Raw genomic sequence first — 70,298 nt, 5'->3', positions numbered from 1 at the left:
TGTCCTCTAACCACACGAGTCTTTCTCTCTCACACTCATGTAGTGAAATCTTCTTTGGACCACCAACTCCCAAATAAAGACATGGAGACTTCTTTAATTATATAAGCTTGACCTTAGCTTAGGTTTGTTCCCAACTAGCTCTTATAATTTAATTTAACCCATTTATATTAATCTGCGTTCTGCCATGTGGCTGGCTACATCCTTTTCCATACTGTTCACTGGACCCCCTCCATGTCTTGCTGGTGAGTCCCTCATGCCAGATTCTTCCCCCAGCTCCTTCCTCTCTCTCCCCATAAGTCCTGCCTATCCTCTCCTGCCCAGCTATTGACCATTCAGCTCTTTATTGAACCAATCAGAAGGTGCTTTGGCAGAGACACATCTTCACAGTGTACAAGAAGATTATCCCCCCCCACACACATGTAAAAATTATGCACATCAGGGTGGGAGAAAGGTGATACTTTCATTATTGATGAAGACAATGGGCAAGAATCAAGTGGCTGACAGTAGATCCTGTCTGGCTTTAATGAAGGAAGTTTGGGAGGCATGGGGAGAGGTGGTTTACAGGGGTTTCAAGGAGGCTAACACTGCTGTTCTTTAAAGGAGTTGGCTGCCCATTGGGTGTCGTGCACGGACACTGCTAAACTCTTAGAGTTTAGATTTGTGTTTGAATTTATGAGCAACTATTTTGTATAATCACATTGTTTAGTTTCAATTGTAAAATTGCCTATGTGCATTGGTGTTTGGACACTTATTATATTTGTGTTGATTTTAGTAAGAATTAGGTTTTATTTATTTATTTATGTGGTTTTTCAAGACAGTGTTTCTCTGTGTAGTCCTAGCTGTCCCGGAACTTGCTCTGTAGACTAGGCTGGCCTCGAACTCACAGAGATCTGCCTGCCTCTGCCTTCTGAGTGCTGGGACTAAAGGTGTATGCCACCAACGTAGGTGATTGACTTTTTCTTAGTTCAGTCTCTTGGTATCTGCTGTCTACCTTGAAACAAAATATGTTGGGAAAATATATCACCCTTCCCCATCTGAATTCACTATTTAAAGTTCAATTCTTGCTATCTCAGTTTGAATATAAATAGATTTGGATATCCAGAGATAATTGTAAAAGTCTTTTTTTCTCTTACCCGAGTTACATTTAACACACATTGAATAACAAACTTTATTTTTTGCATGCACATATCTATGACATGATTCCTTATTCATAATTACCTTTTTCCTCTCTTTTCAATGGCTGCATATTATTTCATTGTGCAAGATGCATGTCTCTTATCCAAAATGCTTGTAACCAAAAGAATTTCAAATTTCAGATTTTCCCAGGTTTTGGAATATTTGTACGCACCTATGAATACATACAAGACAAACTGGCTGACCTATATACAGAAAAAATTACATAGAATAAAAATAAATACAAAAAAATCAAAATAAAATCCAACCGCTAGTTACCACTAGAGGTAAAAACTGAGATGAGGGGGAACAATAGACAACTTTTTGTGTATTACAGTTTTCAATTTTTTAAAAAATTCTTTGAGAATATTATTTTGGGTATAGAACAACTAAATATGAAAAGCATACAGAAAGGTATTAGTAAGGAACAAAATTTCAAAAAACAGATGTTAAGATAGGGTTTGCGGGGCTGGAGAGATGGCTCAGAGGTTAAGAGCGCTGACTGCTCTTCCAGAGGTCCTGAGTTCAATTCCCAGCAACCACATGGTGGCTCACAACCATCTGTAATAATGCCCTCTTCTGGCCTGCAGGCATGGATACAGACAGAACACTGTATACATAACAAATAAATAAATCTTAAAAAAAAAGTATGCATCTGTACCATGCCCAGCACTTTAAAAAAAAAAAAAAAGATAGGGTTTGCGAGAGGGTAGCATCCTATTGTGACAGGAAAAAGCTTGATGAGGTGGACTTCAGAGTCAGAGAAAGGCTGAAGACACAAGCAGTCAATAAAAGGTGGGCTGGTCTCTGTAAGTTGCTCTCCCCACAAGAGTTTTCACACTGTTAAGCGTTAATGGCTAGTACTCAAATGTTCCTCGAAACTGTGAAAAATTAGATGCCATGAATAAGGAACTAGTGGCCAGGCACTGGTGGCACATGACTTTAATTCCAGCACTGGAGAGGCAGAGGCAGGAGGATCTCTTTGAGTTTGAGGACAGCCTGGTCTACAGAGCGAGTTCCAGGACAGGTTCCAAAGCAACCCTGTCTAGAAAAACAAAAACAAACAAACAAACAAAAACCTACTAAATATTAGTGTATCAATTCATATATTGATACTCCTTTCCCAATACAATATACTAAAACACTCAAATAATAGTCTGTAGCACAGAGAGATGGCTCAGCGGTTAAGAGCCACTGCTGGCTAAGCAGTGGTGGCCCATACCTTTAATCCCAGCACTCGGGAGGCAGAGGTAGGTGGATCTCTGTGAGCTCGAGGCCAGCCTGGTCTACAGAGCAAGTTCCAGGACAGCCTCCAGAACAATACAGAGAAACCCTGTCTCTGGGGGGAAAAGTTTGTAATGATAGTTTTCCTTTTGTCTATGTGTTTATATATTGTTAGTATGCTGCTATATTGTGTGTAATGTGTGTGTGGGAGAGAGTATGGATGCCCATGTGCCATGGTGACCTGTGGAGGTCAGAGGACAACTTCTGGCAGTTGCTTCTCTCCTTCCTCTTTCGCTGAGGCAGAGTCTCTCTTGTTTGTGCATACTTCACACTCCAGGCTTGCACGCCACTGCGGAAGCAGGTCCACGCTTACCGCAGACTGAGTCCTGCACCAGGCTTCATTCTGTCTACTATCTGCCTATATGCTTGCTTGGTTTTTTTGAGACAGGTTTTCTCTGTGTGCCCTGGTTGTATTGGAACTCACTCTGTAGACCAGGCTGACCTTGAACTCAGAGATCTGCCTGCCTCTGCCTCCTGAGTGCTGGGGACTAAAGGCGCGAGTCACCAACGCCTGCTGCACCTGGCTTTTAAAATGTGGGTTCTGGGCATTGAACTCAGGTTGTCGGTCTCCATGGGAAGTGCTTTTATCCCCTGAGCCTTTTGCCAGCCCAACAATATGTTTTTATATAGATCAAACGTATCTTTAGGAGTATTTGAATCTTCTCAGTTTCCTCTGTAACAATATCATTTATTTTATTCTTGGTTTTTCTAGACAGGGTTTCTCTGTGTAGCCCTGGCTGTCCTGAAATTCACTCTGTAGACCAGGCTGACCTTAAACTCAGAGATCTGCCTGCCTCTGAGTGCTGGGATGCACTACCAGAAAATTTGGCTCATTTTTGTTTTAGATAGGCTCTATCTATGCAGCCTATGTTGGCCTCAAAAGTCATGGCAATCCTCCTGCCTCAGCTTGCTAAGTCTTACAATCATAGGCATGTGCTACTGTTGCACCAAATTTTCTTTTGTTTTTGTTTTTCATCTCCTAAAGTTTTAATTAATTAATACAGATTGCAACTGGGGACTTCATTATTATTATTTTTTAGCCCATGGAAAGTAACCTCATCTTGTTATACCAGGTAACATTACTGTTTCAACTACACTTTAGACTTTTCTACACACTTCTAGGAAAGTGTTACATTTGATATCTTGGGGTTTTTTTTTATTTGTTTGTTTTGTTATATTTTTGGTATCAAGAGGCTGTTTATTTAGACAACTTCCCCCCCCCCAAACTACTGATGTGTAATAGAAATTTATCACAAACACATACATAGTGGTATAAGTGTTTGTGTAGGCCAGAAGAGATCATTGGACTCCCTGGAGCTGGAGTCACGGGAGGTTTTGAGTTGCCCAGCATGGGTGCTGGCAACTGAAAACTGGTTCTCTGGAAGAGCAGCAAGTGCTCATTCAAGGCCAGCTCATTCAACACCGCAAGTTCCAAGCCAACCAGTGTTACTTAAGTTAAAATTAATTTTTTTTATAAAGTAGTCAAGTGTGGTGGTTCTTGACTGTAATCCTAGCATTTCGAAGACTGAGGCAGGAAGACTGTCATGAGTTTGAGGCCAGCCTGGGCTACAGAGTGGATTCCATGCCAGCCTTGGCTAAAAAGTGAGCTCCTGGGTCAAAAACAAATTTTATATATGTATGCGTGTGTGTGTGTGTGTGTGTGTGTGTGTGTGTGTGTGTGTGTGTGATGTATTCCCCAATCATGTGCCAAGTGTTTGGCTGGCCACAGGAGGCTGGTGGCCACACCGACAGTGTAGGTATAGAACGTCGCCTCTGGACACTGCTGGCCTAGATCCTAACTTGTGGGTGGAGAACTGGCGAAAAGTCAGATTTTCACACGTTGCTATGGGTTGCTTAGCTCCCACTGTCAGAGCAAGTCATTATTGTACTGGAGGACTTCAGAGTCTGGGACTGCAATTAGCAAAGGATTTGTGGAGAGAATATTCTTTTCTTCTCCATCGACCTAATATGAAAAAGTACTTGCGTCCTGAATTTTTGCCACTCAAGGGGCCAAAGGCTTTCTTCAGAAGAGTCAAGAGGAGGTAAATCTGGACCTTTCAGAGTGACAGTGGTTGTCTGTAAGTAGCAGGAGGGGGCAGCAGAGAGCCGCCAGGGTGGTAAGTACTGGGGTGCCCAAAGGCTGGGTAAAGAGGGTTGGGGTTAACCCAAATCAGGAGTTCACAGGTCAGAAGGAAAGCCAGGCTGGAAAGTTAGTGCCAGAGCGAAGCCAAGAAAGGATGGGACCAAAGCATGATGGGAGGTTCTGGGAATGCTTGGCTTCTAGCATTCCTTAAGCAGGCTTGACCTTTTTCTTTTTTTACACAACAAAAATGAAGAAAGTTAACATTATTGTCCATCATAGGGGAGTTTTGACAGTCGCCAAGATCACTTAGTGTGTTTCTTTCAGATACATGCTCATCATTTTGCATATGTCATTTGCTCCATAAGCTGCTTGAAAATGTTCTGTGTACTTTTTATGTCTTTAAAATTTCAAGTACTTTAAATGTTTTATGTATGTCTGTATGTGGGTATCTGCATATAAGTGACCTGAGTTACAGAGGGTGGTGAGCAGTCTGATGTGGGTGCTGGGAACTGACTGGGTTCCTCTGCAAGAGCATCTGAACTCTTTCTATACAACAGCACTGGCTGGCCTGGGATTTGAGTGTAGACCAGGTTGGCCTCGAACTTGCAGATTTTCTTAGAACAAATTCCTAAAGTAGCATGGTAGTACAGATACAAAGGTTTCTAGGTCTGAGCCGCCAAAGTTCACTCCAGCAAATGTAGCAGGGTACTCTCTTCCCCTAGTATTTGTTTCCCTTGCCTCCCACCAACTCTGAGTAATTGTTTCTGGTTTTTGGATTTTTTTCCTCCAAGAAGCCAAGCCATGATAGCAAATAAAAACCTAACCTAATCAATTAACTACTCAACAAATCCCGCAAAACCTAACAACTTCAACAATCTGGTTGGGGAAAAAAAGGCATCTCATTTTTTAAAATAGCATTAAAAAGATGGCTTGGTGGTGTATGCTTGTAGTCTCAGCACTCAGGAGGTAGCTGTAAGTCATCCTCAGGATCAGGAGTTTGGGCTAGCCTGGACTATGTGAGATTTCGTCTCAAAAAACTAAAGAAAAGGAAAAAACCCCAAGGAATTCTTTGATTATCACAGATAACTTTAATTTTTTAAAAAAAAAATTGTGTTCCCTTCATGGTGGTGGCTCACACCTTTATTCCCAGCACTCAGGAGGCAGAGGCAGGCGGATCTCTCTGAGTTCGATGCCAGCCTTGTCTACAAAGTGAGTTCCAGGACAGTCAGAGCTGTTACACAGAGAAACCCTGTCTCCAAAAACCAAACCAAACAAACAAATAAACAAAATGCATGCATAAAAATTTGTGCTCATGTGTATATGTAACCTGTGTGCATGAGTATGTTTGTCCATACATGCATGTCAGGTATAAATAGGGAGGTCAGAGAACAGTTTGGGAGAGGTGGCTCTCTTCTGTGTGGGTCAGGATATCAAACTCAGGTGGCAGAATTTTTATTAACCGACTCATCTTGCCCCTTACAATTTGAAAGTTGTACATTTGTTTAATTAATTAATTTAATGTTGTGGTGCTGGAGATTTTCTCTAGGGATTCGTGCGTGCCAGGCAAATGCTTCCCTCGGAGCCCCTCAGTCATTTTTTAAGTGTGTGTGTGTGTACATTTTGTATATCTTCACCATTGTCCATATTGGTTGTTGGTTCCCCTCCAGTAGACCAGGCTGGCCTTGAACAGCTAATCCTCCCTGCTTTAGCTTTTTTAAGTTGTAGGATTACAGACATATGCAGCTATGTCCAGCAGGGCTTCACTTTCAAAATAAATTTTCTATTTTAGAATCATTTTCAGAATACCTTTACATTTACAGAAGAGTTGCCAAGATAGTAGAGAGGTCTCTGGTACCCCTGTCCCGGCTTCTGCTAACACTCTCATCTTGTCAAAACACAGACATTCCGTAAAGGTTTCAAGGTGTCTTGTTTTAAAGGTGCTGCAAATAATCAAGCAACTCTGATGGAAATTTTTTGTTTAAAGTCTGGCTGATTGAAACCATAAATCCTGTGCATTTTGCAGTCAAAGCGCCATGTTCTGAAATAGTGTTGGGAGTTCATTAACTCCACTGCAAAACTCACTTTGCTACAAATAAACATGCTTCCACAGACAAAGACGTCCATGTCGGGAGTTTTGATGTGGAAGGCCTTTGGCGTCTGGAAACTGTTCTGAGGGATTTAATTTGTGGTTGGGTCTCCTCTGGTTCCATATAGCGTCCCCCTTAGCCTGTGGTGAGGCTGTTTTACCTTGTGGGGTTAAAGGGCAAAGGCCCCAGAAGCATGCCTAGCATCACTCTGGTAGGAACAACATACCATCAGAACCGTTTTCTTAAGGGACCTATCATCTTTCTCCTTCAGAATTACAGCTTCCCTAGGGGTTTGTCGATAAAGGAACATTTGGTCAAAAATGGTCTTTTCCTAGAGCTGAGTAGAATTACTTGGTGCAATTGGGTCCTGTGGAGCATCAAAGCTGGGAACCAGAGCCCGGGGACATTGCTCTGAGTCTGCTCTGCCTCAGACCAGCTGTGGGAGCTTGTGGAAGCCCTTTCCTCTGGGTTTGAAGAGTTGTCGTCTTTTCATTCATAAAGCATGGGCGGGGGGCGGGTGCCTAGTGACCTCTTTCTGGCTGGAGGTTTCCTCAGTGCTTCTCAAAGACAGATTTGATCAGGGATGAGGGGTACGCAGTGTCACATTGGTTGTGGTGATGTTGGGTATATGGTTATGCCAGACCTGCCTGCAGTTTAGTATATGTTATCAAACAGGCAGTTTAGTATACGTTATCCTGTTTCTAGAGGATGGAAACCACAATGCCCTGTCATGATATGAATCCTTTACGTGATGAGAGACAAAGGTCTCTTACAATCTCCTGCTAAGGCAGCCTTACCTCCTTTCCAGCTTCTTCTATTATTACTTTAATTGCCCCCTCTCATCCTCCATTCCCCTCCCCTCCCTGCCTCCCTCCCTCCCTTCCTTTCTTTCTCTTACAGGGTTTTGCTGAGCAGCTCATGCTGGCTCAGCCTCCTAAGTGTTGGATTATAGGTGTGTGCCACCAGGATCAACTGTTTATTGTTATTTAGTATTTACTTACTATTTATTTATTTTTTGAGACAGAGTTTCTCCGTATGGCCCTGGCTGTCCTGGAACGCGCTCTATAAACCAGGTTGGCTTCGAAAGTCACAGAGATCCTCCTGCCTCTGCTCCTGAGTGGTGAGATTAACGGCGTGCGCCACCACAACTCCTTGACTCAGCTGTGTGCCTGTCTTTCCCTAATATCCCCCCATCTTGTGTTGCCCACCAGTAGCAATTTAGACCCTCTCCCCTTTCTGAGGCTTGGCTTGGGGGCCAGCTTTTCGAGGTAGCGTTGACATATGCTCCAAAAACATTCCTTTTTACTTACCAGTAATTAAAGGCTGGATATGTTACAGTCTTTGCTTCTTCCTGACCTTTTTTTAAAATTGTATTTATTTCATGGGTACATTTTCCCCTGGAATGTATACCTGTGTACTGTGTCAGTGCCCGGTGACATGCAGACCAGAAGAAGGTGTCTGCTGTCTTGAGACTGGATTTGCAAATGGTGGTTAGCAACTCTGTGGGTATTGGGAATCAAACTCAGGTCCTCTGGTAGAGCTGCCAGTGCTCTTAACTGCTAAGTCATCTCTCCAGCCCCTTCTTTCTGACTCTGAAGGGGCAGAAAAGCCAACGGTTAGAGAGGCGGCTCAGTTGGTGGAATGCTTACCCAGCATGCACAAAGCCCTGTGCTGACCCCCATCACTGGGCATGGGCGGCACAGTCTGTGATCCTTGCACTCAGGAGGTGGAGGCAGGAGGCTCAAAAGTCCAAGGTTATCCTCAGTTGCATAGGTAGTTTGAGGCCAGTCTGGGCTTGAAAACAAATAGAACACACACCCGCTCAAAAAAAAAAAACCCTACAAAATAAAAAATCATACCACACCAATCCAACCAACCAACCAACCAACAACAACAACACACACAAAATCTAGAACAAAACAAAAACATAAGACAAAAGAGAATAAAAATCAAACTAATTCAGTAATTTCTTCAACTAGAAACATGATATATGTACCCTTTTCTCCTTCAAGTAGTTACTTGAGATATTAAATCCAGGGATTTAAAAGTGTATTCAGATGAAAAATTTGATACACAAAGGGAAGTTGAAAAATTCTCTGCAGTTGTTTGTGGTTGATTCTTGCCAGGTTGAGTATAATGTGTGGTTGACTACAACATAAAAAATAGGATTCCTAAAAGAAAATAGGTATGCCCATTTTCCTTGTAAGCAGTAAATAAAGTTAGATTATTGAAGATCTATGTGTACAGACAAAAAGAAAATCTGTCTAAAAACAATCTTTGTTGGTATAATCTTTGCTTCAGAAAGAACCAAACCACGTATGAAAGCACATGCCTGTAATCCCAGCACTTGGGAGTTAGACACAGGGGAATCAGGAGTTCAAGGCCAAAGCCAGTTTGAGGACAATCTGACAATCTGAGGAAGGGGGGGGGGACACAGGGGACAACACACAGGAATGGACGGGGGCGGGATACGACAAGGACATGGGGGGGCTGGGGGGACTGTAAATTGTCCAAAGAAATTCAGAGAAACAGATACCAATGTTTTTCTTGGGTGGAGGAATTACTAGTGACTAAATGAAACACTTCCTTTAAACTCAAAACTTTCTCAACAAGCGTCTTCACTGCTAAACTCGGAAAAGCATTCTCATTTTGGGAAAAGCAGAGCAATAGAGGTATTAATTTGGTACAAATGCAGATGGATCACTTTAGAGACAGTGTGGAATTAAAAATTACAAGGCATTCTGTTTTGTTTATTTAATGTAGAGCGGGGGCTGGACCAGGCCACATCTACTGGGACCTTCAGCAGATGTGGACTGGGTAACTACAGTGTTTCAGGGTAAACACTATGAAAATAAACGAATGAGCAAACTAATAGGATCTGATAGACAGGATGCCAAGTAATTACTATAAATGCTTTGCCCTTTCTTTTCTTCCTTTTTGTCAGAGACCCAGAAAGGACTTTAACCTCTGGGTCTATTAATCTGGTTTCCATCACCAAGCAGGGTTAGTGGCACTTTATGTTCTAAATCATAAATGTCTGATTTGTCCTTGGTATGCTTTAGCAATTTTGTTTTCTTTCTATTGATATTTATTATCTCACTCTAAAAAGGGAAAATATACAGACTGGCAAGACCATACCCTGGTATCTGTGACCTTGAGAATGTCACCTGCAGGTGAGAATTTTACCATATGGGAATCCCTTGAATTCTCAGAGGGCCAAGAGATAACCCTCAACTCCCTATAAAGTTCAGGAGGGCTCTGAACTCTGGACTCTGGGAAAGCCTTGAGCATGAGGTTGATCCTGTTATTGGGTGCCCTGTTTGGGCATGTCTACTGTCAAGAAACATTTGTGGGGTAAGTGACACTTTCTAGTGTTTATTTGAATTTTACTTACCTGGTTCATGATGCTTGTAACTTGGTCCTGCATTCAGTGTTATCAGAGTTCTCTTAGACTGTGAGTGTGTGTTTGTGTGTGTGTTGTGTGTGTACTTGTGTAAGTGTGTGTGCATGTGTGTATATATATGTGTGTGCATGTGTGTGTGTTTGTGTGTGGTGTGTGTATATGTGCTTGTGTGTGGTGTGTGTATATGTGTGTGTGTGTGTGTGTGAAAAGTGGGAAAAACAGGAGTTGGCAAAAGAAGATGTGATTGACCATGGAAGGAGGAAATGAGTGGAAACTGTCTAAAGCCAAAACAGAGAACTTTTATTTGGGAATAAAGAATAAAGCTGTAATTTGGGACAGCTACAGTCTGTGGTGGCCTCTTCTGTGTACAGAGGACAGAGGAAAAGCTGGGGATTTTGTTATGACAGAGAAATGTGTCTTGAATGGTAGTGCCTTGGCACTGCTGATGCCTGTGGGAGCTGGCAGGCTCTGTCTGACTGGAGAGAGAGGGCAGTTACTGTGTGGAGTTAGGCTTAAGGTTATAGCTGGGAGTTCCTTCATTTGCTAAGTGACAATGGCCTTAACGGTAGGACAGTCTATTTTGTTTTGGTTTGGGGGAAAGGATTCTGTGAGATACATCCGGGAGTGGGAATTCGAGACCTGTTCCTCTTTCTTTCCCATGGCCTTCGAGGACATTTTAGTGGGATGTGACAGGAATGACTCCATTTTGTAAAATGAATTCACAAGACTGACTTTACCCATGTCCCTCCGTGGTCAGAATGCAGGGCTGGTAGGCAGCAGGGGAGAGCTGTACTTGCCTCAGGCGTCACAGTAGGTGCCCCGGGCCCACCCACTTCTGACTCTCTGGGCTCTACCCTTGCTGTCAGTCCTTGTCCTCCAGACTTCCGTGGGGACTAGGAAACCCAGGGCTAGAGCTGCCAGCTAATGTCTCGCCTGGCTTTAGGACTCATCTTGGCTCAGAAATGCTTTGATTCTGCTGTTTGTTTTTGAGACAGGCTGTCGGTCTAACCCTGGCAGCCCCGGAGCTCATATATAGCTGAGGCTGACCCTCTGCCCCCCCCACGCCCTGCCCCCTTCCCTCAGCTTGTAACTTTCCTTCTGCATTTCCCTCCTAAGTGCCAGGCTTGAGTCCCCCACATCAGCCCTGGTTCCACAGTTCTGTATGGGGCTTGGGGAACATTTTTGGAGAGTATTCTAAGGGAATTAATGGGCCAGTCTAATAAATTTGCTTCATGAAAATAGCTAGTCAATTCAATTTGGAAATTACAGAGTTAAATGTACTTTAGGGTTTTTAGACCGCTGTGTATGCATTAGAAATCTGAGAGGGTTTTTTTCCTTTTTTTTTTTTGTCACACCCCTCCCCTTTTGACTAAACAACACACCAGGAAATACCAGTCTAATGTGTTACTTTTCCCAGCACCTTATTTTAAAGGAGGGCTCCCGGGAGTCCATGCATTAACTAAAAGTGATGAGACCCAAATGGAGGAATTTTCAGGCCACTTCTGGCAGACGGGTGCTTGTAGGCAGAAGGGTCTGAATGACCTTGCACTAGAGTGCACCGGAAACTGTGTGGTTCCGGCATGTGAGGGTCTGGCTTCGGTCCTCAGCCCTTCTACCGGGCCTCGCTGCCTCGTTTCTTTCCATCAGCACCGATGAACCGGAAGTCCGGCCTGCTAGGAAAACAGAGAAAGAAAAGGCTCCGTTACTAAGCAAAAGGCTCTTCTATCCAAACGCTTTTCTAACAATATGCTTGCCAGTTTGGGGATTTCTCTTTTCTGCCATGATGTGATTTTCACGAGAGAGAGAGAGAGAGAGAGAGAGAGAGAGAGAGAGAGAGAGAGAGAGAGAGAGAGAGAGAGAGAGAGAGAGAGAGAGAGAGAGAGAGAGAGAGAGAGAGAGAGAGAGAGAGAGAGAGAGAGAGAGAGAGAGAGAGAGAGAGAGAGAGAGAGAGAGAGAGAGAGAGAGAGAGAGAGAGAGAGAGAGAGAGAGAGAGAGAGAGAGAGAGAGAGAGAGAGAGAGAGAGAGAGAGAGAGAGAGAGAGAGAGAGAGAGAGAGAGAGAGAGAGAGAGAGAGAGAGAGAGAGAGAGAGAGAGAGAGAGAGAGAGAGAGAGAGAGAGAGAGAGAGAGAGAGAGAGAGAGAGAGAGAGAGAGAGAGAGAGAGAGAGAGAGAGAGAGAGAGAGAGAGAGAGAGAGAGAGAGAGAGAGAGAGAGAGAGAGAGAGAGAGAGAGAGAGAGAGAGAGAGAGAGAGAGAGAGAGAGAGAGAGAGAGAGAGAGAGAGAGAGAGAGAGAGAGAGAGAGAGAGAGAGAGAGAGAGAGAGAGAGAGAGAGAGAGAGAGAGAGAGAGAGAGAGAGAGAGAGAGAGAGAGAGAGAGAGAGAGAGAGAGAGAGAGAGAGAGAGAGAGAGAGAGAGAGAGAGAGAGAGAGAGAGAGAGAGAGAGAGAGAGAGAGAGAGAGAGAGAGAGAGAGAGAGAGAGAGAGAGAGAGAGAGAGAGAGAGAGAGAGAGAGAGAGAGAGAGAGAGAGAGAGAGAGAGAGAGAGAGAGAGAGAGAGAGAGAGAGAGAGAGAGAGAGAGAGAGAGAGAGGGAGAGAGAGAGAGAGAGAGAGAGAGGGAGAGAGGGAGAGAGAGAGAGAGAGAGAGAGAGGGAGAGAGAGAGAGAGAGAGAGAGAGAGAGAGAGAGAGAGGGGAGAGAGAGAGAGAGAGAGAGGGAGAGGGAGAGAGAGAGAGAGAGAGAGAGGGAGAGAGAGAGAGAGAGAGGAGAGAGAGAGAGAGAGAGAGAGAGAGAGAGAGAGAGAGAGAGAGAGAGAGAGAGAGAGAGAGAGAGAGAGAGAGAGAGAGAGAGAGAGAGAGAGAGAGAGAGAGAGAGAGAGAGAGAGAGAGAGAGGAGAGAGAGGAGAGCAGTGATTTGTTTGGATCTCAGTTTTTGCTAACTGTGACCCGAGTTTGTTTACATCTTGAGACCTGGAGATGGTACCATGTTATAGTTTCAGTCACAAACTAAAACAAAGAGCAATTTAAAAAAAGAAAGAAAGAAAGAAAAAGAAAAGAAGAAGAAAAAAAAACCCTAGAAAATTTCACTTATCCCCAGATGTGGATCTCATTCCACTCCAAGAACCAAGTTAATTATCCTCCTTTCCCTCTTTCTTCCTTTCTTTTCCTCCTTGCAAAGCAGGAACAGACAAGTTTTAAAAGCCAGTGCTTTATGAGTAGCAGGTGCTGTTTGACAAATACTCATTAGCTCAAGGAAAGGAAACTTTAATGGCAAGCTTCCTGCAAGCAGCAGGTAGACTTCTTAATTATTATTTAGATAACATTTCCTTGGAGGAAATAAAGCCGTTTGATCACCTCCTCGTTCTGGGGATGTGGGTCAGTGTACAATTTATTAGCTCCTGGCTTGTGAAAGAGATTATTGACTGTCGCATTCATCTCCATGCAGAGGCTGAGGGGAGCATAGAGCCGCAGGAAACGGTGAACGAGCTTTGCATTTAAGGTCGTGTCTGTGATTAATATTTCTTAGAGACCAAGTTCTTGAGATCATCCCAAGTAATGAAGAGCAAATTAAAACTCTGGTGCAGTTGGAGGCTGAAGAGCATCTTCAGGTATTTGTCCTAGCATCAACGTTTGCTCCTTTCAGGAAGTAAAGTCAGCATGACTGACATCTATTTTGGACTATATTTTGACTCCTTTGAGGTAATATGGGATGTTGATTCTTGGAGCTTGGGTTCCCAAAACCTGGACTTTAGTTCCAACTACATGGCACTGAGCAGATAGTCTTCTCTCCCTGTGGCTCATTCTCACAGTCAGAAAATATTGAAAGAATGAAAACAGGATGGAAGTTGTGAAAGCTACTTTGAAACTCTGCTGAACACCTTTAATTCATTATTTCCCTTCTTAAATAATTTATGGCATTAATATCCCATGATGAAATGAATTGGACTACTTGAGTGCCAGATTGAGTCTTATTTTTTAAGACCTTCCGTAATTTAAGATCATCTGTTCCTCTGCCAGTTTTAATATCTAGCCATGAGATGTGTGTGCTAAAAACAAAACGTATTTGCTGATGCCTGGATACAGAGAAATTCTTGTTGCTCTATAATAGCGATTCCAGAGTGATTCTGATTTTGTAAACTCAAAATAAACTAGGTAACGTTGCATTATTGAAATCCATCAGGGTACAACTCTCTATTTCTCCCAGAATGACTCAGCCCTTTAATCCTTTCAGCTTGATTTTTGGAAATCACCCACCATCCCCAGGCAGGCAGTCCATGTCCGAGTTCCTTTTGTCAACATCCAGGCGGTCAAAGTTTTCCTAGAGTCCCAGGGGATTGTTTATTCCATCATGCTTGAAGACGTTCAAGTAAGTATGCCCGAGAGCAGCCTTCCAGAGGCCTCCTGGTCCTCTCCCACGCTGCCAGGGAAGGGACCTGTAAGCATCACATGGGTCTCCCTGCAGTGTGAACTCCTCCTCCTCCTATCCCTTTTCGCATTTCATGCAAATGGAAGAAAAGCAATCTGTGATTCAATTAGTTTTTAATTAGAGGTTAACTCAGAAAGGCAGGTTGAGCCAGCCACAAGGCGGCCTAAAGGTCCTCTAAGTACTATCACCCTCTGTGTGCAGCTGCTGTCTGGCCCCCAGCCCGTGCACACCCGATCCCTTTTCAGAGCACTGCCGTAGTAAGAGAAGTGTCTGACCCAGAGCCCGTGGACAAGATACACACACAATGAGGAAAGCTTGGTGCGGGGGACCGAAGTCAGCACACACCATTATATTGCCGGCAACTAACGGCAGAATTGGTTTCTCTCAGGTTCTGTTGGATCAAGAGCGTGAAGAAATGCTTTTCAACCAGAGAAGAGAGCGCAGTGGTAGCTTCAACTTTGGGGCCTACCATACCCTGGACGAGGTAGGCATTTCAGGAGGAGGACCAGAGAAGCAAGTCCCTCTTTTCCCTGAGGACAAGGCTGCTTCCACGTGCTGATCTGACAACCTCGATATTATGTTCCTTTTATTTCCTAGCGTCTTAAAGTTTCCCTCAGATTTCATGGGCAGTGCCTGCTTAATGCAGGAACTGAAGTCCCCAGCAGCTACACAGTTATTTTGGAGGTGCCAGAAAGTTTAAGTGAGTCCACAAATAGCTCTTTCCCATTCTTCCCACAGCGCTCTTTGCTGATTTTGAAGCTGCACAGGCTTCACAGAGTCACTCAAGAGTGACAATGAACTATTATGGTCTTGGATGTGTCAGGGGCCGCTTGGAGTCTGCTGTCTCCCACCTTCCCAAGGGTATGAGTGTACATCCGGAGGCTCCCAAACTGCACACTGATCCAAGGTCACGCCAGTCTCTGCCTTTCTGGGACTTTCTCCGTCTGGGCCATGGGCTGCTTGCTGTGTAGGTACAGGGACAGCACTGCACTTACTAATGTGACACAGAGCCTTTCCGGAAGCTGGGACAGGTCTATTTATCCGCTCTGTCTGACTGAATAGGAGGGTAAGGGGGACACTAAGTCTCCAAAGGAAGAGGTTTAAAATTGATTGCCATAATTTATTTAGTGGTAAGACCTATTTAAAGCGATTTGGGGGCAAAATATGACTCGAATGGGTTTGTTCCTTTGCTTCACTGCCAGAAATATCAGTGCAATTGAACATGGAACAATGTCACCTGTGTAATAAATACATGCAATATATGTGCCTTATTACCTTCCTAAAATCATCCCCCTCAATAAAAAAAAATAGTCCTAGTTTGGCTAGAAGAAAGAATACAAAAGCGTGCTCTCCCTAACTTGCCAACAGCAAATGCTGGCGACAGCTGGATACTGTTTTCAGGTCCCCGACTCTGTAATGGCCGCAGCCTGGATGTGTGGAGAACGTACGGAATCTCAATGAGCCTTCAAAATTGGGGTCGGGGTAGCCAGTGGCTGGAGGATGTCTCCATTGTCCCCGGGGCCTGCACTAGCGCAGCTGTATTTTGTAGAACAAGCCACCCACATAATCCTTTGGTGCCTCCGCGGTTTGCCGGTGAGGGCCAAAGGTTTCCCTGCTGGACAGGGTCTAGAGGTAAGGAAAAAAAAAGCTACAGGCAAACCAGACAAGTGCCATTTTACTTTGCACAGAACTGGAAAGAACCGGCTGTGCTGCGGCAAGATGGCTTCTCTCTTCACAGTGACTCATCATCCAGCAGCCGCAGGAACGCGGAGAGGCCGGCAGCGGAGGGGCGGGAAGACCCTATTAGCTGCATTCGCTAAATTACATATGCCTGTTTATCATTTGAACCTTTCAGATTTACCAAGAAATGGATAACCTCGTGGCTGAGCACCCTGGTCTAGTGAGCAAAGTGAATATAGGTTCATCTTTTGAAAATCGGCCCCTGAATGTGCTCAAGGTATAAAGGGGGCAGAGACTTTTGTTTCCCGTCTCTGGACGCTTCTAGAATCCCGCTCCTCCCGGCTCGGCTTGCAAAGCAGGTTTTCTTTTCTCCCTTTCTCTCTTTTTTTTTCTTCCTAACCGGTCTTTGCTGGTTTTGAGCATCCCCACCACCGCCTGCCCCCCTTTCTTTTCTTTCTGTCTCTCTCTCTTTTTTTTTCTCTTTTCCTGCACGCTGACGCAGGTCTGCAGGAGAGAATTAATGCTCGTGTCCTGATAGATGCGCTCGCGGGGAGCCGGGCCGAATGCGCCAATTGGAGCCGAGCAGGAGAGGCGGCGGGCGCGGGGGAGGGGAAGGCGAGCACTGGGAAATTAATCGAAGTGGGAGTTCTTTGCGGGTTTTTCTTTTCCTATCTCTTTTCTTTTAAAGCCAGCTCTTAAAAAAAAAAAAAAAACCTAGCAACTGCCTGCACATTAAAAAAAATAGTTTCTCAGTATGCTGAGGATGACAGACAACTAAATGCAAAGGTATTGCCCTGGAATGAAGGCTTTTTTTTTTTTAAGGTGACAGTTGAAAAACGGCTAAGGTTCGCTGCTACTGTCACCGCTAACAGTCTTCAGGCTGATAGTTTCAAGCATTTGCACTTTGTTCAGAAAAACAGTGAAAATTGTTTCCCCAGACTTCCTAGAAAGAGTGTGTTAAGGGGGGGTGTGAGGGAGAGGTAATGTCACAACGCCCTACTAAATTTGGAAACGTCGTGGCTAGGAACCAGCTGACTAAGTGGGACAGATGGACTTCCAGAGCGGTTTCCCCGAGCTGGCCTGGGAGGGATTGCTAGCCTCCTGCAGGACGGCTGGCCTGGGCTTTCTTCAGCTCCTTACCGGCTGGCCTACCGCTGAGTCAGGGAACTCCAAATTCTTCCCTGCCTTGGATTTTCCTGGCCTTCGATTTTCCAAACAATTTGGTGGTTGAGACACTTTTTGTTTGTTTGTTTTAAGTTTCATGCATATTACATCTTAGCACTTTGAAGGAAAAGGCTCAACACATTTTTCACTAAAACTTTCTCAAACCCGTGAAATGTAAAATTTTTAGCAAAAATTTGCATTTCTCATTTACCTTAATCTGTTGTGCTTAGGATGCTGCACAGAGATAGAACCTGATGGTGCAAAAATAATCTTTTCCTCCCTATTTACTGATCCAATTGGCAAGGCTACTGTTCCAAATAACCCAGTCACTTAGATCATAAAACTGAAACTCTGTGGTGCACCGTGGGGACTTGCTGTCCTGTTCTCATTAAGGGCTGGGAAAGCTCTGATGAGATTCTTAGAACTAAAATAATATAATCCATGCATAAACATTGGAAAACAGAGGAACCAACCAACCAGCAAGGAGGCAAGCTCTGGCAGCTCCAATTTCACAATTTCATTTTTGTCCGTTTTGTTTATTTGGTTCCTGTGTTCGCTCCCTTGTGAACTGGTCTTTTAAATAAGAATGACATGCTATCCAAAACCTGCTTCTTCCCTGGCTAACAACACGTGAGCGTATTTCCATTACATTACCTGTGATGTGTTTTTTTTTCCACAAACATCAAGGGAGGAAAAATTTGCTTTGCTTGTTAATCTCCCTTTAAGCGTTCGTTAAAAGAAAGACACCAAACAAACTGACAGAAGAAACAAGCCAGTGTCACCTGTCCGTCTCCTCCTGTTCTCTCAATCTGGGCAAGAGCAGGAAGGGGACAGAGAGGCCCCGGGGAGAGGCGCCCGCCCGCAGACTGGGGAGAAGCTGTTTCCATTGCTATGCTTGTTTTGCAGTTCAGCACCGGAGGAGACAAGCCAGCCATCTGGCTAGATGCGGGCATCCACGCTCGAGAGTGGGTTACACAAGCTACCGCACTGTGGACAGCAAATAAGGTCATTTTGCTTAAAATTCTTCTCGTATTTTGTCCTTCGGGAGTTAGGCTCACTGAGTAAACACACACTGTGCCGGTGGGCCTGATCACAAGCACTCTCAAGCAAATCCTTCCCTTACAACCCTGGCAGGAAACAGAATCTGCTAAGTTTTCTTTTCTTTGGTTTACCCATCTAGGATTGCCGTGTGCTATTGTCCCTGCCCCCCCCCCCGTTAAAAACACAGCAAGCTGGAAGAATTGAAAAGGGTGGCCGGCAAGGCCTCTGGGTGTCGACTTTCAGCATAGGACCAGGAGAGAAGCTTATTATTTTGAGGGAGGTGACTCTCCTATTAAATCTTGAAAGGGCTTCAGAGAGCGAATGGAAATAGGTGCGAGAAGAGCTTGCTTTGACCTACACATCTAAAGTGAAACGAGCTGAGGGTGTCTGGGTCACTCTGAATGTTGTCCAGATCTGATTTTGAGGTGGGGAGGTAGCAGTCTCTTTTTCCCACATGGTCCTTGGCGCAAGAGTCAGGACACGATACTGGGTGTGACCTAGGCTGCTATTTCTTAAGTAATTCCAAAATGACACACTATAAATCAGAATGTTAATTCATGAGCAAAGGAAATCAATCCACATCAGATCACTGAAGCGTGTGCAACCACGTGCATGCCAACTGATACATTTTTCCCTTCAATTAAAATGCGGTTACCTTTAGGGTATTATGAAATGGATATTTAACAGTTGAATAGTAATGCCTTAGGATGACTGAGCACAGGAAATGAATAAATTTTAATCCAGCAGAAACTTCAACTCTCTTGCAATTGATGGCAGTCAAAATGTAATTCCCCAAATGGAGTTTAACCACTTCTCCATACCTTCAGCAACACCCTGGCCTATTTAAGGAATCTGATGTTGGTCCTGAGTTCTTTTGGAAAGTCATCCCATGGGAGGATTAAGGAATATTAAGTTTTTATAATTTGGCTCATAGATCCAAATAAACCACACATACCATTGCAAAAAGCGTCACTGCAAATAACAGGGAGAGAGTGTTGCTACTTCTAATAGATAAATGATAGCTGACTTTTTTTAATATAAGAAAATTATTGTCACTGGAAAGAGAAATTATGGACACTAGTGTATTAAGCTGCAGGAGACTGTTCTGCAAGGGATTTGGAAGTTTCCCATTGATTAACAATGGTTCCTAATTCATGTTTGGAAAAAACAGAGCAAAACAAAAACCAAACCACAAAAACACTGAGCCATAGTATTTTGCATCGCGTTTTCTGGCAAAAGGGGATTTGCAAGACTCAAAACTCTGTCTCTACCCAGCTTGCTTCTGATTATGGAACTGATCCATCCATCACTTCCCTTCTGAAAAACCTGGATATCTTCCTGCTGCCTGTCACAAACCCTGATGGTTATGTGTTCTCCCATACCTCTGTAAGCCACTTAATTTTATTTTGTTTGTTGTTGTTTTGTGTTTTTTTTTGTTTTGTTTTGTTGTTCATTCATAGGACTTAAGAAGGCATGTAGGAACCTGGAAAAACCAAACAAAAGTAATCTTTCTGGTCTTGCTTTACTCTAAGCAAGGTGCTGACTCTCTCAGTAGTGGCCTTGAATGAGGCACAGGGAGGTGTTTGTAGTCACTTATTCCGACACTCGATGTCTTTACGTGTCTACTCAGCCAGAGCTTATTTCAGCTGTGATGCTGGACTATTAGAGAGCTGTGTGTCACAGTGAGTCACCTAGGAGACTTGCCCCAATTATCTCCGAGATGTGTGCGTGCGTGTGCGCGCGCGTGTCTGTGTGTGCGGGGTACGTGTGACTGACAGAAAAGTGGAGGCAGATATTACCTGCTGACAATTGGATTGCAACAGGATTTAAGTAGGTGGTACAATGCAGTCAAGCATTTTTTACTCACAATTTGTCAAAGAAATCCTCTGTAACATCACTAAAAGGAGTTAGGTAGGCTCCCTCCCCATAATGTACCATGACAAAAATACCACTGTGGCATTGTGACCTCACGTATATTCAGAACGAATCAGAGTTTCAATTTATTCTTCCAGAGAGCAGATAACGATGACAATGACGGCAGCATTTTCAAAGAGACATGCATTCTCTGCTCAAAGCCCGGCATACAGCATGAATATAGGATCCACAGGCAAGCCAGAGAAATGCTGCCTCTGATCTTTCAGAGGTTCTTAAAAAACATTAAAACATTAAACACCCTTGGCAGTCCTATAGTAAGGTTACCGATTTATCCCCATATTTTCCCAAACCATTCTCTCAGAAATTCCATCTCTTTCCCTTTGTGTTGCGGTAGTGGCTAGCATTTAACAGTCACGTTTTATGGAACATGGTTTGGCAGGCATTATTTGAGAGAGGAAATACATAAAGTGAACCCGGTGTGGGGGCCGTTTGACAGCTGTGGGCAAAAGAGATACTGTGTAGTTCTGAATGTGGGGAGCAAGAGAAAAGAACGCCGCTGATCAGAGGGGATGACCGTCTTTTCTTTCCTCCCCCGTATTCGTATTCGGCTGGATTTTTAAAGAACCGCATGTGGCGAAAGACCCGGTCTAAACTGTCTGGAAGCATCTGTGTTGGTGTGGATCCTAATCGGAACTGGGATGCAAATTTCGGAGGTGAGCACGCGGTGTGGTCCTCAGGGACTGTCAGACTGCAGTCTGGGCGACTGACTGGTTTGCAGGGGCTCTGCAGTGCCGTCAGCCTGTTTAGTCCACTTATGATTCAAGTCATTTAAAACCCTTTGAAACACTTCACTGAATTCTCTCCCTTCACGGGAGAGAGTGCAGCCCTGTCACAGATCCAGGCGGCATTTCATATGGTTTGCCTCGCGTCTGGGTTTCCCAGCAGGCACAGTTCTGCCTCGGAGCTGAAGAAGCCAGGCTTTGCACAATGGCGGGAGCACAGGAAGCGCCGAACCAACCGCTAGAGGGGGTTAGGATCTATTAGGAAGACAAGCATTACATCATCTGGTAGATGCTTCGAGAAGGAAAACTTGCAAAAAAAAAAAAAAGTACAAACGGAGTTAAGAAATGGATTTTTGAAATAGAGTCAAAGATAAAACATCAGCTTGCTCATCTGGTTGTGTTGACTGCAGCTTTTCTGTTTGCAAGCTAGCTGGGTGTTCTTCATGCTCTCAGGCATCAGTTAACCCTCTGTTTGACAAATCACAGAGTTGAAATTTGTTGTTGCTTTTCCTGCTAGCTTCCAACAACAGCACATTAGTTATTTTTCTTATTGATGTGACTGAATACTTGACAAACTGCCTCTCAAGGGAAGAAGGGCTTGTTTAGGCTATGCGATTGGAGGACCATTCTGTCATGGCGGTGGTTGTAGGGGCATGAAGAATGTGGGTGCATTGTGTCCCTGGTCAATAAGCAGAGAGAGATGAGTGCTGGCGACCAGCTGGCTCCCCCTCCTTTTCCTTTTGTATTCATCCAAGTACCCCAGCCTGTGGGAAGGTGCCACTCACATTCAGGATTTAGAGTGGGTTTTCTCTCCTCAGTTGAATGTCTCTGGAAAGACCTCAGGATCTCCCAGAGGTCTGTTTCCTAGGTGTTCCAAATCCAGTTAAGTTGACAATGCAGATTAAGCGCTGCAAACACTGGATGGATGCTGTGTCTTTTTCCTAATGCCTGGCACAGAGTCTGCAACACAGAGAGCAATCATTAAATATTTGTAAACCAAATGAATTATCGAGAGTCACAGAACTGGCACAGGACCCACTAGGGAAATGCGATGGGATATGCATGAGTGAAACTTCGTTCATTGCTTTAGCAATTTATTATTCTTATTATTTTGTGCATGGGAAAAATGCAATCAAAGCACCAGAGCCCGAATGCTGAGCTGTATCCAGTAATTCGATGCCACTTCCCCTCGAAACGTTACTCTTAAATCGTTTTAACATAAGGTAGCAGAAGTTATATTTTCATGGGTTTTGCCCAGTTCAGTCGGAGAACTTGGAAATCTCAGCCCCCACCTGCTCCCCAAGGGAGTCTCAAGCATTCTCGGCCCTGCCAGGCCTGCAGTGACCCCCATTTCAGTTCTCTTGAGCAACTCTAGTTGCTGAGAGAACCAAGGCCAAAGGTGGCCCTGGCAAATGCTGTGATTTCTTTAGGGCAGATAGAACGCCGGAGGTTCCTCACATTTGCGGCTTTGTGACGTGGAAGTGTAGGCGCACAGAAACCTCTGCTCCTGGGCTCTACAGTTTTGGAAGAGGTCCCAGAAAATGAACTTACAGAACTCCCACGCAGTGCAGGGGCTCTTCAGGGGAGACAGCCTCATCTGGTAGCTCTTTCTGCTGTAAAGGAACCATATTTTGAAAGAAGAGATGTGTCCAGGATACATTTGGTTAGGCTTCCTGCCGTATCCTCAGAGGAGGAGACTTGCCCTAACACAAGGGTGGGCTTTCTTTGGTTTCCACAGGAGAAACTTATTCATGTACCTGGTAACCTCCACCCCGCAGTGTCTTCTTAGCTACTGCTCTAACCAGGCGTCTTCTTCATCCCCCCCAGGACCTGGCGCCAGTAGTAACCCTTGCTCCGACTCATACCGTGGACCCAAGGCCAACTCTGAAGTTGAAGTGCAAGCCATAGTGGACTTCATCAAGAGTCACGGCAAAATCAAAGCTTTCATTACCCTGCACAGCTACTCCCAGCTTCTCATGTTCCCCTACGGCTATAAATGCACCAAGTCAGACAGCTTTGCTGAGCTGGTGAGTTCCTTCACTGTGATTTTGATTTCAACAACTACATCTGTTGGGCTGGACAGGTTAAGCTCCATTCATAAAGTTAGGTACCCAGGCAGAGGCATGCTAGTGACCGGTTATGAAGGCAATGAGACATATGCCCATCGTAAACTGAGTTTCTTTGGTGAAAAGAATCCATAAAATTTCTGTTGCCTTAACATAGATGATCCAAGAATCTGATTTTCTTTTTTCTTTTTGAGGCAGGTTCTTACTTCAGGTAGCCTAGCCCAGGCTGGCTCTAAAATTACCAAGTTCGGATTCCCCTGCCTGCCTCAGCCTCTTGAGTGCTTAGGTTACAGGTATGCACCACTGTGACTGGCTTGAGGAGCCTGCCACCGTTAATTTCCAGGGTGTGCTTCCTGATCAGCTCGCTGGATGTGGACTTGGTGTTCTTGGACTGCGAGATAGGTGCTGTGTGCTAGGCAAAACAGCTCCCTGTCACTCACCTGGGGCCTTTGGCTCTGTGCCCCAACGCGACAGTGTACTGGTGTGCTTAAAACGCTCTCTTCCCTAACTCGGTTCCTTCTGTCATCTTTCTCACTTGAGAAATAGACAGATCGGCTGCAGCCTTGGGTCAGATGGTAGCTTCTCAGGAAGCTGTTCACAATTGAGCAACAGTTATTCCCAGATGTAGAGAATGTGCAAATATTTCCAATTTGGCTTCTAGGCTTGATTTTGAAACCCATCTGTTAGGGATAAGCCTGGAATTGAAACCTTTTGGACAGTTTACCTTCAAATAGATTTTTGTCAGCAGCCACAGGCTGCCATAGAATAGATAACACCAGTTCAAATGTGTCTTCCTTGGATCAGTTGGACTTTAGACTTGCTAGGACAGTTTTCAGGGTTGAAGGGGACCTTCTTACCAAAGTGACATCTTGGGGAAAATGTCAGAGTTGGAAGGAACCTAAATGTACTGTCTGCTCCATTTAAAAAATATATAATTTATTTTTAATTAAAAATTAGTACATAAAGTATAAGGTTTCATTATGACATTGAAAAAATAGTTTCCATTGATCCCTGTCCCCACACTCTTCCCCATCCCTCCCCTCCCCTCCCCCCCCCCTTCCACCACTGTCCCTCATGCCTTTCAAACAGCTCTTTCCCTCTTGAGGTCTCTTCTCTACTTTCAAGGCGTACATCTCCACCTAGATAGCCTTCAGTCGTCTAGATCCTGTACTCCAGCGTGTGGAGATAGCTACGTAACTTGCAGCCTAGGGCTGCTCTCTCTGCCTTCAAGGGAGCCCGTATCATCCGGGAGTGGGCTGAAGGTCAGCGCTTTCTCTCTCTGCTTGGGGGGAGACAATCCCCCCAAGCCCCGCTTTATCATCTGGTTATACTGATGGAAGTTCGTCCTTCTGGGGAGATGAATCTATGAATTACTCAGCATCTTCCCTTACTGCATCCCTCCTCCAAACCATCATGATTCTTTTAAGGACTTAACAATATGGGGCCAAACTCCCTTCCCAGCTGCTGTCTCCTGAACGCTAGCTTTGGTTGTCTGTGTTCTGAAAAGGTAGCCCCAAGTGAACGTAAAGCCCAGAGTGGGCTGTAACTGCGATCCCAACCCCACCCTGGCCTGCCGTGCGGTTTCAGGGGTGCAGCTGAGGGTCACCTTAGTTAGCTCTTGGCAGTTGCACCTGCTGTTGATTCACTCTGGGCTCATTGACAACTGGAACCCCCAGGCTCTCTGAGGCTTCGGCTGAGCCAGGTTTCTCCCGTCTGGTATTTGTACAGTTGTTTCTCTGGACCCAAGTTCAAAACCTTACATTTATCCTTAGCAAGGACAGTAAAGCCTCAATCAGTCAAAACTGGAAACCTTGAGTAATGGAAAATATCTTGCTGAGCTCTGCTTCTTGGCAAAAGAGACAATCATAGGGAAATAAGCCAGTGTAGGGATCAACTTGGAGGGAAAAAAAACCCCCAAAAAACCAACTTCTCAGGTACGCCCTGAAGTTAGTACATGTGTGTTCTCTTTAGGCCCCTTAAGCCCACTCAATTTTTTTTTTTTTTGAGTCAGGGTTTCTCTGTGTTGGTGTGGCTGCCCTGGGACTCACCCTGGACCACGCTGGCTTCCATATTACAGAGACCTGCCTGTCTCTGCCTCCCAAGTGCTGGATTAAAGGCGTGCGCCACCACCACTGGGCCAGCTCACTTTTCTAGAAAATTTAAAACTACATTTGTTTATTTTGCGTGTGTGTGTGGAAGTCAGGGAACAACTTGCCGGAGTTGGTTCTCTTGCTCTACCATGAGAGTCACAGGGGTTGAGTTCAGGTTCTCAGGCCTGGCCACAAACACCTGTAACCACTTGGTGATTTTATTTCTCTGGTTAATGAAAGAATCGCTGCGCCATGCTGCGTGTTTGAAGGCAGGGGAACAGCGCGGGTGTTTACTTTCTAGTGAAACGGTTGAGAGCAAAGGGACAGTGTGCTCCTGTGTCAGTCAGCGGAGGAGTCTCCTTAACCAGGCCTCCCCAGGTCTCCACTCTCCCACTGGTTTCTCAAGAGACAAGTTTTACCCACTCCTTTTACTTCTAGGATGAGCTGGCCCAAAAGGCTGCCCAGTCTTTGAAGAAACTGCATGGTACCAGCTACGAAGTGGGGCCGATCTGTTCCGTCATCTGTAAGTGTCTAACTCGATCCACGTTTGTACAAATGGCCTCATGCCCTCATGTGAAAGGGGTTAGTCCTTCACACACAGAACCCAGCTCTGACGGTTTTCCCTGAGTAGTTCTGGGCTCCCCATCAAATATTTATTGTGTGATAACAGAGGACTTCCTGGATGTGTGAGTTTTGTGCTGTCTCCTAAGCTTGGCCAGGACCTTACATCTCAATGCTGTTATGCACAATCTTTGGACGTGGCTCCTTTAAGAGAACATGATTAGGGACTGGGGAGTTCAGTGGTAGAGCAAGTGCTTAGTTAGTACATGCAGGGTTCTGGTTTCAAAAACCCTGGGTTCAGTTTCCTGTATCAAAAACTCAAACACAAGCCAAATAGCGACAACAGAGAACCCCTGGATGGTTCGATGGAAAGATGCTGTGGCAGGCCGCTGTCTGTACACAGAACGGGGAGAAAAGGAAGACGATGCAGGGATACATCTAGAAGTTTTCTCAGACTTTGTGAAGTTCTTCTGCCTTCCAGTGGGTACTAGGGAAGGTCTCAGTGCACCCTGAATTCTGAACCATTTAAATGCACCTTTCTTATAAAGTTAGAAACTTGAAGCTACAGAGAGAGAGTGTCCATTTCCACAGTGCTCCTGTGCCCAAAGGTCCTTTGGAAACTAGAAGAGCACGTGTCTCAAGCACACATCCATTCATTCAGCATCTGTCATGTGCTGAGCATGGTGCCAAGTACTGGAGATGCAGGAAACCTACCAAGAACTCAATTGCTTTGGCATTTATTGTGTGTGTGTGTCCGTGTATATGTGTATATGTGGTGTGTGTGTGTGTGTGTGTGTGTACACAGAGGTCAGAAGACAACTTGTGAGAGTCAGTTCTTTCTTTCCACCTTCTGTGTTCCTGGGATCAAGCTCAGATCATCTGACTTGCAACAAGTGCTAAACCATCTTGCCTGCTCAGAGGCCATATTTAAGAGAGATGAACAGGACTTCAAAGGAACATTAGTATACATGTGCCATAGTAGGTCATGCGTGGTTCAAGATGTCATAAAACTGGGGTGGGCAATTCAATGCTCTGGAGAAACATCACATAGGAAGAAAGTGGGGTTTTAAAGACTGGCCATTGCATAGCTCAAGAAGAGACAAAGGAGTAAGCGGCCATTCCGACTAGTCAGATCCCAGGGTACTGAAGTAGGAAACTGCACCAAGGGCTCTGAGAACCAGAGCGAGTGTGTGAGGAAGAAACTGGAGGGTTGTGGACTTGGTGTGCTATATGAAGACTCTGAGTTTAATTCGAAGGATTCCGGAAGCCATTTGGAGTTCTCAGTGAAGCATCAGAGTGGAGGCTCACGGCCATGGACCGAAAGGAGATGCGTTCCCCAGCAGGAGTGGGAGGAGTCAGGGCTGGAGCACTTGGTGTGGGCAGTGTCTGGGACATAAAGCCATTGGCCTCCTGTTCTTTATTGGCAGTGGAGAGTCTCTTGCTGAAGGTTGTGCCACTCACGGAGAGGGACATTCTGGATCATGAAAGATGATCATTGAAAAGACAAGGGTAGGGTTGTAGAATAGAAACATTGAGCTCGAAGTACTGGTAGGATTTGCAGCCTTCCGATGATATGGCCTGAGATTTTGCAGACGGGAAGGAGGGAGGGAGGGAGGGAGAGAGGGAGGGAGGGAGGGAGACACCGCAGGTGGGAGCTTGAGTAGGGAGAGGTGTCTGGAGAAGGCCTTAACAGCGAAGCAAGGAGGTGTTTGGAGTGGGAAGAGCCTTGAGAGGAGAAAGGCAGTGGGAGCTCAGCAGAGGGGCCTAGGGTTTCGGAAACCAGGGGAAAGAGCAATTATTAAAAAACGAGACAGTGGATAAAATGATAAAGGCCATGTAAAGGTCAACGCACAGGAAAGAACATTTTCCACTGAATTTTGTCACTAGTTCATTAGTGGCCTTAGCAAGAACAGGTTCAGGAGAGTGGGGGAGGCTGGTCTTCATTTTTAAGACGCATGCGCACACACGTAAATCTATGCGCGCGTACTGACTGGCGCAAGGCGGATGCCAAGGAGCTGGGAGAGCAGGAACAGGGAGTCAGCTGGAGCACAGGGACCTGTTCTCTGCATGTTGACACAGCCGCAGCCATGGGGGAGGTGAGGGAGCGTTTGTGGGAATACCCACTTGTTAGTTGCAGTTTTCTTTTCCGTTTGTTTGCTTTTCTGTTTTGGAGACTATGTGGAGCCAGCTGGCCTCAGACTCACAGAGATTCACCTGCTTTTGCCTCCCGAGTGCTGGGACAAAAGGTGTGAGCCACCACCGCCCGGCCCCTTGAGGCTTGCTTGCTCTCTCTCCTTCTTTCCTTTTTTTTTGAGACAGGGTCTCCTTCTCTCTCTCTTTTTTGTTTTTTTGACACAGGGTTTCTCTGTGACTTTGGAGGCTGTCCTGGAACTAGCTCTTGTAGACCAGGCTGGTCTCGAACTCACAGAGATATGTCCTGCCTCTGCCTCCCGAGTGCTGGGATTAAAGGTGAGCACCACCATCGCCCTACTTGTGGCTTTCTTAATGGGAGTTTTAGAAAGCATAAGTCCAGAATGCTTCATGGAAATTCAAAAAGCACGTCCGAGATATATAATCAGTCATGGAAGTTTCTCTTCTTAGACTTGGGCTTTTGGCTTTGCTTTTCCTTCCTTCCTTTCTCTTTTTCTTCTTTGTTATCTACACTACACTAAAGAAGCTTATAGGAAAAAAATCATTGTTTAGCGTATGTTCAATTTTACTAATGATTTTTGTTGTTGTCGATGAAAAGACATACTTACTTGTCATCAATGCCTGTGTATATCTTTTTAAGGTGAACGTCTCTTCCTGTAGAATGTTTTGTATTTACATGCTAGTTATTTGCTATTTCATTTTATTGATAAGTCTCAGTTATTGTGTCCTTGGATTTGTCCAATTTTATGTAAGATGATGTTACTATTTATATTTTATAAGCTCCCTTTAGGAATATATTCTCATTGCGAGATTAGCCACCTAGTGGGAACAAATGGCTTGGGAGTCTTAATTATCTGTGCTTTAGGCTGTTCTCTAAGACTGATTTGCAAACAGTTGCTGAGACTTTCAAAACCAAGTTCCATGTGGACTTGATTTTACCTTTGTTTTTTTTTTTTGTTGTTGTTCTTTTGGTTTTGTTTTAGACAGGGTTTCATGTATTCGAGATTAGCCTTGAACTTACTACGTAGCCAAGGATGACCTTGAACATCCAATCCTCCTGCCCTAGAGTTTTGAGTGCTGGGATTGCAGTATGGGATGTTATGGGTTCACTTGGTGCTGACCCAGGACTTCATATATAATAGGAACATACTCTATTGATTGGGCCATATCTCCAGCACTCAGGGAACCAACTATCCAGAGCTCCCGCGTATTGGCAGTGGACACAGAGAAGTGGACCTAACCTAGGACCCTGATGACAACAAGTTTGAGAAAGGCATGTCTTTGTTTGGCAGCCTTGGGGTGGAGGCTGGAGTATAGATGTCAGCAGAACACCATTCTGGATCCCTGAAGCCCCCGTACATGCCTCATCCATTTCATTATAGTGGATTTAAGTTTTTCTTTTACCTTGCCTTGTAGACCTTGGAAGGCTGAGGTTTAGCATATTTTTCTTGCTGAGGACATAGGTATCAATGATAGTTCCAGTAAGCAAATGTCAGTCACATTCAGGTTTGCTGTATGATCCCTTAGAACCTGGTCCTTCATTTATGCAACTCCTGACTGCAAGCCTGCCAGTGCTGACTTGGGATCCTGCCTCACCCAACCTGGAGAAGCACTGTCTCTAGGAACTAAGCCCCTGCCTGGTGACTCAGGTTGGCATGCAGCTCTGGGCTGAGCACCTGCCCTGCAAGCGACAGCCAGCTGCACATCTTTGGTAGGTGAGACATTTCCTGGACAACTTCTTTGAAGAGCTTCACATATTCACAAGAGTTAGAAGAGAATTAGGGAAAGAATACAACCCCGGAAGACAGAAACCTGGATCTGAATTGTAGTTCTGTCACTTTGGAACCAAGTTACCTTGGGCCAGTTACTTACCCTCCCTTGTTTTTGTCCATCTGTAAAATGGCCTGTTGGGAGACTCAAAAGATAGTACGCGGGATAAAACTGTTCGCTAACTCTTCATGTTGGCTGGAGGCATGCTCTCCTCCATGCGTCTCTGATCTTTGATGTAATCTAACTTGACCAGGTCCTACTCATTTACTGATGATGACTGCTATCATAATAACTGACACTCAGTTGATTGTATTCTTCCCAGTACTGGGGATTGAACACGTGATTTAGTGCATGTCAGGCAGGCGCTGGTTACTGAATGCTTGTTCTACATAGATGGTCTGATCTCAGTTTCTTTTTCTGTATAATAGGGACAATTCTAGTGCCTCCTCAGACTGAGATAGGCACAAAAGGAGCCACTGGAAGGTGTGTCTAGTGAGTGCAAAGAAGTCCTGTAATTGTACACTCTGCCTTTTCACGTCTAGTTCCCGCTGCAACTCATTCCCACTTGACACACGCATCTTCTGGAACCTAGACATACATTGGCTTGCTTTAGATCACCAGCTAGTGATTTGCAGGATCAAGATTCTGTCTGAAGCCCAGACTGTCTATCCTCTCTAACCCTCTTAGTGAGATTGGCTGTGCCAAAGGTACAAGATGGTCATTCTGGAACTCACGAGGATCCACTGAAGTCAGTCAGTAACCACTTAGTGTTTTTTTGCTTGCTAGGTGCTGTGGTGGCTGCTGTGGGTAAGGAAAGTCACTAGTCATAGAAACTCTTGGGCTTTACAGGTTGAGCATCCCAAATCTGAAGACTTCAAACCCAAAGTGCTTCCAGCGCTAAAACTTTTCCCCTGCCAGGAGAAGGCCACGAGTGGAAAATTCCATATCTGATCTTACATGAGAGGTTTGAGTCAAAGCTCAGGTACACTAACAGTGGTGATAGTTATCTCTGGGCTATGAATACATAAGCTACATACAAACCACAAATGAATTTTACCTTTAGATTAGGGTTCACCCCCAAGAGATATTATTATGCCTATACAGATATTCAAAAATCTCAAAAATCTGTGATTTAAAAACTTCTGCTCCCAACACTTGGTGACTTGTAATTCACAACACTCACCTTGAGTCATCCCTGCAATAGCCTCCCTGGTCTTTGTCCTTAGGTACCTGGTGGCTTCCTCTAACTCTATCCCAACCTGTCGTCCCTGGGAGGGGCTTCAGGGCCAGTCCATTGCTTAGCTTTTCCAAGTCATGAATGCCTGAGGACTTTGTAGTCTAATGCCATCTTTCTTCATCATGTATTACATCATCATGTGCCGCATCAATGGCCAGACTTAGTCCAGATGTGCATGACTGTACTGGCTTACCCATGATCCCCAGTGTTGGGCACGTGATTTGACATCACGGAGGAGCTTGCTCCACCCTTGTGCTGAGAGTCCCCTGAGGCCAGGGACCAAGTCACTCACTTGATCTGTAATCCGTTCTACTCCACTAGAGAAAACAATGTGTGTGCCTTCTGAGAAGGAAATGCCGTGGCCTCCCTAAGCTGAGGAAGATGCCAGTTAGGGTATCAAACAAAGCTCCAAGTGGGTTAATACAGCCAGAAGCTCCTCGATGACACCAAAGAGAGGCTAAGCATACTGTCCATTTGAACACTTTTAGTTTAGCTTTTTTGTTTTGCTTTGTTTTTTTGGTTTTTCAAGATAGGGTTTCTCTGTATTGTTTTGGAAACTGTCCTGGAACCCACTCAGTAGACCAGGCTGACCTCAAACTCACAGAGATCCACCTGCCTCTGCCTCCCAAGTGCTGGGATTAAAGGCGTGCGCCACCAATGTCCGTCGAACACGTTTAGTTTTAAAGTACTTTTGTGCTTTGTTCTGTCATAGGCATGAACCCCTCATAGACTATGTCTGTTCCTCTAGCCCGTGCTTAGAGGGCCCGGATTATCTTTGATCATGCTGGGGGTTAACAGGAACAGTGTAATCAGATTTCATTTCCATTTGCCCCTCAGACCAAGCCAGTGGTGGAAGTATCGACTGGGCCTATGATTTTGGCATCAAATACTCGTTTGCCTTTGAACTGAGAGATACAGGTGTCTATGGTTTCCTCCTGCCAGCCAAGCAGATCTTGCCCACAGCAGAAGAGACCTGGCTTGGCTTGAAGACCATCATGGAACATGTACGAGACCACCCCTATTAGGGATCTGCAGAACAGACAAACACCATTAAAATCTCTGTAGTGCAAAGCAAAACTGGCTTCTGGTTATTCCTTTTTCTGGCCTTCTGTGGGGCTGGGATTTGAACCCAGGGACTTGCCCTTGCTGGGTGAGCACTTCTCCCACTGAGCTTCATTCTCAGCTCCTGTTTCTTCAGTTTCTGTTGTCCCAAGGCCACAAGTCCCTGTGTTGTACCTGTGTCTTTTTCTTTAACCTGTTCTAAGTGAACTATTCCCAAGAGCCTTTTTTTTTAATGTAGTAAGTTTCACACGATATAAATTTGTTGTTTGTATTCTTTTCAGACAGCATCTTAGGTAGTTGAGGTTAGGCCTGAACTCTTGAACCTCCTGTTTATAACTCTAAAGTGCTGGGATCACAGGCACATGCTACCACACCCAACTCTCCATGATTTTGGAGGGGAAGTGGCTAACAAAGATATTTTAATATTTGGGTTAAGCCCGGGGATTAAGAGAAAGAGACATGGGGCTGGAGGTATGGCTTAGCAGTTAAGAGCACTGGCTGCTCTCGCAGAGGACCCCGTTTGATTACCACTCATGTGGTGGCTCACAACCATCTGAACCTCTGGCTCCAGGGAATCTGATGTTTCTCTTTTAACCTCCACAGGTACCAGACAGGTATCAGTGTAAGCAAAACACTTACATACATGAAACAAATCCTTAAAAAGATAGAGAGAAAGAATGAGAGTAGCTCAGAAGAAAGTGAGATCCACCCAAGAGTTTGCATTTAGGCTTTCCGAAGAGAAATCCCTGAAAGTAAGAGAGACTAAAGTGTAGCATGGGCTCCTTGAGGGAGAACTGTCCTTTGGTCATTCTTTGAGACAGAGTCTCTCTAGGTAGCCCCTGGCTGTCCTGCAACTCTCTATGTAGACCAGACTGGCCTCAAACTCACAGAGAGCCATGTGCCTCTGACTCCCGAGTGCTGAGATTAAAGGTGTGCACTATTGTGTTTGGCCCCTTGATTATTTGTAAGGGTACAACTCACTAGTATTAAGTGTGCAACCCAATAGTGTTACACACATTCACTATGCTGTGCCACCATCACCAGTATCCATCTCCAGAGCTTTTCATATCATCGCAAGTTGAGATGCTTGCTCACTCGTTAATTGGCAAATCAACATTGCCCACCCCCAGCCTCTTATAACCTTTATTGTACTCCCTGTCTATGAATTTTGCTAGGGCAGGTACCCGAAATCCCATAGCATTCATCATTGTATGTGGGGCTGATTTCACATAGTGAAATGTTTCCAAGGCTCCTTCATATCCTCTCTCTCTCTCTCTCTCTCTCTCTCTCTCTCTCTCTCTCTCTCTCTCTCTCTCTCTCTCTCTTTCTCTCTCTCTCTTCCTTTCTTTTCTTGAACTAGGGTCCCACTACATACTACAGGTGATCCTCCTGTCTCAGTGTGTCAAATGCTATGATTCCAGGTTTCAGACATGGACTGTCATGACCAGCTAGCCCCTTTATACTAAACCTTCCTAGTGCTGTGACCCTTTAATACAATTCCTTATGTTGTGGTGACCCTCACCATAAAATTATTTCATTGCTACTTCATAAGTGTAGTTTTGCTACTGTTAAGAATTGTAATGTAGGGGACTAGAGAGATGACTCAGTGGTTAAGAGCACTTTATGCTCTTCCAGGGGGCCCCCCAAAGGGGGGGTCAATTCCTAGTACCCACATGGCAGCTTACAACTGTCTGTACCTCCAAGATCTGACACCCTCACACAGACCTACATGCAGGCAAAGCACCAATGTACATAAAATAAGAATAAATAAATCATTAAAAAGTAAAAAGAATTATAATAAATGTAAATATCTGTTATGCAGGATATCTGATATGACATCCTCAGACTGAGAACCTCTGTTTCATTTTTCTTTTGCCATTTAAAAAAATTGGGCTATACATTCCCCTGCTCCCCTTCCCTCTCCCTCTTCCCTTCCCACCCTCTCCCTGCCCTCATGCTCTTAATTTACTCAGGAGATCTTGTCCATTTCCCCTTCCTAGGCAGATCTATGTATGTCTCTCTTAGGGTCATCTAGGTTCCCTGGGGTTGTGGACTGTAGGCTGGTGTCCTTTGCTCTATGTCTAATATCTACTTATGAGTGAGTACGTACCATATTTGTCTTTCTGGGTCTGGGTTACCTCACTCAGGATGGCTTTTTCTAGTTCCATCCATTTGCCTACAAATTTCAAGATGCCATTGTTTTTTACTGCTGAGCAGTACTCCATTGTGTAAATGCACCACATTTTCCTTATCTATTGGTTGAGGGGCGTCTAGGTTGATTCCAGGAGAATCGCTGTTTTAAACAGTGCAGCATTTCAGAGTTAGCAATGGATTTGAGTTCCTTCATTCACGCAATACTAACCAACAAAACGGTGCCAGGCATCTGGATCCTGTGTGCCCTTTGGTCTTGTTGCCTCATGTCCCAATGGGTTTGTCTCTCATCTTGCACACAAATTCTTAGACTGCGCATCCATTAGTGATTTAGATTTGTTTGTTTGTTTATTTAGAGATGGCGTTCCATGGGAGACGTGGAAAGTGGGTTTCAGCATCTAGAGCTCTGGGTCTAGAGCCAAGTAATTCTTTCTGTCATGCTTCCAGCTGATTCCAGTCTTTGTTTCTCTTACTATTAACTTCAGGGATGAAGTCTGTCTTGGTGTGAGCTAGAGTTCCACCTTTGTGGTGGATAGGGCAGGTGTAGGTTCAGGTTAAGTGTTGGGAGGACACCGAGATCTGAGACAGGAATTGATGATAGGGACCTCACTTCTGCCATATCCAATGGCAACCACCCTTAGGACTCAGTGCCTTTTTAAAAAATTAGGTTGGTTCTTAGGCCCTGCCAGAACCAACATTAACAGAGAGACAAGTTGTCCTACCCGCATTTATCAAGATATGATTAATGATGATATGTCCTTGACAAGATTCTTGCTTCCTCTTAGTAATTTTCCATCTATTGATCCCCTTAACCTACTGTCTTCACTGCATTTGGCCTCAAGGGAAAAACTAGCCCCTCCTACTACTATAGTCATGATCTCCAACAAACAAAGTCTTCCTTACTGTTTTAACAGGTGATAGAATAAATTTCAACACTACCAGCCATGACCCTTGGTTCTATGTACTTACCTTCAGCAGGGGTGGAAAGGACAAGTCCATGGGGACAGTGGGGGGGTAGCTGGTTTTTTTGGGACAAAGCCATATTTTTTACTACTGACTCTAGACTCACAGGGTAGCAAAACTCCAGGAAGACTTATTTAGTTTGATCAGAGCTGGGCTTGAGTATGGGCATAGTGGTACATACCTTTAATCCTAGTGCTTGGGAGTCAGAAGCAGGAGGATCTCTGTGAGTCTGAGGCCAGCCTGGTCTGCAGAGCCAGTTCTAGAACAGCTAGTACTGTTGGGGACTGCTAGAACCTTGAACAAAATGGAGTCTGTCAACCGTTTCTTGGCCTTCCGCCTACGTGACTGTGAGCACACATGCCCTTGAGACAAAGGAAAAGGCTAACCATTAAAGTTAAATTTACACAGGGCAGCCCACCCGCCTAGCCAGAGGGAAGTACCCTTACAGAGCAATTGTCTTTGTTAACAAAAGGTTAAGGTGTTCTGTTGTATACTTCCTACCCCTCCCTAATTCCTGCACCTGACTTATGCTGACAAGCATTTGTGGAATGCAACTAATGACTGATGGAAAATTACAGCTTTGTCTTTACCGTATTTGGTGTATATTTGAATTGAGACTTGATTGACATGCTTGTACCACCCCCTGAGGTCCTTCCTCTATAAGTTCCAGCGCGCCCCAAAAAATAAAGGCTCTTAATCAGCGAACGTTGTCTTGAGCCTGTTTCCATTAACCTCTTGAAGTTCAATTTCCAGATCGGATCTGCTCGTGAAGGCCCACTAAATTAGTAGCGACCCTCATCACCTCACCCCCGCGGGTCGGGGGTCCCTTCCCGGGGGTCGCAACTGGCGCCCAACGTGGGGCACGAGTTACAGACCACCGATCGGACGGCAGAGGCGCGACGAGTCCGGAGCCCACTCATAAGGCGTCAGGTAAGCCCCATCCGGGTGGCGCAGAGTAGGGTTAGTCTAATGACCTAGGTTAACACCGCCGTCCCATCCGTCCCGCGAAAATGGGGACTAGTATCAGCAAAGAAGCTAGATTTATTAAAGGAATTCAAAAAGAATTAAGAGATTAAAAACATTGAGGTTAAGAAAAAAGATTTACTTAAGTTTTTGCTTTTTGTACATGAAGTTTGTCCCTGGTTTGTCATTACCTGCCCAAAAATAGTTTGCAGTACTTGGGAACGGGTCGGGGCTGAATTAACTAATTATTTCAAAACCAAAGGCTCTGAAAGTGATAAAAAGATTATACAGCAGTATTGGGATCTCTTAAAAGGTATCATTGTTAACACAAAGGAAAGCCCCCGAAATGAACAAATTCTTAAAGATGCCCAACAACATCTAGAGGTTGCTTCCCGAGGGTGCTCTCGTGCCAGCTCCAGAGCAAGTTCTGTCGCTGATCTTTCTAAAGATTGTTCCTCTTCCTCTGCTAACTCTGACTTTGATAAGCTTCCACCTTCTCCTCCTGATCAACCTACCTCATTTGCCCCTAAAGCTCGCTCTTCAGCCACCGGTGGCATCTACCCCTCCCTACGGGCTGTCGCCTCTGCTCCTACTGAGGAACCTCTCGATCCTGGGGATGCCCAGGAGCTAGAGGAAGAGGCTGCTGCCTACCTTCAGGCCTTCGGGCGCGAGGTCTCTCTGGCCAGGAGACCTCCTCCCTATGATCTTTCCTCACTCCCTGATCCCCCTCGATCTGTTGCTCCCAAATACTCCTCCACTGTCGATTCTCTTGCTTCCTCTCTCGTTCAAGCTCTCAGCGACAAGTTTTCACAGCTCTTCTCTTCAGCATCACCTAAACTCCAGTTCCCTCTTTTTGCACCTGACTTACTCTGACAAGCATTTGTGGAATGCAACTAATGACTGATGGAAAATTACAGCTTTGTCTTTACCGTATTTGGTGTATATTTGAAATGAGACTTGATTGACATGCTTGTACCACCCCCTGAGGTCCTTCCTCTATAAATTCCAGCGTGCCCCAAAAAATAAAGGCTCTTAATCAGCGAACGTTGTCTTGAGCCTGATTTCATTAACCTCTTGAAGTTCACTTTCCAGATCGGATCTGCTCGTGAAGGCCCACTAAATTAGTAGCGACCCTCATCACCTCACCCCCGCGGGTCGGGGGTCCCTTCCCGGGGGTCGCATAGTACTACAAAGAAACTCTGTTAAAAAAACAAGCTAGGCTTAGTGTCTCAGACCTGTTATCTCAGCACCTGGGAGGCTGAGCAGGAGGACTGTGAGCTCAAGGCTAACCTGGGGTATAAAGTGAGCTCATATCTCAAAAACAAGAATAAGTAGAAACTGTGGGACTGGAAAGATGGCTCGGAGGTTCAGATTGCATATGCTTCTGCAGAGGGCTTGGGTTTGATCCCCACTAGCCACATAGTGGCTCCAGGTGCAGGGGATCTCATGGGATCTGATGCCCTCTTCTGACCTCAGAAGGTACCTGCACACACGTGATCTATGTAAACTCACACAGGCACACATACATACATATAAATAAATAAGTAAATTAAAAAAAATAAATTCAAAACAAATGCCATTAAGCCTTATCTGTCATTTAGGTCCCCAGGAAAACTGTTAATTTATTCAGAATAACACATCCTTCCTATACTGTTCACCACCCATATTTCTCTTTTCTTAATGGAATCCTAAGAATTAGGCCTTAGACCCATAAACTCTACTCCATGACCTGCTCTGCTGAATTCTCTGGACAGGCTACTCAATGTGTGGTCTTGGAGTTGGCTCAAGATTGCTTGATAATCTTCACTTTCCAAATCATTTTTCCCCCCAGTTTTTATTACTCTAGAGGTAACTCCACATCAGGTCTACAAACTGGTCTCTCCTATCAGTATGCATTCCACCTGGCAGTGTGGGATCTTTCTATTTATTCAAAAAACACTATTTAGATGCCAAGTGATGAGCCATGTGGCATCCTGGGTAAGACGGTCCCAGCCTGTGGAGCAAGTTCCTGCTGTGCAAATGGAGAGGCTGGGCCTTCATCACCGGACAGGAATGGAGGAGGCCTTGGCTGGGGCCTGCCTTGTCAGAGATGGAAGGGTGCTGGAGAGCCATATTAGCATTTTTGAGGATGTGAGTGTGCCTCGGGCTCCTTATAAATACAGCTTGACTCAGTCAGTGTGTGATTGGCACCTGTGAGACATGAGGTGGTTACTGTTCTTTGGGGCCCTTATTGGGTCAGGCGTCTGCAGCCGAGACAAATTCTTCGGGTGAGTTTCTTTTGAACTTTATGATCATTATTTAGTTGTTTCAGCAATCCAGGAGCCAAATGGAGTGATTGTACCTTAGGTGGTAGAGCTCAGGGTTAGGGCTTGGGCTTCTATAGCTCTTCTGTTTCTGTTTCCTCCTGGACCAGCCACTTCTCTCTGAAACCTGATTTCTTCTGTGAAACCAAAGCTATCGGTCTCTAGAAGCTGGCCCCAGCTCCCCAATCTCCTGCTGGCTTCTGTGTCTTCCCCTCCTTTCAAAGATCAGTCCTAGGTATTTCCGACACCGTTACCTAGGAAGAATGGCCAGACAGAAAGGTTTTGCCAGTTTCTGCCAGGCTTAAAGGGAAAAGCTGGGTCAGAGGCTTTGGGGGGCAGAGACTCTGTCAGTGGTGAAGCCTGTGTATTGCCAGAGCTTTCTCAGAGGTTTCTGGAACAAGGTCCAATAGGTCTTGCCTAGCTACAGCTATGGAAATGCACGCCAGGACTCTGTGTGAGTGTGAATGCATAGACTCCACATGCTCCACACAGAAGATGTGGAGCCGGGGAAGGACAGGAAGTCGGAGAGGCAGGGGGGATGATAGGGATGCTCTGGTACCCGTGTAGAAGAATAACTTGTCACTGCACAACGCCTTTCCTATTGCAAAGCCCTTTCGTGTGCTTTCTCTTGTGGATCATGTAACAGCTCTTGTCAGGCAAGGGTGTTATTTTCCTGAATTCAAACATGAAGAAAAAACAAAAAACCAAAAACCCAGCCTTAAAAAGGTTAAGGAACCTGCCTGAAACTACTCAGCTGGGAAGCAGGGAAGATGGAATGCTGAATGCCAAGCACATACCCCTTTTCTGTAACAGAAGCCAATCAAATGGAATCCTTTATCTCCTTGGTCTACCCGTATATGCGAGAGTTTATTCCCTATTGTATTATCTGGTTAAAGGGACTCGAGGATTGTTTCTTGAAGCAATTAGTTACATGAGACTGAGTAATTTTTATGGGGATGATGGTTCATACCTGCCTCCGCTGCCAAATAGCTCGGAGGGGTTAGGCACAGCAGGTGGCCGAGAAGGAAGATTTTTGCGCAGGCAGCTCAGCGGTAGGTGTGTCATAACTACACTTGCTGCTGCGTGGGCTGATGCATGGAGCTGTCAGGCTCCCACTGAAGCTATTCAGGTGGCTGGAAATCTCTATTTCCCAGGATTACAGACCTTTCTTGTGATACAGTGGGCACCTGGGCTGAGACAGTGGGGCTGGGACCCAGAGGATTCACACGGCAGGAGTCTAGCACACAAGGGGGCCGTGTGCTGGAGCTGACCGCAAACGGATTTAATCAAACTGTGCCATGGCATCACCAAGGCTGTTCTTCCTCCATAGTAGGCACCTCAGTAAAGGTAGAAGAGTCTTCCTTAGGCTCCATCAGCCTGTCCTGGACACCCGGTTCAGCGAATGCAGAGGGAGCTGGCCTCTGAGCCTCTGAGTGCGTGGGGAGCCAGGCTGGAGACCGCTAACGGACACAAGGATGGCGGTTCCTCCCCACCACCCTGTCTCCTGCCCTTGTCACTTGGTTCTCCAACTCCCCAGCCTCTCTTGCTCTCGGGGTGTCGCCTGTCCTAGTTTTCAGATATCTTAAGGATGAGGCAGTGACCAGGATATGTGGAGGTGTTGGCCAGAGCAGGGAGCAGTTGCAGAACTGGTTGTAGTGTCGGTGGTAGCTGGCAAACATCCCGGGGTTCTCTGAGGTCATCTCCTAAGACTGTCAGTCATTGCTAAGCCTGGGCTAGGATGTAGGAGAGAGAGGCACCGAGAACTGGCTGCTTAGCTCTCTTCCTGTTAATAGAGAGGGATAGAGGCTCAGCTGTCGAAACAATTATTGATTGCCCTGGGTGGACAGGTGGGAGGGTGAGTGAGCAGATGTCACCGATCGTGATGCTAAAGTCGTCTTGGTGTACTAGGAGTTGAAGAGAGCCAAAAGAGCTGTTAAAACAGCCCCACAGAACGGGAGGGGCAGACAAGCACCTGCGCATCCCAGCATTTCCCTTCACCCAGGCCAGTTTCCTGTCTCCAGAGAGAGTTCAAGGTCAAGGTCTTCGAGTGGAATTCCAGCTCATGCAGATGGGGTGAGCTCAGCCGTCTGCACTGTCAGGAGCTGGAGAGGCTATTTTCCAAATAGAGATAAGGTCAACGAAGGCAAGAAGAAGTTTGCCCTTTGCAAACTCTGTTTTTAGATGTAGCTGTGCTGATGTTCATAAGGGTAATGGCAGACCCGGCTCTACCATTGCCACCAGTTTTTAGTGCTATTGTACTTGGCTTTGGTTAGGGAAGGCTTCATGAGTCACAGGATCTTGTGTTGAAGATTAGGTGGGAGACACGACCAGGCGCTTAAGGACAGGGATCGCACACAAAGGGAACCCCGTTGCACCCGAAGGCATCTGCATGGAGTGAACATGAAATTTCGGGGGATCTGGAGCCAAGCAGGCGTGCAGAGGTGGGGAAAGATGGGGAAGGTGCCCCGTTCTGCACCGAAACTTCTGCCTTGCCTCTTCCCGCACACGCGAGCCTCGGGCACTGACATCTTACCCAGTCCAGCCACCTGTGTTCAAAGCACCTCTGCAGGGAACCTTGTCTTTTGGACCTGGCCTAGGTCTTCCCAGAACTTTCCAGAACTAAGTGAAGCCGTGGCAGTCCATCCGGCTTGAACCGGTTTTCGGGTGAGGAGCCTCCACGTGAGCCTCACATCGAGCTCCCTGTGACAGAGCCATTCACTCTGTCAACAGGTCCTTCAGCCCACATCTCTCTCCAGCGGCTCCTCCACCATCCACTCTTGTCAAAGGGATGACGCATGTGACAGTGTCGAGTGCGGATTCATTTGGGCCGTCACCTAGCAACGCCTAATGGCTCCGCTGGCTCTCAGAGCGAGCTGAGAGCTCAAAGGAGGCTTTTCAGACCTAGCCTTCTCCCACCCACGCAGGACTCGGGGGCCTCTTTCCCCCACCAGCGCTGCAGGAGCTGAATGATGCACAGGACAAATGACAGAGGGGGGGGGCTGCCACCGGAAGGCTGCTTCTGGGCGCTCTCGGGGCCCGGCAGGCAGCCATGAGTCTCAGGTTGAGCCTGCAACCCTAGTCCACGTTCAGTTCCAACGTAAAGCACCTGTGTGGGGCGGGGAGGAGGAGTCAGTGCTCTCCCCCCGGCCTCCCCTGGTAGAGGGTCTGTTCCCAAAAGTCCCCAGCTCTTCAGGCCTGAAGGTTCTGTCGCCTTTGACAGTGAAGAAGTGTTTCTTTATGCCTTGAGTTAGCCTGCAGCCTAACTCAGGGACATTCCTTTCTGTAAAAATATATGTTTTTCATTATAAAGTAATACGACCACATTACAGAAAACAGATACAAGAGGGAAGAAAGTAAGCCATCCATAATCCCCCGGCCCAAACGAGCACTGGCAGCATTTACTTTATTTCCGTTGTCTGTTTTGCTTCCAACCCATCTGCTTTTTCCATACTCGTAATCATGGCACACGGACAATCCTGTGTCCTGCTCTTTCACTTAATGCTACCCTTCAAGTTATACATAAGCACTTTTTCATCTTTGCCACGTAGCCTTGTTTTTAATGGCTATACGCTATAACCAAAGACTAGACCGTTTCCTTATTTCCCTCCATCGGCACAGCCCTGTCTGGGATGGTGGGCTTGGGGGTCTACTTGCCAGCTGAAAGCTTACCATCATCTCCCTCCCCTTCTTTCTCCCCCTCCCCTCCTCCAGGGACCAAGTTTTTAGGATTAACGTCAGAAATGGAGATGAGATCAGAAAGCTGACTCAGCTAGTGAATTCGGACCACTTTAAGGTATGTGGTTCTTCATCACCTCGAATGTTGAGTTTCAGGGGGAGCAGCCGTTGTACTTGTCTCTATCCCGTATTAGTCACCGATCGAGAGGGACGCGGCAGCGGGAGAGGTCTGCAGAGTTGGGTGTTCACCAGTCTCTTAGACGGGAGGCCTGAGCTTTGGGCTCCCCACTTCTCGTAGCTCTCCTTGTATCTTGGACTCTGTCAGGTACTGAGTGCTGGGCATGTCTGACCAGATACGCCTGTGACATGGGTGATGCTTGTCCTTAGGCGGAACTCAGGGGTCACCCTGGCTTTTGACAATGGTTCTAAGGAACGTGAGCTCCTTTCGTGTTTCTCCCAAGCTGTCTTTTTAACATGACTGTGTTTCTGTTCGCCTCAGCTCAACGTCTGGAAATCTCCCTCCACTTTTGGTCGGCCTGTGGATATCCTCGTGCCCTCCGTCAGCCTGCTGCCAGTCAAGTCCTTCCTGAAGTCCCAGGGCTTAGATTACTCAGTGACAATTGAAGACCTCCAGGTGGGTAGGACTCTTACCAGTCTCACATAAGATGAAGCCACCAATCACGCTGGACCTGGGAGGTTTAAAAGTGTCCAGCGCCATCCTTTCTCACATCCCAGGTGGAGAAATGGAGACAGAAGCAGAGTGTAGTAACTTGTTACAGGGGTGGGTGCTGCAGAGATGGGCGGCGGCACAGATCTTCATCTGAGTCTTCACTTCGCTAACCACTAGTCTGTGTCCCCCGGCAAACGTTTACCCTCGTGAGCCTCCGTTTCATCATTGCTAAAATGGTGATAATGATTCCTACTTCAACTATTTATCAAGACAATGCTTCTATCGACTATATATACTATATCTAACAGTAGTCAGCACATCACAGATGTTTTGATAGGTAACCATTTCCTCCCATCCTCCTTTTTCTTACTTGAAGTTAGTGTGTGTGTGTGTGTGTGTGTGTGTGTGTGTGTGTGTGTGTGTGTGTGTGTACTGGGAACTGATCAGAAGAGACGTCTTTTGAGAAAGGGGGAATGTCACCAAGAACTCCCAGCAGAGGGAACATTGCCATACAGTCCCATAACCTACACTGAACAGCAGGACAGTGTCCCTGACTCACACTCTCTCCTTCACCGAGGTGGGTTATGGACTAATTGGTGATTTGGCCCGGCATTTTCCTGATGGTGTGAGCAGCTGTGAGCTTATTAATCATCCTCACATGTCACAGACATCTGCCAGGAGCCTTCAAAGTATGAGTGGTTATAAGAATTTCTTTGTTTCTGAATGGTTTCCCAAGCTGTGTGTTTCAGAGGCACTGGATACCAGATGCAAGCCAATGTCTAGAGATTTCATACTATAGGAAAACCAAATTGCGCATATGTTACTTCCAGGGAGCAAGTGGGTTTTGAATGGGTAATGCAAATTGGATATTAAAAGGTAAAGTTTTATAGATATATGGAAAAATCTGACCCTCCCTCCTTTTTTTTTAATGAAAGGCAGGATAGTTTTTTTTTATTATTTTTAGTTGTGTGACTGTGATGATCAACATATATAATTTTAGGTTGTGCTTCTTCTGGGTATGGGCACTGAACTAGTTTTATGTACTAAAAAGTTTCGATAGAAACAAGACCATTAGGGAATAGAGACCTTAAGCAGAAATGAACACAGATGATTCCATTGTCTTACTCCACAGAATTAACGCAAACCCCTTGGAAAGTAGTAGCATCAGAGTGTTGTGTAGTTAAGGTTAAAGAAATTTTAGATGTATGAAGCATGAACTTACATTCTCTTGAACTGTAGCCTTTGGCCCGGATAATTTAAGTGTTCTAGTCCCTTTAGAACTTGGACATTTGTGTTTCTTGCTACCATGAGGGTGACACCATCTTGGCCAGCCCATCTACCTACATGAACCTGTGTCTCCACGGGGATCCCTTCACCATGTCGCTGTGTCTGCTTTCTTAGGCTCTCTTAGACAACGAAGATGAAGAGATGAAACACAATGAAGGCCGAGAGCGGAGTGGGGATAACTTCAACTACGCATCCTACCACTCCTTGGAAGCTGTAAGTGTTTCAAAGCAGGCGTAAGACCAACATTCACCGCTTGCTCCATTTTGTAACCTCTCTCTTCATGTCCAGCTTGAGCACGGTATCACTCCACAGAGCGGCTGAAACGCGTGCACTTTCGTTCCTTCCCCTTTGGTTGTTTAACCCTCACCAGCAGCGACGCGCCTGTGGAACAGGACTGCGACTTCCCCTGCAGGCACCCTTCTCAAGCAGCCTTAAAAAAAAAAAAAAAAAACAACAACAACAACAAAAAAAACCAGGCTACAGCGGTAGCATTTCCATTGTAATTCAACCTTCTCCCCCATCAGAATCCCTAGCACAGAATAAAATGCCATGTATTCCAGGCAAGCAGACAAGCGGTTATTTCCAAGGTTAACCAAATATTTCCACTCATTTATCACGACTCCTTGTAATGTATATTTGTTCCACAATGCAATTTGGTGCTGTGTGCAGTTAGAAACCACTTTATATGGCTGACTTTCAAGGTAAGCCAAACCTTGGAATGAAAAACTTGGAGCTGAATAATTTCATATGATACTGGAACTTGAGAAATCAAAAGGGACCTCAGAATGGAAGAATCATTCAAGATGCGGGCCTCTTATGTCCCGAGTGTCTCTTTCATTAGTTTGCAGACTCTACTGGCTTGGGACCCCCCCTCCCAGATTTAAATTACTCTTCTCTCACCTCTACCTTGATGCACGCCAGTCTTTATGAGCAAACACCGAGTTCCTGGCAAAGTTTTCGTGAGGCGTATACCTCCAGTTGTTTTTCTTCTGGATGAGGGATTAGTTCAAAAGCCAGCCAACTATCTCTACTTCTTTCCCATGATTGCCAGTAGCTCTGTTTATTGTGTACACTTCCAACAATTCTGCCCCTTGATCCCTCTTGTGACCAGTGACACACATCTGCAAAACAGCTGGATAAAGTTAGGAGTTCAGTTCAGTCTCGGGCCACGGACGAAAGCATAGCTCAGGGCCTACCCATAACACATTAGCCTCATTAACGTGGGGCTCTCCCCAGCTGGGCTAACCAGTTGTAAATGTCACCCAGGGTCCAAGAGAGGCCATCTGTTGGTCTCACTTTCTCATCTGCTTGCGTCTGTTCCCACTGACTTGGGTGTCCTTGGTAGAGTGACCTCCAGCTAGCTAGCTCTTGTTCCCAGAGGCCTGTGGCTGTGCCATCTCTCTCCTGGCCAGATAGATCACTCGGGGTTCTTCCTAAAACCAGCTTTGAACAGCTCATGTCCTGTGACCACTTAGGCTTTTCTAGGTCTCCAGGGGGAATTCCACCGTTGCTGCTGCAAGGCTTTCAGGTCCTCATGGGGTGACGGCTGGCATGTGAACTCGCACCCCACATCTCGATAGCTTTGGAGGTTTTTTAAAACATTTATCTACCTACCCACCTATCGTCTGTCTGTCTAGCATCTGTGTATACGGCTGTCCTTGTGCCATGGAACTAATGTGGAAGTCAAGAGGGCAATCAGTTTTCTCCTTCCACGGAGTAAGTTCCAGGATAGGTTTCGAAGCTACACAGAGAAACCCTGTGTCAAAAAATAAAACAATACAAAAACAAAACAAAAAAACCCAGAAACAAAAAACAACCCTCCTCCCCAAAAAACAACAACAAAAATACAGATGAAGGACTCTCCCTTGATTAGCTGGGATCCACACTTGGGTTTGTCTTATTAGACTGAATCATCGATGGATCTGGTCTGGTGGTTTTTGTTTTGTTTTGTTTTGTTTTATTTTTTTCTCAAGGCAGGGTTTCTCTGTGCGACAGCCCTGGCTGTCTTGGAGCTCATTTGTAGACCAGGCTGGCCTCGAACTCATAGAGATCTGCCTGCCTCTGGCATTAAAGGTGTGCACTACCACTGAGCAGCCAAATAAGACAAACCCAAGTGTGGATCCCAGCTAATCAAGGGAGAGTCTTTCATCTGTATTTTTGTTGTTGCTTTTTGGGGAGGAGGGTTGTTTTTTGTTTCTGGTTTTTTTTTTTTTTTTTTGTATTGTTTTGTTTTTTGACACAGGGTTTCTCTGTGTAGCTTCCGAAACCTATCCTGGAACTCACACTCTGTGGACCAGGATGGCCTCGAACTCATGGAGATCTGCCTGCCTCTGCCTCCTGAGTGTTGGGATTAAAGGTGTGTGCCATTGTACTCAGCTTGTTTTAACTTTTTGTAGGTGACACTCTTTTCTCATGGCCCGTGGCATCTCCTTTGCTTTCCTTCAGTCTCTAGGGTCTGTGGGTTGGGAGAGTTTCCAAGATATCTCCCTCCCCTCTATTTTGAGACACAGTCTTGCACAGCATGTAACCATGGTCTCCAATTCCCTGTGTTGTTGAGGTTGCCCTGGAACTCAGGATCCTTCTACCCTCTGAGTGCTGGAGTTACAGGTGTGTACTGCCAGCCTGCTTTACCAGGTCCTGGGGACTGAGCCCCGTGGCACACGCGTGCTCAAGAAGCACCCTAATTAACAGAGTTACACACCCAACTTTCAAAGCCCTCTGTGAGAGAAACAAGAGTTCTTCTCCTCTGTTACTCTCCACTTTATTTACTGATTATTTTTATGAGACAGGGGCTCACATTGAACCTGGGCTCAGTGGTTAGCTAGACTAGCTGGCCAGTGAGCCTCAGGGAACCTCCGGTCTGCTCCCCATCACTAGTTACAGGCGCACGTCATCACGCCCAGCTTTTTATGTGGCTGCTGCATGGCAAGCATTTTATTCATGGAACCATCTTTACATTTACTTTTATTTTATTTTTGAGACAGGGTTTCTCTGTGTAGCCCTGGCTATCCTGGAACTCACCCTGTAGACCAGGCTGAGATCCACCTGTCTCTGCCTCCTGAGTGCTAGGATCAAAAGCATACCACATGTGACCTCTTTTCTTATTTTATATTATACACAATCTATTTGTATTGTTTGTGCAGGACACACACACACACACACACACACACACACTGTGAATTTTTCTTTATTTTTTATCTTTTTCTGGTGGAGAACAATTTGGTGAGCCGTGCTGTTGAGAGCCTTGGTAGGCAGGCTTATTCTGATAGTCCTGTCTGGGATGATGCAAAGAATCATACTTTGGAGCAGCATCTGTTTAAGTCTCTCTGCTTTACTTAAGTGGACTATATTTTGCAGACAACTGACATGTGTTGTCCTCTAGGAAGCTGCAGAAAGTGGCTGTTCAGGAAGTTCCCTGTCATAGCGTTCCAAGCTGATATCCAAGGTCAGGGTCTCAGAAGAAACATAAGGCTGATAAGATAAAGTTCACAGACACCAAACACATAATGGAACAGAAAGTTTTAAGTTTTGTTCTTTTATTTTATTTTATTTTTGGTTTTCTGAGACAGGGTTTCCCTGTGTAGCCCTGGCTGTCCTGGAACTCTCTCTGTAGATCAGGCTGGCCTTGAACTCACAGAGGTCCGCCTGCCTCTGCCTCCTGAGTGCTGGGATTAAAGGCGTGCGCCACCAACACCCGGCTTGCACAATGGAACAGAGTTTTAAAATAGCAGTGAGTTGGGTACAGTAGCGCATGCTTGTTGCACCAGTTTTGGGACGAGTGAGGTAGGAAGGCTCCAAGTTCAGGACTAGTGTGGGTTACATAGGAACACCCTAACTCAAAAAAAATGTTTTTTTAAAGTGTCCTTGGTTCACTTTTCTACACTTCAGATTTACCACGAGATGGACAGTATTGCCACAGATTTCCCTGAACTGGCAAGCAGAGTGAAGATTGGAGAGACGTTTGAAAAGCGGCCCATGTATGTCCTGAAGGTGAGGCTCAAGGCCCTTTCAAAGACCCCAGCTTGACACAAACTTCTGGACCTGAATTTTTGGACCTGGCTCTGGTCTGTGAAGGGAAGCTGCTTTTTAGACCCCATTGGCTGTAAGAAAGAGATTGTAGCTTCAAGTCATCTTTGCTTAATCAGATATTTCGATCTGATTGAATCCTCTGCTTTTACCTACTGTAGGTGTGTTAAAAAGAGCATATCCCTTTCTGTTTTGACTGAGATGAAAGGAAAGGCTGTTAGCATTCCTTAAGACTCCCAGAGGCCTATAGTCTGCCTTGACTCCCACCTGGCAAGTTAGGGTAGGACATGAACTCTGTTCTGCTTTTGGGGCCTCTTCTTGGAAAAGAACTTGGGCTGCTTACATTAAGGTAGATGGAATTTTAAGCCTAGCCTCGGGTTGCTGGCTGCATAGAGCCCCGTTTCCAGATATTTTTTAACAGATTCTGGTCTGTATTGGCAAAAGAGGTGGAGAGCTATGACAATGACATCAATTACATAAATATTCCAGCTGAACGCATAGAAAGGGATTTGGGCATAAAAACTAGGGAACAACTCGTGATGCTAGGAATTCACCAAGTCCTTAGCTTCGTAGGAGCCAGGTTTATAGTAAGTAACTGGCAGGAGGGGGGGCATCACTGAGCTGGTTCCTTTCAAATAATTACATTTAGATTATTTGCCCATCTGATAGAGACCCCGGTTTCATTAGCACCAAGCTCTGACCCATGGAGCCCCAGTGCTATGGCAAAGGCAGGAAGCAGAATTCATTACTGCTGTTTACAAAGAGCTATAGTGGAGCCCTTTCCTTCGTAATTTAAAACCGAATTCATTTATTACATCAGCAAAAGTCTGGTTCATGCACCCTTGTGCCTCTCTCTGTTGGGAAACCATTTGAGATCTTTCAAGAGACACACTATTATTTCTAATCGCACTAGCATTCTGACCTACAATACCAATTGTTTCTCCTTTCCATTTACTCCCAAGGCTGGAGATGTTTGGGCTGCCCAGAGCTGCAGCCAACCAATTAAGCTCCCAGGTCACGGATAAGCCTGATAAATAGATGGTGCCCTCAGGAACATTTGGTCTCTGAATTATCTTAAATGAATGAAATGAATAGGAGCGGGCTGGGGAGAGGAGAGGTGAGGAGAGATGTGGACAGGCAGGTCATTTTCTGGCCTCTTTTTCCTTCTGCAGTTCAGTACGGGAGGAGGCAAGAAACGGCCAGCCATTTGGCTGAATGCAGGCATCCATTCCCGTGAGTGGATCTCACAGGCCACTGCCATCTGGACGGCGAGGAAGGTCATGTCGCCTGGAATTAGTCAAGGATTCTGGTGGGCCCGGGGTGGGGGACAGACACATCCCATGTACCTGGGTCCAGGGGATGAGGTAGGAAGGTGCTTTGTACAAACCTAGTAGGCTAGCATCTTCTCAGATGGGAGAAGTGGTCAAAGCTCCTCTGTCAGCCACCTCACTGTGGCTAAGTGACAGTGTTTGTGAACAAGCTAATGATGTATTCCAAAGGTGGGCCCTGCCAAAGGGACCAGAACCTCACTCAGCACCCAACTCCGATACACTTCACCTTCATCCCCTTCCAAGTCCTGCAGGACTCCTGGGTTCTCAGATTGCCTCCAGACCCTTCAAAAACTATTGTGAGCCAGTGCCCACTGTATGTGAAGGGAGTGAACAGAGCCATCTCCTGTCACTCAATGACTTGCAGTTGGTACTGCCGTTCAGCTCTGTGCCCAGGCTTTTGAGAGAACCTATGGGGGCTTCAGAGGGTGGAGACCATCCTAGGAAAGCACCTGCACAGGCCTACAAACTGCCACGATGTAGCTGACAAGTATGTTGACTCCTTCTGCTTAGATTGTGACTGATTACCAAAAGGATCCTGCTGTCACCTCCATCTTGAAGAAGGTGGATATTTTCTTGCTGCCTGTGGCCAATCCTGATGGATATGTATACACACAAACCCAAGTGAGTAGTTCTAAGGGGCCAGGGCCTGAGCTGAATACACCGGCTGGATTCCATATTTTGCTAGTGCCCTTGGAGATGATTTCTCCATTCGACTCTCCCTTGGGGTTTTTCTTTTCTAGTCACCCTCTGAGCTGAGAATCACCAGGGAATATATTATTATTATTTACAGAGAATAGTCTAAGACACTCTCTGTTATGGGTCTTGAACAATTTCCAACATTTTGCCCATCTTCTATTCCTCTTTTTTCTCTCCTACACAATTTATTTTCTTGACATATTTTAAAGCAAATCCCAGACATCATGTTATTTCATCTACAACGACCTTAGTATGCATCTCTAGCTGATGATAATAATAATAAAAAACCACCACTACAGCACTGTCACCTTTGAAAAATTAATGGAAGTTCTTTAATATCCTCTAACACCCCCCCCCATTATTTTAAAAATGTCTCCTAGGAGTCAATTTGTCGAAGTCAGGATCCAATAAGGTCCGTGCACGGAGACTGCGGCGGGGCCTCTGAGGTCTTTAGTCATTCAACAGCACCCCCAAACACAGCCTTTTAAAATGTCACTCATTTGTTGGAGAAACTAAGTAATTTCCTGTATAACGTCTCACATTCTGCGTTTGGCTGATGGCTTCTTTGTTGTACGATTTAATTTGTCTCCTTATTCCCTGGTTGAGAGTGTGATTGAATTCAGGTGACTGTCTTAGAATATAATGGGCCCTGTGCACGTCTGTGGCATGAGTGATCAGTGGCCATTGCCTCTACTTCTGCATAAACCAATAATTATTCAGTGCATTCATTTGGGACCGGCTTGGTTCTTCTATAGAAAGTTCTCATCAGGGCAGCTTGAGGGAGTCACTGTCACTGGTTTTGTTTTTTGTGATAGTGTCTTACTGTGTATGTATTCTTCCTGATTGGCTTGAAGCTATGTAGAGTAGGTTGCCTCACAGACATCTGCCTGTCTCTGCCTCTAAGTGTTGGGACTAAGGTGTATGTCAGCATGGCTGGCTCCAAATCCCTTCTTAAAGCCAGAAGTATACTCCTTCTCCTCTGTGAGGGGTGCAGTCAGAGCACCCAAGCAACAGAGACTGGAGTCCAGATCCCCCGCCCCCTCCCTGTAGGCCACATGCAGCTCAGCCTACCTGTTGTGACCACAGCCTCCAGAGAAACCCTTCACTACTCCTGTATCCTGACATAGCCTCAAGTATTTGGTGGCTTTTTCAGAACCGATTATGGAGGAAGACACGGTCCCGGAACCCAGGAAGCCGCTGCATTGGTGCTGATCCAAACAGAAACTGGAATGCAAGTTTCGCAGGTAGGTGGGGAGATGGTTTCAGATCCCACCAGCCCTGAGTGAACCTGTCCGTGCATGCCTGCAGTGTGGGATAGGGAGTCAGTTTGCATTCTGGTTTTGCTTTTCCAGTCACTGAGAGGACATCCCGCAGGCTCTCTGTGTCTATGTGTTCTGTTTAGTTTTTAAGTTTTATTGTTGTAATTTTGAAAGGGAATGATTAGTATTCCCCTTCCTTCTAAGCGTGGGTCAGATGGTCTTTGCGTTGTGATTGTGACAATGTTAACTTTAAATCTTTATTTATTTAATTGATCGATTGTGGTGAGGCCTTGTGCGTTCCTAGTCAAGTGCTCCACTGCTAAGCTGCCTTCTCAGCCCCTACACTAGGTGCATGATTCCAAGGCTCCTTCTTAGCCCTCACCATTCCAGCTTTGCCTGGGCAGATCGTAGCTGGGTAGCAGGGCTCCTGGTGGCAGTAACAGGCAAGACTGAAACCCCAGCAGCTGCGCTTCTGTGTGTTAGCGCCAATCAGCAGCTGGCCATGGCGAGGGCGAGGGAGAATCACTGACCGAGATCTGAGTTCCAGCTGTTTAGAAACATCCCCACAGAAGTGCCAGCCATTGTCCATGCATTTTGTTCTTCTTGCTCATCCAATGGACTTTTGTTCTTGGAATTCAGGGATAATCTCAAAATTGCATGGCTGATAAAAACTATGAAATAAGCTCACCTTCTAGTTTTAAATTCAGCAGTGTTCCTACTAACACACACACACACACACACACACACACACACACACACACACCCCAAGGCATGCTTTACTGTGAAACAATGCAGAAAACAATCTATTTAAATACCTGTTAGGTAATCAAGGGATTTTTTTTTAAACCACAACAAAGATTATTTTTGGCAGCAGTTGGCCATTAAGACCTGAACCAAGAGAATAAGTTGACACCAGAATAAATGGAGTCATTTTCATTATTTATTGGTATTCATATTAATTATCAAGCACACTTATTAATTACAACTCGTTCTTGAGTGTGACATTAATTATTTATGACAACTGCTATTAGCACAATGTGAGGTCAACTCTACCCACTTAAAAAAGTTGCAATAGTTTTCCTTGTCATTTGTAGGAGCACTCCTACAACCAAACCCCCTCCCTGTCCCCTCCTCAGAATCTGTACCTGCCCTGAGTAGATTCTTGGGGGCATCTTGACAAATACCTGTCCCCCATCCCAGCCAAGCGTGGGTTGGCAGTCCTCATTTCTGTCTTCTTGGCCTGTGGGTTACTCGCTACTATTTAACTCTCCTCTGCAGGAGAAGGGGCCAGTGACAACCCTTGCTCTGAAGTGTACCATGGCCCCCACCCCAATTCTGAAGTGGAGGTGAAATCGGTGGTGGACTTTATTCAAAACCATGGGCATTTCAAATGCTTCATTGACCTGCACAGCTACTCACAGCTGCTGATGTATCCCTACGGGTACACAGTCAAGAAGGCCCCAGACGCGGAGGAGTTGGTAAGCAATGGGGGGCTTTTGCCTGGTCCCAGACTGCTTGACTTTGGCAGGGCCAAGGTGACTGATGGGTAGCTTCCGAGCCTTCGTAAGTCCCTCCCCGCCCTTTGATTTGTGGCACATCAGATCCGCTAGGGACAGCCTCTGTGAGTTCTGAGACTTCGTCCAGCCTGCACAGTTGGTTTTCTAAGTAGAATGTGTGACAGGTTCACTACTTGTTAAAGACTGTGGTTTGGCACCATGATGGGAAGGGAAGGCACCTTCTCTCTGGTTAAGGAAGACGTGAAGGAGGGTAAAGGTCATAGCTTGGGTTCTGTGTCACAGCCCATGACTCACTCCTGGAATAGGAAAGGTACCTATAGATGGACTAGTAGGGGTAGGGTTGGCATCTTCAGGATAGCTGCAGGCTTGTGCCTACACGCTGGTCTGCTGGGGCACCACCCGATTCCCAGGCCACCACCAGCCCACAAGTCTGTGGCTTGAAGATGCCCCACCCAGACTCATGGCTAGATGAGGACCAGATTTTGGTTCTCTCTTCCAGGCTTTTCCCTGGAACATACTTGGCCTTCTGTCATGTTCCTGAACACGACATTCCTCTCCCTTAGGCTAGCTCAGTCATCTGTCTTAACTAGATCGCTGCAGGGCTAGCAAGCAGCTCTTTAGGCCTTCTTCAGGCCTTCCGAAAGCTCGCAGGGAGCAGTTCCAGTCAGAGTGTATATTACACATGCTTTTCAAGTGCTCAGTGATCTCTGTCTGCCTTCATCCTCTCACTCTGCCGAATCCCTTACCAGGACGATGTGGCGAGGAGTGCAGCCGCAGCCCTGGCTTCCCACTCCGGCACTAAGTATCAAGTAGGACCGACTTGCACCACTGTCTGTGAGTATTCCTGGGTATGGGGTACTGAGAAAGGGAGGAAACTTGAAATAGGGTGGGGGAGAGATGCAAGCTTTATTTGCTGTGCTATTGTCTGGTTGTGTTAGTGGTTGGTGACAAACCAAAATTCTCTGTGACACATGGCTACCTTAGGCTGTCATCTTCGTCAGCGTCAGTACCGCTCATGTGCTTGCTGTGTGCCTGTCAGTGGGTAGACTCTGCTTTCCTCATTGTACTAAGGATACTGTAACATGTATTATCAAAAAGTTGTCAAAGTCTGTCCTCCATCTTTATATGTGTGTTTCTGTCTGCAAGTGTGCACGTGTGTACACGTTATGTGTATGTGCAAGTGGAAGCCAGAGGCCAGTGCCGGGTGTCTAATTTCTATTGTTTCCTACGTTGTTTTTTTGGGACTGGGTCTCTCGTTGATTGGCTAGACTGGTAGGCCAGCAAGTTCCAGGGATCTGCTCATCTCTGCTCACCAACACGAAGGTTACAGACCCACGCCGCCATGTCTGCTGGGTTACGGACCATGTTTCCATGTCTGCTTTGACCTGTGTGCATGCTGGGGATCCAGACTCAGTTTTGAGTTGTTTCCCCAGGTCCCAACTTTGTGTTGGGAGATGGATGGTAGTGATAAATGGGGCATATTTGTTTTGGTCTTATCTGAGCGTTTTATTGGATTTCTGTTGACATCTTGCCAATTCTCTTATTTTGGGAGTCTGTCTTCAGGTGATGGGGAAATGTCATACCTCACAGCTCTGGCTAAATGGCAAATGTGAAGAACAGCTCTGCTCCCTTGTAAGGGAGTGTGTCCATCTACAGTGCCTTCCCCATAGCAACCACTGATCTCAGCTCTCTCATCTCTGTGTGTGTAGCTACAGGGCAGCTTAAAGCAGTTAGCATGATGCTGGTGTTTGTCTTGCTAATTGCAGCAACAACCATTAATTATTCATTGTTTATTGCTGTTAGTGTTGTTAAATGGGAGCTCTTCAGAGGACAGACACATCTGGGGACTCTCTCCACCCTCTGCTTAATAATCCAGAAATGATCATGGATGGATGGAGAGAGCTAATGGAGACTCGCTAGGAGCCCCTTGAGGAAGTCTTCCCAAAGATCTTTGTGGGTCACCAGGGTCCCTGCTTTTGGGTCAAACAACAGTTTAAATAATGGTCTTGCTCAACCACATCAAACACATTCTTTCCCCCAGCCTGAGTTGTGTCAAGTCAAGGGATATTCACCAGATACCTCAGAAGAGGAAGGCTCTCCCGAGGGTGCCTAAGGGTCATAAAACTTGCCGTCTTTCAAGAATATTCTGGATTCTTCACAGGTCTTCTCTGCCTCCATTGCTTTCTAGTAGAGTAGTCAGTTTTTTTTTTTTTTGTACATTAAAACCCAGAAGCTCTGGTGTGTGCTGGACATCTGTAACTACAAATGCTGGCCTTTTCTTAGAGCCATTATTTTAGACAGAAGTAATTCACACTTTTTTGCCTACTTAAACAGAACACAGGGGAAAGAGTTCAGCCCACCCGCACAGTTGAGTGGTTTCTGAAGATTAATTATTACAACCTGAGGACTCGATATGTCATTTTAGACTGTAAGGTCCTTCTAACTAGCCCCACCCCATTTTACTGCCTTAAGTTTTGTCTGCTTTTTTTTTTAAATCATGCTTTTTGTAGTTATTATAGAAAACCATGAGCTTCAGAGTAGTGTTCTCATGTATCTATGTCATGCTCATACACGTCTGTTACCTGCCGCCCACCTCCTCCCATGGGCTTGAGTCTGCTCTTCAGACCTGTGTCCCCTTCCTCCTGTAAGACTGTCATGGCCACCTGCTCAGTCTTCGAGCCAGCTGCTTCTTACATCTCCTTTTCTCTTTCCTGATTCTGATTTACTAAAGGACTCTGATCTAGTAAGTTTTTGGGCTCATCTGACTAGGATAAATCATGGGTTTTAAGGATGTTTGTGACAGCGTTACTTATTACCACAAAGGTCTGGTGAGCATCTAAAATCCCCACTAGGGAGGAGAGGGCTGGACAAAGACAGTGGGTGGATTCATGCAGGGGAGCATTAGGCTGCCCTTAAATGAATTAGATGGATCAATGTGCACTAGTAGGGAATGATAGTCAAGTGTTAATTGAAAAATAGAATGTGTAGAATGGTGTTAATGGTATACTCCTACATGCACATGGGCATGCATGCATACATGTATGTGTGGGTGCACACATGTGTGCGTGCATGTTTTTTTTAAAGATCTGGGGAGATAGCTTGATTAGTAAAGGACTTGCTATGCAAACATGAGGACCTAAATTTGATCCCGCAAATCCATATAAACCAGGCATTGTGTTGTGCACGTTTAAACTAGTACTAAAGAGATAGAGACAACTTAGCACAGCTGGTGAGTTCCAGGCCAGTGGGAGTCCCAGTCTTGAGACATAAGGAAGACAGCACACCAAGAAACAGCACCCACACATGAACATGTAGACATACAAGTAAGAGTAGGTACACACTCAGCAAGAGATTAAATAAAATGAAGTTTATGGACCTGATCACTTGGAATACCAAGCCGAATCCTAACTTAAGTATCTTAAGTATGTTATGAAGTACTTGAGTTTATCATATAAAGAATCACTGGGAATGGTAGATATTGTTTGCTTTTAGCTGGAGCATTTTCTCAGGGCACAAATACTGTGGAGAGCACACATGGATTTTTGAGAGCATAGCAGAGCCCATCCCATTCCCTTGGGAACATGCAGTCTTCGTGGAAGCTGTATCTTTAGAGAAGTGTGCCCATGAGAAACGGTTCCCAGGAATAAGGGAAAGGAAGGGACTTATCAGATGTGTTAATCCACCAGATGGACCTCAAGTCGATGGGGTGGACCACTTAAAACGATTTGGGCTTAAATTCCAGCTCTATCATGTTTTGCCTGTATTTCCTTAGCTGCTTTCCCACCCTGAGCCCGGGCTTTTCCCATCTGTAAACTAAGGGTGTCATGGCCATCACTGGGTTTTAAAGATTAAGATAGCATGAATATAAAGTGTTTGATATAAGGACTAGCTCATGGCAGATGCTGAAAAGAAAACATCTGCTATTGTCGTCATTAGTGACGATTGTCATCGTTTTATCAGGGGTGATCACCTACATTTTGCACTTGTAAGGCAATTCCTGCTCTGGTAGTCTGAGAAGCAGCGGAAAAATAGAACTCCTATGTCTCTCAAGTCTTCCGGCAAAGGGAAGTCCCAAGGAATGCATTTCCCTTTCCTGTGTACCAGTTATCTCTTGCTGTGTTAAGAAAATTAAAAAAGCAAAAGGAGACTAAAACTTCTCATCTTAACCTTTATTTTCTTACTCTGTTTATGCGGGCCAAGAATTCAAGAGCATCTTAGGTGGGCCACTGTGCCTAACCAACATTATGTGGATTCTAGGCATTTGAACTCTACTTGCATAGCAAGTAGCTTGTCAGCTGAGCTGTCTCCCCAGCCTTGGGAATGAGGATTGAAATCTCTTAGTTTGAGGCTTGAACAGACCTTCACGGTGCAGGATGACGTAAGCCCTATGGATGGTGCCAATGTGCCTTTTTGAACATATATGACTTAGGACCTGATGACTTTCAGAAAGAACTGGAGATTCTAAGGAACTCTATTCTGTAAACGGACTTTCCTTTGGGCCACCAACTCACAAATAACAACAGGGAGACTCATTATGAAAGCTCAGCTTAGCTTAGGCTTGTCCCACTAGCTCTTATTAACCCATATTTTTATTAATCTACAGTCTACCATGTAGCTTTACCTCTCTCCTATTTTGTGCATCTGGCTCAACTCGATGGCATCTCCCGAGTGCCTTGATTTCTCCTTCTCCTCTTCTTTTGTCTCCCTGGAAATCCTGCCTATACTTCCTGCTAGCTATTGGCCATTCAGCTCTTTATTACCCAATCACAACAATCTATGTTCACACATGGTACAAACATCCCACAACACCATCCAGGAAGCACTCTAGCCCTTTCCCATAGAACCCTGAAGGGAAGGAGGCTTCACTGGTATTCTCTTCTGCCTTACAGACCCAGCTAGTGGGAGCAGCATCGACTGGGCATATGACAACGGCATCAAGTATGCATTCACATTTGAGCTTAGAGACACGGGGCACTATGGCTTCCTCTTGCCAGCCGACCAGATCATCCCCACTGCGGAGGAGACTTGGCTAGGACTGAAGACGATCATGGAGCATGTGCGGGACAATCTCTACTAGACGAAGAGCACTCCTGTTTTACCCATCAGCCACCACTGAGGCCACTGTTAAAGAAGATCACTTCTTCGTGCATGGGTCAGAACCATCTGGACTGGTAGAGACCAGCTGGTTCCCTTCAGCACTGCTCCCCAGAGATCACACATCCTGGTGGCGGGCCTGTGAGGAGCTCTTTCATCGGTCCTCTGTTCTGCCTCTCTACCCACGCATGGTTGGGAAGGCCATACTCCCAGTCATTGCTTCCTGGTGGTGTATGGCTCCCTCACCTTTAGAACATCTCTGATGGCTTACTAGTCTCTACATGTAGCCAAGTCAGGGATCTGGCTCTGGTGGGGAACTATGGGAGCTGCTGGAAGAGACAATGCTTATCTTCAGAACTCCCTGTGTTTTCTCTTTCTGACGTGTTTTTCTTTCTTTTAGACAAGGTCTTACTATGTTGCCCACACTAGCCTGAAACTCCTGGGGCCAAACAATGCTCCTACCCCAGTCTCCCCAGTACTGGTGCCCAGCTCAGACACACACTTATCTTTGAGGAACAAATCCTATTGAATCACCAATACAGGTCTTTCTATCCTGCTTGTTCTTCCTATCATTATTATTATTATTGTTGTTATTATTATTATTGAGAGAGGATCTCTCTATGTAGCCATGCCTGTCCTGGAACTTGCTACGTAGGCCAAGCTGGCCTCGAACTCACAGAGATCCCCCTGGCTTTGCCTCCAGAGTGCATTAAAGGAATTAAAGATGGGCATCACCACACCTGGCTCCTCTTAATTCTTTTTTATTGACCTGAGTACACAGTTGAGCTCTTGTTCATCACAAGGCTCGGAGTTCAGATGATGCCCATTCTTTTTACCCTCTTCTCTTTATATTTGACAATACTGGGACCCTCAAAAGGGCCAGTTGTACCCTAGGAGATGCTCACAGGGATCATGGATGAGATGGGGGTGGGATGCAGGGTTACTCGATTAGCACCGGCTGTCCTGTCGGCATCGTCTCCACTCTGCCTTTTGAACTTACTTCAAAGATCTTACCCTCACCCCACAGGTCCTAAATCATCCCCATGGCCTGGACAAGCTCAGGGCCTCAGCACACTCCAGCTTGGGCGCTGCTAGTGTTGCCTGTGTTTTAGTCTCCTGGTTTCTTTCCTCCTGTGTTTAAAGTCACCTTCTATTTTTGCATCCTGGACCCTGAGTACCTACCTGGAGCAAGACTTCATCAGCCAGACACCTCCCCCATCTCTCCTTAGCACATACCATCTGTCCTGTTTGTGTTGTGGTTTTTGTTTTTGTGGGTTTTTTTTTCCTGTTTTCAATCATGTCTGTAAATCTTAACCTTCTGCCTAGGATTTGGGCAGCATCTGGTGTGTCCTCATAAGCCAATAAATATTCAATATGGGTCTCGTGGTCATTCTTTATTCTTTGCTTTTACCTGAATAGAACTGAGCCACAGTCTTGAATATGCAGCTCTTTATAATGTCACAAGTAAATTTTAATCCCTGTCCCCATTGCATGACATGCATGCAGGCCTATTTCATCAGGCAGAGGGGCCTCTGGGGCAATGTTACCTTGGTGATTTCACTCTGGCTGGTTCTAGTTCCTTGGTTTTCAGCCCAGAAGCTTGATATCCACAGCTTCTGTGTTGATTAGACCCGGGGATGCTGACTCACGCCTTCCGAGCCCAGATGAGGCGGATGATAAAATCAGAATACGAATTTATTAATTTACATCATGGTATGTAACTGTTTAATGGATTGGATCCTCACGGCGGCCTGAACAGTATATTCTCAGTACATTCTCTCCCTGTAGGCAAGATACATGGGCAGCCAAATTACAATCAGAAGGCTGCTTACTGAGCAGGCGTTGGAGCAAGGAAAGTTAATTACAGTCTATGATTAGAATTTTTAATGGCACTCAGCTCTAATAGAATGATATGTCTACTTCTATAACCAGGACACACCTGCCAGCTGCATGTCTTTGTAGTCTCCGCAATGCTTGCCTCTTGATACACCTGTAACCTGGCTCCATTTCTGGCCACCGCCCTCAGATTGAGATTTGCCTTCAGATTCCTTACGCAAGGCATGAAGAGCCACAGAAGGAAAAAAAAATGACACATGCAACTAGAATAAAACTAAGGGTATTAGTTCTTTTAAAGACACGGCCAAGCAAGCTTTAACTCACAACATTCTTCAGCTACACAACAAAGAATGTATGCAGGCCTGCAGATCAGTCAGAGAGCACAAACAACCTGGTGGGGAAATTGGGCAAGTTGTTTGAGTAAGCGTATCATGTAAGAGGAAGGAAGCATGTCTGGCAGACTTATTTATGAAGGGATGACGAGTGATGGAGGGCATTCAGGACGAGGCTGCAATGAGATACCACTCTCTGCCCATTCTGTTGACAAAAATGGGAACATTGGAGCGGATGTGAATGGAAGGGTCCCTTACGCATTCTTAGTGGGCAGATGAATTAGTAAAACCACAAGCGTGGAAAACATTACCTCACTGTCTCCTGAAACTTACAGCTTATGATCCAGCTACTTCCTACCCCAGAAGCAAACCTGAGAGATTCAATGGGAGATTTATGCAAGAATAGTCATAGCGTCAGTGGTTGTTCCAGCGAAGACCTAGAAATAACTTGAAAGATCATCAGTATAAACACTGGTAAATAAAGTACTATATGGTCACATACTGAAATGTTATGCATCAATTAAATTTAATATCATTTCTTGTTTAGAGAGTTAAAGCTGCATACCTACGCAGACATACACACGGATAGACATACGTGCCCAGACATTGTATATGTGTATAAAGAAGACACAACTTTTGGTAAAATTACTCAAGGCCAGGAAGATGTAGCGGACCCCTTCTTCCTTGTGACTGACCCCCTAGTTGCTGTGAGTGTTCACCACCAACAGTTCAAATATCACTTCCTTCTTTGAAAAAAAAAAACAAAAAATTCACATTTATTTATTTAAACGCCCCCTCCGTGTGTGTGTGTGTGTGTGTGTGTGTGTGTGTATGTGTGTGTGTGTGTGTGTGTGTGTGTGTGTGACATTCATACAGCTTTCAGGAGTCAGTTTTTTCCTTCTACCATGTGGGTTCTGAGTCTTAGGCTTGGCAGCAGGTGCCTTTACCCGCAGAGCCATCTGACTGGCCCAAGTCTTATTACCTTTTCTAGAGACTTGGTGTTGGGCAAATAAGGTCTGCCTCGGTTTGGAAGCTATGATTTTTTTCCTTTATCTCTTCTCCATCAAGGGTTCAAGGGTACAAATGGTTAATTATTTGCCTCAAGGTAGGGCCAATACTTGGGCATCGATGTGCTCCACATGTCCTGGGGGGTCAGGATGGGGTCTGTTGACAACGGAGTCAGACAAGTCATCCACACTCCATTTCCTCTCCCTCTTACACACACACACACACACACACACACACACACGCACACACACACACGCACACACACACACACACACACGCACACACATCACTTACAGAAGACTCTGGCTACAGGCTCTGCTTCCAAGGAGGTGGCTTCAGACGACAGGAAGAGAACCCAAGTGATGATTGTGACAGTCAGGGAGAGGCAGGGGGATGGGCAAGGCTCAGAGAAAGCCGCATCACTGGTGAACATGCCATTCACCAAGGGTTATGATTAATCTATTTCCGTAGACCTGAATCGACTTTAAAAGATGTGTATAAAGATTAGGAATTTTAATTTTAAAACGTTCGCGTTTATAATGAATTTCCTGCACTTCTATTAGTGCTGGGGATGGTTTCAGCTGCATTGTAACAGCAGCTGAGAACAAAAGTTCTTCCTGCATGGAAACTTGTAGACGAGAGACAGGAAGCGCCCAAGTTCACAGTGAAATTAAGTAGCTCATTTGGGTAAACAATAATAAATAGATAAGACAGGTCACTTAGAGGAGTGTGACAGATGGTAACGGCCCTCTAGACTGAAAAAACCAGAGAGGATAGCACTTGGGCATTTGTTTTAAATTATTTTTAACATTATTCTTTGTCCATTTCCCTAAGCCATGTGAACAGGGGAAGTTAGACTTTATTTTCTACAGTTTATGGAGGGAAATGTCTCAAGGGCTGAACGTTTCTTGTCTTAGATAAATAATTAAAACGTTCTGCTTTCTAAATGAAAACCCCACAGAAAAAGAGATTCTAAGCTATTATAAACCTGTACAGATACAACACAAGTTTCCGAAAGACATTTAAGTCAGAGAGGCCTCTGTACTCATCAAGCCAGTATCCGCAGGATTTGCCACCCACAAGGATGGCAATGATAACAGAAACGGCTGATCCATCCATCTTGGGGCTCCTGGTATGCGCTCATGTACCAAGTGCGCATGTGCATACCAAAGCTAGTCCACAGCCTCTGGTGTCTTCACCTAGGCTTAAAACTTCTTTTCACATGTGTGTGTTGTGTGTGTGTGTGTATGGTGGGTGGTGTCTGAGGACAGTTTGCAGGGATGGATTCTCTCCTGCCACTAAGTGGTTCCTGGGGATTGAACTCAGGCTGTCAGGCCTGGCAGTGAATAGCCTTTCCTGCTGAGCTATCTTGCCAACCACCATGCTTTTGGAGACAGAGCCTCTTACTGGCCTGGAGCCTGCTAATGCAGCTAGGCCGGGTAGCTGGTGATCTCTCAGGGGTCCAATTGTCTCTACCTCCCCAGTGCTGGGGTTTAAAGCTTTTGCTGCTATGGGTTGTGCAGACCAAATTCAGCTACTGATGCCTGTGTGGAAATCACTCTATTAGACACTAAGGTGTCTCTCGGCCCTGAGTGTTCTTCACAGACTGTGTATTGGGTGTTTGTAGGGATGGGGAGGGGACAGGAATCAACTATCTCTAGGTCTTACTCCAGGTTCTCTTGGGACCAAAAGAAAATGCGTGTGCAGTCACTGATTGAGGAACACGCCTGAAGCTGGTGTGGAATGCGCAGCTACCTGTGTGTGTTTGAAAGCGAGCCACACACTGAACAGCAGCTGCCTAGGTGCTACATTATTCACGCCAGTCTTCTGGCCACAGAAGGCGGGAGCAGCAGAATGGCCCAGCTCTTCCAGCTGTGTGACCGACCTTGCACGGTGCTGTAATCTCAGGGGGCCTCAGTTTATCATTTTTTTTTCAGGGGGTGAAGTGCTGCAGAGAAATCCAAGGCCCAGTATCTGCTAGACAAGTGCTCCACCCCTGAGTTATGCTAAGCTCTGCCTACTTGGGGCTTTTGTTCGTTTTGTTTTGAGACAGAGTCTCACTATATACCCCTCGCTGATCTGAAACTTGCCATGTAGACCAGGCTGTCCTCAAACTCAGAGAAATACCTGCCTCTGCCTTCCACGGGTTGGGACTGCATGTGTGCATTAGCAAGCCTGGCTTTCTATCTTTAAAGTGGGAACAGGGTTAGTATCTGTCACGACTTACCAAGGGAACTCAGTGAGCTAATAAAGCATCTCATACCTTCTGTGGCAGCAGGAACACTCAGCATGTGTTAGAGAGGGTCCTCTCACCAGCTGGCGGGAGTGCATCTACAAATCAAGTCGCTGGCATTTTCTTCAAGCGGAGTCTTGCTTGCTGGAGGCTCATAATACTGAAAACGAAGATCTCAGTAGTTGACAGAAAAACACAGCTGAATCTGAAATCACCTGTAGTATTGCTGGATTTTAAGATATTGGTTTTCTTCCCCCTAGTTTTTATATTGCTACATCTGCCTCTAGAGTCAAAGAACCTCCAGTCTTGAAATCTTCCCAGGTCTAGCTTCCAGCACAGCCCTGTCAAGCACACGGGGTCATCTCTTGAGTTTTACAGGTCCTGGGAAGGCTCTGATCTAAATCTGTCCTGGGTCAAGCTGAGGATGTGTTGCAACTCTGGAATGTCCTATGGAGGCCATACTTCTGTTTCTTTACAAAGACAGGCGGGCGAGGCAGCTTCATCCCCGTCATTATCGCCGTTATCATCCTTATCTCTCTGTTTGGTGAATTCTGGAATCTTGCCAAACCAGGCAGCCTGGAAAATAAATTCCCTCTGCTGTTTGTACTGAGCCTTAAATCATGAACACCAACTGTTTTGTGTCTTTGAAATAAAGTTCCAGGTGTACTGGGGGGGGGGCCTCAAGGGAGCACAGGCTGCCCCCACCCCATATCTATGGGTCCTGTGATACAGCTGGGCAATTTACTCCTTTAATACAGAAAGTGAATCTCCTGCCCCTCCCACCCCCATCAAGGCCACGCTTGTGGATTCGATTTGCTACATACCATCAGTCAACAATCACGGAAGCCATGCTCCCAACAAGTTAGGGTGGCAGGGAAAGAGTGCTTTTTCCCAACAAACGTGAAAAGGGGAGTTCTGGAAAACAGACCGGAATGCACGTCCCTAAGTTCTGAGAGAGACAGAGCATAAATTAAACACGGGCGAGGAGGAAAGCTCAGGGTTGGTTAAGTTGTTTGCAGTTTTCCCATGATCTATCGTTGTCAACGCTTTATAGATAGTGGGTAATTAAATTATTGCAACCACCTGGTGATGTGTGCAGGCTGAATACTATTATGTCCGCTTTAGTAGGAGATGAACAGGGGCGGTTATGGGTCTCAGCACTGAGAAAGCAGAGCCCAGCAGTAGGTTCTATCTACCCTTGTTCTTGAACTTTCGAAGGCCTTTGAAATGTGTGTAGTCCCACTAACTTCACAGCCCTGTATTATCTGCCTGCCCTTTGATGTCTGTGTCTTTCAGGTTTGCAGCCAAGAAAGGGAATTTCTGAGGAGCCAGGTCACCCTGTCATTGCTGGCTGGAGGACACTCTACCCACTGGAGGACACGGCTCCTTTATGCTCTCACTGACACCTGTGCTTGGGGTCAAGGTTTTCTTCCTGGGGAACCATGAGCAGTATTTTCCTATGGAACATCTAGAAAGGGCTGGAGGCTACTATTTCTGCCCTTCTGGGCCCTCGAGACCTTTCATGGGGAGTGTGCAGCCTGTGGGACCACCTGGCTCCTCTTCACCGTCAGCCTCTTCCACCCTCGGATGATAAAGTGTCCACTCCTGTCAAAAAGCAAATGGACGTACTCTGTTTCAATATTTAAACAATATGGCCTGGACTTAAAAAGCCCATTAACTTAAGTCTAGAGCTCCAAGGCAAAGGCACGGTTTTGTGTGGATTCGATCCTCATTACATCATTAAAAACCACTGAGTGGTCACTCACAGTGCTGTCAGCTTCACTTCTAGAAGCCCAGTAGCTAACTCCATGTAGCTAACTGGCGGTGGCCATCTTCCTCACTCAGCTCCGAACCCTTGACACGACTTTGCCGTTTAAAATGTTTTATGGCAGCCGGGCAGTGATAGCGCACGCCTTCAATCCCAGCTCTCGGGAGGAGAGGCAGATGGGTCTCTGAGTTCAAGGCCAACCTGGTCTACAGAGCTAGGCTACAGCCAGGGCTACGTAGAGAAACCCTGTTTTGGAAAACCAAAAAAATAAGTAAAATAAAATGGAATTATGTGGCATGTATTTATTGGGGTGGTGTGCGCATGGCTGCACCCGCGGAAATCAGAGGAGTGCTGTTGGAGGTCGGCTCCCTCCTTGACCCACGAGGCTTGTGGCAGCCTTTAACTGCTGAGTCATCCTGCCACCACAGAATTAGTTTTTTCTGATGGATGGGAAAAACACAAGAGGTCGGGAAAGCAAAGACTTTCTGTTTCACTTTCAGTGGACATGTATTAGAAAACTCGGGAGAAGCCAGGCCCTGTGGGAATGGATGACCTGTCTCATCCCTGTGAAGCGATTTTTCTAAAGTGCTCCGAGGCAGCTGGTGAGGGGACAGGTATTAACTTGGTTAAGGAGTCAAGCCAAAGAAGACACGAGATCTTTTTCTTTCTCCTGACCCAGTGCTATCAACAGGACAAATGTCTAATGGGCCTGTCTCTGTATGTCCTTGGGGTTTCCCGGTAAGCAGCTTCTGTGTAGGAGTCTTCAGTTTACTCTGGAAAATGAAGGAGGGTCTTTTGTAGTCAGAAAGCTCACTCTGGAAAGGGACAGACAGACTGCCAGGTTGGGAAAGGCTGCAGAGAAGAAGAAAGGGCCAGCTGCCAGCTTTCCCAGGGACAGACGTTGATTCCCTCTCCCAAGAGGGGAAGTAAAACAAAGTGATCATTCGCAGAGGTGGACACTTTTCTCAGGGGCATGAAGCTTATCCTTCAACCGTACCAAGGTTTTGAACTTTTCTGATCCTTGAATGCAAATTTTTAGATCCTTCCTCAGATGTTGCTCTCAACACATAAGCAGCACAAGACCCAGGGTAAGGATTTTCCTCAAGATTTAATGCCCAAAATTCTACATCTTTTTTTCTTTTTTAATTTTACCGTGTGTGTGAGAGAGTGTGTGAGTGTGTGTGAGTGTGTGAGAGAGTGTGTGAGTGTGAGAGTGTGTGTGAGTGTGTGAGAGCGTGTGTGAGCATGTGAGAGCGTGTGTGTGAGCGTGTGAGTGTGTGAGAGAGTATGAGAGCATGTGTGAGTGTGTGAGAGTATGAGAGCGTGTGTGAGTGTGTGAGAGTATGTGTGAGTGTGTGAGAGAGTGTGAGTGTGAGAACTGTGAGAGAGTGTGTGAGTGTGTGTGAGTGTGTGTGAGTGTGTGAGAGAGTGTGTGAGTATTGTGAGTGTGTGAGTGTGTGTGAGCATGTGAGAGCGTGTGTGTGAGCGTGTGAGAGTGTGAGTGTGTGAGAGCGTGTGTGAGTGTGTGAGAGTATGAGAGCGTGTGTGAGTGTATGAGAGTGTGTGAGTGTGAGAACTGTGAGAGAGTGTGTGTGAGAGTGTGTGAGTATTGTGAGTGTGTGAGTGTGAGTGTGTGTGTGAGCATGTGAGAGCGTGTGTGTGAGCGTGTGAGAGTGTGAGTGTGTGAGAGCGTGTGTGAGTGTGTGAGAGTATGAGAGCGTGTGTGAGTGTGTAAGAGTGTGTGAGTGTGTGAGAGTGTGTGAGAGTGTGTGAGTGTGAGAACGTGTGAGAGTGTGTGAGAGTGTGTGAGTGTGTGAGAGAGTTGTGTGAGTGTGAGAACGTGTGTGAGTGTGAGTGAATATGTGTGAGTGAGAGTGTGTGTGTGAGTGAGAGTGTGTGTGAGCGTGTGAGTGTGTGAGAGAGTACGTGAGTGTGTGAGTGTGAGAACGTGTGTGAGTGTGTGTATGTGTGAGTGAGAGAGTGTGTGTGAGTGTGTGAGCGTGTGAGTGTGTGAGAGAGTACGTGAGTGTGTGTGAGTGTGAGAACGTGTGTGAGTGTGTGTGAGTGAGAGAGTGTGTGAGAGTGTGTGTGTATGTGTGTACAGCTTGCAGGTGTTGGTTGGGTCTCACCTTCCACTGACAGCTGTGGGAACTTGCCTGCAATCGCTGTTACCTGCTGAACCATCTTGTCAGTCCTACACCTCTATTTTTCGGCACGTTGAAGTCATCTCAAATGTCTCTTGGTCCCCTTGCCCATGAAATTTCTGTAGTCCTGTGAAGGCCTGGTCTCCCGGCATCAGGCTGCCTCGTTTCATACACAACCCATTTGTGAACACAGCTCCAGAGAGTAATCTACCTGCAGACACAGATGGCAGGGAGAAGGCCTGTGAGGCAAAACCTTACTCTCCAAATAGACTGATGAAGTCTGCTAACACAGGAAGCTTATTAGGAATAGAATCCAGCCTTGCCTCAGTTCTACTGAATCAGAGTCTGCATGGATCTCAATTCCCAGGTGATTTAAATATGTAGCCACGTTTGGGACTCAGTGAGCCCCCCCCAACATATATACCATGTTGCTAATTATACTTTTCAGTGTGACAGGTTATCTTGACTTAGGCTTTATATTAGAGTCATGGGGAGGGGGTCAGCAAACTACTAATGCTTGGAGCTCTACACCCATCAATGGAAACGAATCTTTGCATGCCAGCTTCGTAAAAAACACGGCGTTGCTGCGTGGCTGGTGCTGAGCACCCCTGCTTTCAAGCTGGTTCCCAGTGCCTTTTCTCCAGGGTCTAGAAATCCATCGAGAGACACTCCTCTGTGAATCTTTTCCATTTCTTCACATCCACACTGTCTTTCCAAGGATGTTAGGACAATAAACAGCGCTGGAAGCTGTGGATAGTGTTTCCCTCTGGAATGGAGGGCAGATTTATTTACTGACCAGTATAATAAAAATAATGTCTGTTTTGGGAGCAAAGGACAGTTGGGTTCACTGCCTATTACACAAGTCCAGGGTCTTTGGGTTTCAGCTCTGACACATGACGAGCTTAGAAACCTGCCTCTCCTGCTTTATCAACAAGCAAAAAGCTGAATAAACTGAAAATCAATGACCTTTCTTGGATTTACCAGAGAACTGAGGTCAGAGGGCAAAGTGTTATCCTGGAGTCTAGAGACGGCACTTTAGAACCACAGATGTGATCTGTCTACCCGGAGCGGAAGCCGTGGTGGGGAAGAAAATAAGAACTGCACAGAATTCAGATGAGGTTGGAGGTTGAGCGTGAGAGAACCCAAGACACACCATCTCAGGGTCCCTCCTTGTGGTTGTTTTGTTTGCTTTGCTTTGCTTTTGGGGTTCTTTCCTCATAGGGTCTCCCAGTAAAGAAGCAAGAACACTTTCCTGCTGTCTCAGACGGGATGATAAAGCCAACCGTTTTGAAACACACCATGCATGTTCTCCACAGCGTAGCTCCACCCTGTAGGAGAATGGTGAATGTTTCAACATAAAGAACTGAGGCTAGAAAGACAGCTCCATGGTTAAAGACACTGTCTGCTTTTCCAGAGGACCTGGGTTTGATTCCCAGTGCCCTACACGGCAGTTCACAACTGTCTGTAACTCCAGTCCTGAGGGACTCCATGCCCTCTTTTGGCCTCCACAGGCACCAGGAACACAAGTGGTACACAGATGTACATGCAGAAAAAACTCATATGCATTTAAAAAATGGATACATGTCTTGTTAAGAGAAACTTTTTCTTTTGCTAGCCGCTTTGGTTTATACCCCGCCAGTCGCCTGGGCTCTGCCGCGCCAGCCTGGTTCTAGATCCGCATCAGTCCCAAATAAACACACAGGAGGCTATATTCATTATGAAGCTGCTGGCCTTGTTTGTCTCTTACTGGCTAGCTCTGCTTTAAGTAATTACCCCATAATTGTTAATCTAAGTATGTCTCTTACTGGAGAATAGTTCCAGGCTTCCTACCCCCAATGGCGTTACATGTTGACTCCCTTGTCTTTCTCCTTCCCAGAATCCTCCTGGACTCCTAGCCCCACCTATCTAGATTCCTATTGGCCAGCAGTAATTTATTGACATATACACAGGACTTCCCCAACAATGTCTAAGGTAATGGGCATGCTAGTGACCCTGATTTCATCATTGCACATGGATTACATATGTCCAGCCCCATGAAGGAATACAACAAAAACTACACGCCAATCTAAAAAATAGTCTCTACTAAGTGCTGAGTGAGACTTCCAAGGCTTTATCTGACTTTGGGGGGAAACACAGGACCAAATCCTATCTTCTCTAGTCTTCCTCTCTTATCAAAGGGAGAGAAAGGGAAATCAAGCTTAGAACATTGGTTAAGCTCCTAGTTCAGGAAGTCATCAAGACGCGTATTTCATTCAAAGCCTATAGAGCATTTTCTTGCCCTTATATCTCTTGACCACACCAGCAGGGCTCACTATAGATTAAAGCTGAAAGAATTGCAAGGTACTAACTTTGTCGGAGAGTGCTGCTGAGCTCACACCAAAGGCCTATTTACTTCAGTTCCATTACTCCATATGTTGTGCCCATCTTTCAGCAAAAACTACAAGGCGTGCTAAAAGGCAAGGAACAAAGCATGCTAGAGACAAGGTAAGCATCTGAATCAGAGTCGTATCGGAGAACCATCACACAGCGAATTAAAAATAAACGTGGTCAGGAATTTGGAAGATGGCTCAGTGCTTAAGGTTACTCATGCTCTTGAAGAGGGCCAGAGTTCAGTTCCCAGCACTGATGTTGCGTGGCTCATAACTGCTCTTCTGCCCCCAGTGTCCCTGGCACCCATTTCTGGCCTCCTAGGGTACCCACACACAGCTGTACATATTTATACACACACATGCACATAAATCTTTAAAAGGCAACAGTGATCAGGTATGTAAGGACTCTAATGGAAAGGGTTCACATACAAAACCACATGGATAACATAGACAGCAGAGAGAAAGCAAAATCCCAAAGGAAGTGCGGGGAATCAGAAGTACTCTAACAATTAAAGGATGCTTTTGAGGGACCTGTTATTAGTAAACTAGGCATGGCCAGAAAAAAGAAAAAGGGAGAGTAACCATACTGTCAATAGAAGCCTCTGCAAGTAAATGTAAAAGAGGAAAGAAAGAAAACAAACCTTCCAAACAACAGAATGCCTAATAACAGTGGGACAAATTTTAAAGGTATAATATATGTGTAGTTGGAACACTAGAAGAGAAAGAAAGAACTGAACAGAAGGAATAT

The 70,298-nt window shown here is 45.7% G+C and overlaps 2 protein-coding genes across 4 annotated transcripts; both read left to right on the top strand.

The window, feature by feature from the left end:
• Window positions 1–9,835: 9,835 nt before the first annotated feature.
• Window positions 9,836–35,844, top strand: Cpa2 (carboxypeptidase A2). 3 transcript variants are annotated; one of them, XR_005869731.1, is made up of 12 exons: window positions 9,836–9,981; window positions 13,547–13,628; window positions 14,252–14,386; window positions 14,835–14,930; window positions 16,302–16,403; window positions 18,197–18,295; window positions 19,607–19,717; window positions 20,829–20,919; window positions 22,816–23,015; window positions 25,583–25,667; window positions 29,384–29,567; window positions 31,701–31,839. XR_005869731.1 is itself a non-coding variant. In XM_040728646.1 (11 exons), the coding sequence occupies exons 1-11, from the start codon at window positions 9,917–9,919 to the stop codon at window positions 35,807–35,809; spliced, it is 1,083 nt and encodes a 360-aa protein (XP_040584580.1). In that variant the 5' UTR covers window positions 9,836–9,916; the 3' UTR covers window positions 35,810–35,844. The 3 variants fall into 3 exon arrangements, 2 of the variants coding, with proteins under 2 accessions (XP_040584580.1, XP_005086526.2); XM_040728646.1 differs by lacking the exons at window positions 29,384–29,567; window positions 31,701–31,839 and adding an exon at window positions 35,793–35,844; XM_005086469.4 differs by lacking the exon at window positions 29,384–29,567 and having other exon boundaries at window positions 9,843–9,981; window positions 31,701–31,940.
• Window positions 35,845–38,145: 2,301 nt separating this feature from the next.
• On the top strand, window positions 38,146–59,238 carry Cpa4 (carboxypeptidase A4). Its single transcript, XM_040728645.1, has 11 exons — window positions 38,146–38,269; window positions 42,017–42,098; window positions 42,480–42,614; window positions 44,052–44,150; window positions 47,826–47,927; window positions 49,136–49,240; window positions 49,805–49,915; window positions 51,144–51,234; window positions 52,528–52,727; window positions 53,516–53,600; window positions 57,656–59,238. The coding sequence occupies exons 1-11, from the start codon at window positions 38,202–38,204 to the stop codon at window positions 57,841–57,843; spliced, it is 1,266 nt and encodes a 421-aa protein (XP_040584579.1). The 5' UTR covers window positions 38,146–38,201; the 3' UTR covers window positions 57,844–59,238.
• The last annotated feature ends 11,060 nt before the right edge of the window (window positions 59,239–70,298 follow it).

This window comes from Mesocricetus auratus, unplaced genomic scaffold (genome assembly GCF_017639785.1).
Source record: "Mesocricetus auratus isolate SY011 unplaced genomic scaffold, BCM_Maur_2.0 Super-Scaffold_100019, whole genome shotgun sequence".
Classification (NCBI taxonomy): domain Eukaryota; kingdom Metazoa; phylum Chordata; class Mammalia; order Rodentia; family Cricetidae; genus Mesocricetus; species Mesocricetus auratus.
This window is presented reverse-complemented; position numbering and strand designations above follow the sequence as displayed.

Bases quoted from the DNA above. Each gene is read 5' to 3' on its own strand.
- Cpa2 (XM_005086469.4), top strand. From the start codon at position 9,917: ATGAGGTTGATCCTGTTATTGGGTGCCCTGTTTGGGCATGTCTACTGT. The intron at 13,629-14,251 runs GTATTTGTCCTA...TAATCCTTTCAG, and splicing joins AGGCTGAAGAGCATCTTCAG to CTTGATTTTTGGAAATCACC. The intron at 23,016-25,582 runs GTGAGTTCCTTC...TTTTACTTCTAG, and splicing joins CAGACAGCTTTGCTGAGCTG to GATGAGCTGGCCCAAAAGGC.
- Cpa4 (XM_040728645.1), top strand. From the start codon at position 38,202: ATGAGGTGGTTACTGTTCTTTGGGGCCCTTATTGGGTCAGGCGTCTGC. The intron at 51,235-52,527 runs GTAGGTGGGGAG...TCTCCTCTGCAG, and splicing joins CTGGAATGCAAGTTTCGCAG to GAGAAGGGGCCAGTGACAAC. The intron at 53,601-57,655 runs GTGAGTATTCCT...TCTGCCTTACAG, and splicing joins ACCGACTTGCACCACTGTCT to ACCCAGCTAGTGGGAGCAGC.